The sequence below is a fragment of the Nerophis lumbriciformis genome, linkage group LG03 (assembly GCF_033978685.3).
Source record: "Nerophis lumbriciformis linkage group LG03, RoL_Nlum_v2.1, whole genome shotgun sequence".
In the NCBI taxonomy this organism is placed as follows: domain Eukaryota; kingdom Metazoa; phylum Chordata; class Actinopteri; order Syngnathiformes; family Syngnathidae; genus Nerophis; species Nerophis lumbriciformis.
The window spans coordinates 4,914,202-4,975,149 of record NC_084550.2 but is presented as its reverse complement, the minus strand read 5'-3'; the positions used below and the strand labels follow the sequence as shown (position 1 = coordinate 4,975,149).

The following is a 60,948-nucleotide window of genomic DNA, read 5'->3' as shown; positions in this document are numbered from 1 at the left end:
TCGGGAGGGTTGGCAAGTATGCTAAATGGTAACACCCCAATAAGTTTTTCAACTTGTTTAAGTCGGGGTCCACGTAATCAATTCCTTCCATTGCGTCAAAGTTGGGCTCTCCTGGGATATCCATTTCCTATTAATGGTCTTTTTACAACAACAAAAAAAGCAACTAATAAAATATTAAGCCTGTTTGACGGAACAATATTGTCGTACGACCCTTTTCATTTGTCTTCCGCATATTCTTCAATACCGCCGCCAGATGGCAACAGCGTGACGTCATGAATGCTTGGATCCGGAAAGAACCGCCACAGAAGAAAAAAAAAAGGCGGAGGTTAGACGTTAGAAGGCGAAAGTAAAAGGCTTCAAACGTGCGCTTGGTGTGTTTGCTGGAATCCAAAATGTTGAAAGAGTTGGTGAAAGAGCGACTGATGACGTCAGCTGATGAAATATTCGCGCTGTTTGAAAGCACGATAGCGACGTACGAGGAGGAACTCTCACGAACAAAAGAGGAAAACGAGCGACATCGTCAACAACTGCAAGCTGTTTGCAAGACTCTACAAATCAAAGGTAAATTGACTATTGTTTTACTTTCAACGCACCTTCTTAACTCAAAAACTCAAACATTTCCGTGTAAAAACGCGCTTGTAGTCATACAAAAGCGATAGGTGGCGCTCTACCGCCGTGACATATATTTTACCAACAGTAACCAATCAGATTAGGTATATAGTACTAAAATATAGTTGATAGTAGTTGTTGGACGTGTTGGATCTATTTAACATTCTTCCATGCGTTCATTCCTATGGAATAAACATTTAACAATGTATCCACTAGAGGTCGCTGTTCTGGATCTCAGATGTTTTAAAGCAATATATATACAGGTAAAAGCCAGTAAATTAGAATATTTTGAAAAACTTGATTTATTTCAGTAATTGCATTCAAAAGGTGTAACTTGTACATTATATTTATTCATTGCACACAGACTGATGCATTCAAATGTTTATTTCATTTAATTTTGATGATTGGAAGTGGCAACAAATGAAAATCCAAAATTCCGTGTGTCACAAAATTAGAATATTACTTAAGGCTAATACAAAAAAGGGATTTTTAGAAATGTTGGCCAACTGAAAAGTGTGAAAATGAAAAATATGAGCATGTACAATACTCAATACTTGGTTGGAGCTCCTTTTGCCTCAATTACTGCGTTCATGCGGCGTGGCATGGAGTCGATGAGTTTCTGGCACTGCTCAGGTGTTATGAGAGCCCAGGTTGCTCTGATAGTGGCCTTCAACTCTTCTGCGTTTTTGGGTCTGGCATTCTGCATCTTCCTTTTCACAATACCCCACAGATTTTCTATGGGGCTAAGGTCAGGGGAGTTGGCGGGCCAATTTAGAACAGAAATACCATGGTCCGTAAACCAGGCACGGGTAGATTTTGCGCTGTGTGCAGGCGCCAAGTCCTGTTGGAACTTGAAATCTCCATCTCCATAGAGCAGGTCAGCAGCAGGAAGCATGAAGTGCTCTAAAACTTGCTGGTAGACGGCTGCGTTGACCCTGGATCTCAGGAAACAGAGTGGACCGACACCAGCAGATGACATGGCACCCCAAACCATCACTGATGGTGGAAACTTTACACTAGACTTCAGGCAACGTGGATCCTGTGCCTCTCCTGTCTTCCTCCAGACTCTGGGACCTCGGTTTCCAAAGGAAATGCAAAATTTGCATGGTTGGGTGATGGTTTGGGGTGCCATGTCATCTGCTGGTGTCGGTCCACTCTGTTTCCTGAGATCCAGGGTCAACGCAGCCGTCTACCAGCAAGTTTTAGAGCACTTCATGCTTCCTGCTGCTGACCTGCTCTATGGAGATGGAGATTTCAAGTTCCAACAGGACTTGGCGCCTGCACACAGCGCAAAATCTACCCGTGCCTGGTTTACGGACCATGGTATTTCTGTTCTAAATTGGCCCGCCAACTCCCCTGACCATTTGGGAGGGTTGGCAAGTATGATATATATATATATATATATATATATATATATTTGGCCGGGGGCCGGTCTGTGTGTGTGTATATATATATATATATATATATATATATATACATATATATATATATTATATATATATATATATACATACACTGCGATGAGGTGGCGACTTGTCCAGGGTGTACCCCGCCTTCCGCCCGATTGTAGCTGAGATAGGCTCCAGCGCCCCCCGCGACCCCAAAGGGAATAAGCGGTAGAAAATGAATGGATGGATGGATATATACATACACACACAAATACACACACACACACACACACACACACACACACACACACACACACACACACACACACACAGCCCGGCCCCCGGACAAAATTGTTTTAACCCAATGCAGCCCCCGAGTCAAAAAGTTTGGGGGGTCCCTGTCTTACAGAATTCAATACAGGACTAAATTTGTCATATTTTATTTTCCACACAATGTATGTGATCTATAAAAACACAACCTGACGTGAGAAAGTTTTATAATTCGAGTACGTGCTCTCAGGAGACATGGCACGCAGCACACATATTCAGTGGTGACACGCTTTCAAATGTAAACTGGTGATGCTACAAAACCCAAAACCAGTGAAGTTGGCACGTTGTGTAAATGGTAAAGAAAAACAGAATACAATGATAAATAATAAAGACCGAGACCACCTGGGAGACGGCTCTTGGTTTTGTCCCGTCCTACTTCTACATTACTTGACCAAACCAACCGTACTAGCAGAGTAGAGATGTCCGATAATGGCTTTTTTGCCGATATTCCGATATTTTCCGACTCTTAATTACTGATTCCGATATCAACCGATACCGATATATACAGTCGTGGAATTAACACATTCTGATTCTGATTATTATGCCTAATGTTGTTTTGATGCCCCGCTGGATGCATTAAACAATGTAACAAGGTTTTTCAAAATAAATCAACTCAAGTTATGGGGGAAAAAAATGCCAACATGGCACTGCCATATTTATTGTTGAAGTCACCAAGTGCGTTATTTTTTTTTAACATGCCTCAAAACAGCAGCTTGGAATTTGGGAGTGCATGAGGAGCTTAAAATGGGCGGGGTTGGGGGTTGAGTTGGGGGGTGTATATTGTAGCGTCCCGGAAGAGTTAGTGCTGCAAGGGGTTCTGGGTATTTGTTCTGTTGTGTTTATGTTGTGTTACGGTGCGGATGTTCTCCCGAAATGTGTTTTGTCATTCTTCTTTGGTGTGGGTTCACAGTGTGGCGCATATTTGTAACAGTGTTAAAGTTGTTTATACGGCCACCGTCAGTGTGACCTGTATGGCTGTTGACCAAGAATGCCTTGCATTCGCTTGTGTGTGTGAAAAGCCGTAGATATTATGTGACTGGGCCGGCACGCAAAGGCAGTGCCTTTAAGGTTTATTGGCGCTCTGTACTTCTCCCTACGTCCGTGTACACAGCGGCGTTTTAAAAACTCATACATTTTACCGATAATTTAAAAGCATTTATCGCCGATAATATCGGCACCCCGATATTATCGGTAAGGCTGAAACGACGCGTCGACATAGTCGACGTCATCGGTTACGTAAATACGTCGACGCCATTTTTGTGCGTCGATGCGTCGCATATTTACGTCACACTACTGTCATGGCGGATCGCAAAGCAGACGGTGCGAGCGAGGGGAAAAAAGCACGCCAAAAGTCATCAAAAGTGTGGGAGTATTTCAAAAAACGGCCTAATAATGTTGTTGTATGCACACTGTGTCGAGCGGAAATGGCCTATCATAGCAGCACAACGGCTATGAAGGAACATTTGAAAAGAAAACACCCGACAGCGTTCTTGCCATCACCATCAACTAGTCAATCGTCCGCGTGAGTATACGTTGTCATCATTACACAAAAACATGAACGTGTCATTTGTATCTGCGTTGTAAATTCATAAACTAAAGCACCGTTTCGCTCTGAGAGGCGCGTTTGGCGTGCCTGTTCAGTGTTTACAAAGACGCGCTCCTCTTTAACGCTGTGGAGAGGCGGGGCCGGCGAGCGAGTGGCGAGGCGGGGCGCGCCGGGAGCGACGCCGCAATCGTGCCCAGGTGCGTGATCCGCGCACCTGGGCACGATCATCCAATCTCCTCTCGCTGAAGAAAAGGGGAGCAGCAGAGAGAGAGGGAAGAGAGACTGGAAGGAGCCAGAGTGAAGCTGACGTGGAGCGAGAGAGGAGGAGAGCCAGAGACAGAGGACGACGAGCGAGCGAGGAAGAGGAGCTGAAAAGCGAGGAAAGAAAGAGAAAAGAGTTGGAAGAGAAAAGACTTTGTGTAAAATTAAAAGATTGTAAACCTGGCAAAGCCGTCTGGCGTTCAGTCTGTCGGTCCTGAAAGAACCCCACGGCACAAGACGTGTCACAAACGCTAACGTTAATTAGTTGTGCAAATACCTTTTACAACATTAACAGTTACATATACTATGTACAAACCAACAATTAACTTTCACTTTAATCTTACTATCATTGTTGTGTTACTAAGCAAAATAAGCAATACTTTTACTTTTATTGAAATGTTTACACTGTTGTTACAGAATATTTTGTTTTGCACTTTTTTGTATTGGATGTTTATCTTTATTTTTGCACATTTTAGCAAATAAGCAATACGTTTACTTTTGTTGAAATGTTTACATTGTTACAGATTATTTCCGTTTTGCACTTTTTTGTATTGGATGTTTATCTTTATTTTTGCACATTTTAAAGCAAAATAAGCAATACTTTTACTTTTGAAATGCTTATACTATTCCAGAATATTAAGATTTGCACTGGATGTTTACTTTTATATTTGCACATTAAAAAGCAAATAAGCTACTTTTAATTTTGTTGAATGTTAAAAGTTTTAAATGTTTACATTGTTACAGAATATTTTGTCATGTTGTTGTCAATGTTGACTGAGTGGCCATACTTTTTTTTTTTTTGTAAATAAAAGCCATGCCTTTTGAAAAAACTGGCCTACATTTATTTTTTCATCTTCATTTTAAATTTTAAAAAAAATCGGTAAAAGGAAAAATAATCTATAGATTAATCGAAAAAATAATAATCTATAGATTAACCGATTAATCGAAAAAATAATAGATAGAAAAATAATCGTTAGCTGCAGCCTTAATTATCGGACATCTCTATAGCAGAGCAAACGAAACGAGTACTTTAACCGAAACAAACACAACAAGTGTGACTGCACCGAGATATTACACGGCAGGCCAGAAAAACGCGAAAGTGATTTTGATTGAAGTTCGTTTGTGTTGCATTTGTCCTGCAGACGTCTATCAGCTGATTGGTCGTCAAGAAAAATGTCCAGCTCATTTGCAGGGGAGGAACTCGTCTTTGAATCAGGAGGATCCACATCCCCCCAACATTAAAAGGGAAGATGAGGTTCTCTGGATCATTCAAGAAGGAGTGTGTCTTCTAGGCTCGAAAAAGGCTGATCCCACCGACTTGCCACTGACTCTTGTCTCTGTGATGATTGAAGACCATGAAGACAAATCACTGGAGTCCTCACAGTTTCATTACGGTCCAAGTGAGGAAAACGGAGGGGAGAAACCTCCAAGTAGCAGCTCACCACAACACATGACAACAGAAGCTGATGGAGACCCCAGTGGAGGCTCACAAGCAGACAACTTCTTAGCTCCACTATCGGATAGTAAGGTCGACGACATGGACGCTGCCAGAGACCCTCTGAGCAGGGACGCAGGGACTCGCACTCACATTCAACACTCTGAATGCTCTCAAAACAAGACAGGTAAACTGAGTTTTCCCTGCTCTGCTTGTGCAAAAAGCTTTTCTTTCAAGAGCAGTTTGACCCGACACATGATACAACACACGGGAGTAAAACCTTTCGCTTGCTCAATTTGCGGTAATAGATTCTCTTATAAGGAAGTAATGCTATCACATATGAGAACGCACACAGGAGAAAAACCTTTTTGTTGCCCAGTTTGCGGTAAAAGATTCTCGCAAAGGTCACCTATGGTATCGCACATGAAAACACACTCGGGAAAACTATACCCCTGTTCAGTTTGCAGTAGAAGTTATTATTATAAGGCAAGTTTGAAAGCACACATGCAGTCACATGACAGAGAATTAAAATAGACCCTTTCTGCGATTGCGTCAAGTTATGTTAAATCAACAAATCTTCTGACTTTATGCGCAACCTTGAACCGTTTGTCCTGTCTTGTCAACTTCATACCTGCCAACTACTCCGGTTTTCCCGTAATTAGTACGGTTTTCATCAACCTATTCCGGGTTACGGTTGCAGTGATAAAAAATACGTTTTTTCATTAATTACATTTTTTATTTTTTATTTTAAGTTTTATACCGTATTTTCCGCACCATAAGCCGCCCTGGGTTATAAGCCGCGCCTTCAATGAACGGCATATTTCAAAACTTTGTCCACCTATAAGCCGCCCCGTGTTATAAGCCGCATCTAACTGCGCTAAAGGAATGTCAAAAAGACAGTCAGATAGGTCAGTCAAACTTTAATAATATATTAAAAACCAGCGTGATGTGGGCGCGCATGGAGTCGTATATCAACATGGACGGAGCTGCGTGAAAAAAGCCACCCGGCCTCTTCGCGTAAACTTACCTTAACCACTCGCTCATCTTTTCTTCATCCATCCATCCCTTCGAGTTAGCTTTTATGATGACGCCGGCTGGAAAGGTCTCTTTTGGCAAGGTCTTCCTTTTGAATATCACCATGGGTGGAAGTTTCTGGCCATTAGCATGGCAAGCTAGAACCACAGTGAAGGATGACTTCTCATTCCCTGTGGTGCGAATATTCACCGTACGTGCTCCCGTTGTATCCACAGTGCGGTTCACAGGAATATCAAAAGTCAGTGGAACCCCGTCCATGTTGATAATGTTCTCTGGCCGGATCTTTTTTTCAGCTATCTTGTTTTTATAATATGCACGGAAAGTAGCCAGCTTTTCTTGAAAGTCTTTAGGCAGTTGCTGTGAAATAGTAGTCCGTGTGCGGATGGAGAGATTGCGTCTTTTCATGAACCGGAAACCTGTCGCTTAGTAGGAGCCATTTTGTGGTCTTTACAGATGTAAACACACAAAGGAAATGAAACGTAATATCCGCGCGCTTCTTCTTCTTCTACCGGGGCGGGTGGTTGCTTACAGTAGAAGAAGAAGCGCTTCCTGTTCTATGGGGGCGGGTGCTTACCTTGGCGGTTGCTTGCGTAGAAGAAGAAGCACTTCCTCTTCTGCGGGGAAAAAAGATGGCGGCTGTTTACCGTAGTTGCGAGACCGAAACTTTATGAAAATGAATCTTAATATTAATCCATATATAAAGCGCACCGGGTTATAAGCCGCACTGTCAGCTTTTGAGTAAATTTGTGTTTTTTAGGTGCGGCTAATAGTGCGGAAAATACGGTACACGAAATCGCGTAACAACAATGACAATCGACACTGCTTCCCGTACCTTCCTATCGAGCCATTCCCAATGCCATGCGCGAGGCTATTTATAGCACCGCTGCCAAGCACGAGGCACCTGTTGCCCATTGTTTCCAAACGAGCGAACGATCGTGGAATCAGCCGGAGAAAAATCGCAAACGAGTCTTAAACCGAAAAGAAAACTGCAGTCATTCAGTGAAGAATATTCAAAAGCCTATCCGGGAATAATTATCCGTTCCAAAAAGGGTGAAAACTACGCGAATTGCACCTTGTGCAGACAAGATTTTTTCGATCGGACACGGAGGAATTAGCGATGTAAAAGACCACGTTGGGACAAAAAAACACAAGTCTAATGCCGTTGCTAAATTTGGATTTTAGCCACAAAAAGGTAATGACACCAATGTTATCTATTGGAATTGTTTAGTACTGTTATACTGTTAAAAGTGTTTATACTATTTATGCTTTCAAGTCCAAGTTGAAGAAATCTTGTTAAATGTTGACAGCATAACTACCAAAATACAGAAGTATGTCCTTAATATTTTTGCAGTGCTATTTCTGTTGAAAAGTTCAAATGATTACATTAGAGATGTGATGTGCCACTTTTCAAGTGTCTGATGGCTTAAATTCATTTTCATTAATGTTTCATATTTTGAATTCTTTTGAAAGGCTTACAAAAAAACTACATTTGAATTGTAATTCCATGCTATTGACAGGACTATTAATTTTAATGAAGTTAGCTTACCATGTTTACAGTATGATAATTGTGATAGAAATGTGAATTTTAGGCACAGAATATTTTTTACAATTGAACAAGGCAGTAGATTATACAAGCTTGGACAGAAAGTTAATAATGACACCAATTTTTTTTTTTATGGAATTGTTTAGTACTGTTTTACCATTTGTTTACTGTAAAAAGTGTTTATACTTTCAATTAACAAATTGAAGTCTTGTGAAAGGTTGACAGGATAACTGGCATTAACTGTCAAAATAATTTCAAACTATTGAAGTTATCTTACAGAATAAACATGTCAATCAACCCATATGATTTTTGCTGTAATATTTTTGTTTTGAAAAGTCACTGTGACTGATAGAAAAGTGATGGTTTTAGCAACATTTTAACCTGTCTGAATGCAATCAATCATTTTGCGTCGGCCTGAACCCCCCACCAGGACTTTGTCCTGGACCTACCGGGGCCTTCGGCCCCTGGACCCTGGCTACTAGGTTTTTCTGATTTCAAAAGTTGGCAGGTATGCAACTTCCCTGCGCATTATCGGCCAATCACCGTCATGTTTGCCAGTCAAATGTCTCATTTATCTGCGCTGAAACTCAGGCATCATCTGTTTAACATTCTAGCACACAGCTAAGCTGGCTGGCGTCCGTTACAGCAGTGTTTTTCAACCTTTTTTGAGCCAAGGCACATTTTTTGCATTGAAAAAATCCGGAGGCACACCATATCATTAAAAAAAAACTAAACTCAGTTGACAGTAAAAAGTCGTCGTCACCATTGTTGGGTATGACTTTAAACCATAGCCAAGCATGCATCACTATAGCTCTTGTCTCAAAGTAGGTGTACTGTCACCACCTGTCACATCACACCCTGACTTATTTTGACTTTTTTGCTGTTTTCCTGCGTGTAGTGTTTTAGTTCTTGTCTTGCGCTCATACAGGTAAAAGCCAGTAAATTAGAATATTTTGAAAAACTTGATTTATTTCAGTAATTGCATTCAAAAGGTGTAACTTGTACATTATATTTATTCATTGCACACAGACTGATGCATTCAAATGTTTATTTCATTTAATTTTGATGATTTGAAGTGGCAACAAATGAAAATGCAAAATTCCGTGTGTCACAAAATTAGAATATTACTTAAGGCTAATACAAAAAAGGGATTTTTAGAAATGTTGGCCAACTGAAAAGTATGAAAATGAAAAATATGAGCATGTACAATACTCAATACTTGGTTGGAGCTCCTTTTGCCTCAATTACTGCGTTAATGCGGCGTGGCATGGAGTCGATGAGTTTCTGGCACTGCTCAGGTGTTATGAGAGCCCAGGTTGCTCTGATAGTGGCCTTCAACTCTTCTGCGTTTTTGGGTCTGGCATTCTGCATCTTCCTTTTCACAATACCCCACAGATTTTCTATGGGGCTAAGGTCAGGGGAGTTGGCGGGCCAATTTAGAACAGAAATACCATGGTCCGTAAACCAGGCACGGGTAGATTTTGCGCTGTGTGCAGGCGCCAAGTCCTGTTGGAACTTGAAATCTCCATCTCCATAGAGCAGGTCAGCAGCAGGAAGCATGAAGTGCTCTAAAACTTGCTGGTAGACGGCTGCGTTGACCCTGGATCTCAGGAAACAGAGTGGACCGACACCAGCAGATGACATGGCACCCCAAACCATCACTGATGGTGGAAACTTTACACTAGACTTCAGGCAACGTGGATTTTGTGCCTCTCCTGTCTTCCTCCAGACTCTGGGACCTCGATTTCCAAAGGAAATGCAAAATTTGCATGGTTGGGTGATGGTTTGGGGTGCCATGTCATCTGCTGGTGTCGGTCCACTCTGTTTCCTGAGATCCAGGGTCAACGCAGCCGTCTACCAGCAAGTTTTAGAGCACTTCATGCTTCCTGCTGCTGACCTGCTCTATGGAGATGGAGATTTCAAGTTCCAACAGGACTTGGCGCCTGCACACAGCGCAAAATCTACCCGTGCCTGGTTTACGGACCATGGTATTTCTGTTCTAAATTGGCCCGCCAACTCCCCTGACCTTAGCCCCATAGAAAATCTGTGGGGTATTGTGAAAAGGAAGATGCAGAATGCCAGACCCAAAAACGCAGAAGAGTTGAAGGCCACTATCAGAGCAACCTGGGCTCTCATAACACCTGAGCAGTGCCAGAAACTCATCGACTCCATGCCACGCCGCATTAACGCAGTAATTGAGGCAAAAGGAGCTCCAACCAAGTATTGAGTATTGTACATGCTCATATTTTTCATTTTCATACTTTTCAGTTGGCCAACATTTCTAAAAATCCCTTTTTTGTATTAGCCTTAAGTAATATTCTAATTTTGTGACACACGGAATTTTGGATTTTCATTTGTTGCCACTTCAAATCATCAAAATTAAATGAAATAAACATTTGAATGCATCAGTCTGTGTGCAATGAATAAATATAATGTACAAGTTACACCTTTTGAATGCAATTACTGAAATAAATCAAGTTTTTCAAAATATTCTAATTTACTGGCTTTTACCTGTATATATGAAATACTTGACTTGGTGAATTCCAGCTGTCAATATACTCCTCCCCTCTTAACCACGCCCCCAACCACGCCCCGCCCCACCCCCGACCACGCCCCCACCTCCCGAAATCGGAGGTCTCAAGGTAGGCAAATATGATGTACTGTTACACTAAACAAATTACCTGCACATTCAATAACACGTTTATGCATTCAATTTCAATTATACTTATTTAATGTCAAATTTGTGCACTTATTTAAAAAAAAAAATGTTTTTAACGTGTCCCATTGATCCTCCATTCTCTTCTTCCTTATACAAAGCTGTTTTGCGCAATCTTCAGTATCACCACTAGATGACAACAATGCGACCTCATGAATCTACGGATAAAAACACCATCGAAGAAGAAACAGCCGGAAGTTATACGAGGAAGTAAAAAGGTTCAGTTAGCTTCAAGCGTGTTAAATAACATTCGCCGAAATAAATCATAACAATGTTGAAAGAGTTGGTGTCGGAGCGACTAATGGCGGCAGCTGACGACATTTTTGCGCTGTTTGAAAGAACGATTGCGTCGTACGAGGGGGAACTTTTTAGAATAAGAGAGGAAAAGGAGCGACATCGACAACAACTGGAAAATGTTAGCAAGAGTCCAATTGTGCTACAAAGTAAAGGTAAGTTTACTATCATTTGACCTTTAACACATCTTATATATAAATGCACACAACCCAACAGTAACAAGACGAAGTAACTACAGACTACCAAATGCGTGAAAATAGATATGTACGTTCTTTACGTCGTCCTCGTTCTTGCATTGGAATAATCATTGAACAATTTGTCCACCAGAGGTCGCTGCCCTGTGGTCTCTCCTTGGGATCTCTTTATACACCACTCTGATCTCATCTACTGTATAATTTATCATTTATATTTACTTATTTATGAAATATATGTTTTTGTTAACAAGTTAAAGGTGTTTAATGATAATGCAAGCATGTTTAATACATATAGTTAATATTGTTAAAAAATTAAAGGTGTTTAATGATAATGCAAGCATGTTTAACACATATAGTTAATATTGTTAATAAGTTAAAGGTGTTTAAAGATAATACAAGCATGTTTAACACATATAGTTAATATTGTTAATAAGTTAAAGGTGTTTAAAGATAATACAAGCATGTTTAACACATATAGTTAATATTGTTAACAAGTTAAAGGTGTTTAAAGATAATACAAGCATGTTTAACACATATAGTTAATATTGTTAACAAGTTAAAGGTGTTTAAAGATAATACAAGCATGTTTAACACATATAGTTAATATTGTTAATAAGTTAAAGGTGTTTAATGATAATGCAAGCATGTTTAATACATATAGTTAATATTGTTAAAAAATTAAAGGTGTTTAATGATAATGCAAGCATGTTTAACACATATAGTTAATATTGTTAATAAGTTAAAGGTGTTTAAAGATAATACAAGCATGTTTAACACATATAGTTAATATTGTTAATAAGTTAAAGGTGTTTAAAGATAATACAAGCATGTTTAACACATATAGTTAATATTGTTAACAAGTTAAAGGTGTTTAAAGATAATACAAGCATGTTTAACACATATAGTTAATATTGTTAACAAGTTAAAGGTGTTTAAAGATAATACAAGCATGTTTAACACATATAGTTAATATTGTTAATAAGTTAAAGGTGTTTAAAGATAATACAAGCATGTTTAACACATATAGATTCCTTTCTTTCATGAAGACAAGAATATAAGTTGGTGTATTACCTGATTCTGATGACTTGCATTGATTGGAATCAGACAGTGGTGCTGATAATGTCCGCATTTTCGAATGGAAGAGAAAAAAAAGTCCTCCTTTCTGTCCAATACCACATGAAAGTGGTTGGTTTTTGGCATCTTATTTGTCCAGCTTCCGTACTCCTTTGTATGCACTTTACAAGAAATACATTGTCGGCAAACTCCGTAGCTTGCTAGCTTGTGCACGCCAGCTTTCTGAGACTCTTATTTTGTTAGCGCAACTGTGCAGTCGGTCTTTGGAGTTTTGACGACAGGTACGGCGCCAGTGTCTGTTGAAATAAAGTGTTTCTCGCCTTCCAGTCGGTAATTTTAATGAGCTGGCAGCAGCCAGCGTCATCTCAGAAGACCCTCGGGTGCCGTGAATGTCAATCAAGTGACGAAAGTGACGTCATAGTGAAGATTTATGATCGCTCATTTTTAGGACTATTTTTTTAATGCCTGGCTGGTGATCGACTGACACACCCTCCGAGATCGACCGGTAGCTCGCGATCGACGTAATGAGCACCCCTGGTATAAAGCATGCGTTGTCATATAAATGTTGCATTTAGATAGAAATCTTCATAAAACATGCGCTCTGAAAATTAAGATGTATACTTTGATATCCAATTACTTTTTTTTTTAAAGTTCTTTGTGGCGCACCCAGGCTAATTTGGGGCCTTAAGAATAATTTATTTTAGAAGCTGCAACCCTTCCAAACCCCATTTCAAAAATTGTTCACACTTTTAATTTTTAGAGTGGAACATTTTTTATACTATTTGATGGGGATGCGATTCTTACGACAACTCCTAAATTAATTTAATTCAGATTCTTGGGGTTATTATTCGATTCAGAACCAATCCTCCATTCAAACCGATTCTCCAAATTATTTGATTTAGTATTGATTAGCTTGCAGTCATGCACTGACTAAATATGCTTGATAGTGATGGGTTGATGAGGCGTCATGAAGCGTTTCGACACATTGCAAAACTGTATTGATACTGTGTCGATACTGTGTCACTAAATACTGACATCTGCTGGACATTAAAAATCCCTACAGGCAACCTATGGACCGACTCAACTGACACTGATTTGATGCCCTAGTACAGGGGTCACCAACCTTTTTGAAACCAAAAACTACTTCTTGGGTACTGATTCATGCGAAGGGCTACCAGTTTGATACACACTTAAATAAATAAATATATTGTCATTTGTAAGTTACACGTAAGTGTGATTTAAACAAGAATAGCTAAATAAATACATTTATATATCAAATAAAATGGGTATTTCTGTCTGTCATTCCGTCGTACATTTATTTTTCCTTTTACGGAAGGTTTTTTGTAGAGAATAAATGATGAAAAAAAAACACTTAATTGAACGGTTTAAAAGAGGAGAAAACACGAAAAAAAATTAAAATAAAATTTTGAAACATAGTTTATCTTCAATTTCGATTCTTTAAAATTCAAAATTCAACCGACAAAAAGAAGAGAAAAACTAGCTAATTTGAATCTTTTTGAAAAAATTAAAAAAATAATTTATGGAATATCATTAGTCATTTTCCTGATTAAGATACATTTTAGAATTTTGATGACATGTTTTACATTGGTTAAAATCCAATCTGCACTTTGTTAGAATATTTAACAAATTGGACCAAGCTATATTTCTAACAAAGACAAATCAGTATTTCTTCTAGATTTTCCAGAACAAAAATTTTAAAAGAAATTCAAAATACTTTGAAATAAGATTTGAATTTGATTCTACAGATTTTCTAGATTTGCCAGAATATTTTTTTTAAATTTTAATCATAGTAAGTTTGAAGAAATATTTCACAAATATTCTTTGTCGAAAAAACAGAAGCTAAAATATTTATTATTCTTTACAATAATGAAAAAAAAATAATAACTTGAACATTGATTTAAATTGTCAGGAAAGAAGAGGAAGAAATTTAAAAGGTAAAAAGGTATATTTGTTTAAAAATCCTAAAATCATTTTTAAGGTTGTATTTTTTCTCTAAAATTGTATTTCTAAAAGTAATAAGAAGCAAAGTAAAAAAATAAATGAATTTATTTAAACAAGTGAAGACCCATCCATCCATCCATTTTCTACCGCTTATTCCAAGTGAAGACCAAGTCTTTCAAATATTTTCTTGGATTTTCAAATTCTATTTGAGTTTTGTCTCTTTTAGAATTAAAAATGTCGAGCAAAGCGAGACCAGCTTGCTAGTAAATAAATGACATTTAAAAAATAGAGGCAGCTCACTGGTAAGTGCTGCTCTTTGAGCTATTTTTAGAACAGGCCAGCGGGCGACTGATCTGGTCCTTACGGGCTACCTGGTGACCGCGGGCACCGCGTTGGTGACCCCTGCCCTAGTATATACAATAATATAAACCAAGTCATTGTATTTCATTTAGGATTATTTCATATCTTCATTTAAATAAAAATATATTTTTATCTTTTTTAAATACAGTCAATAAATAATGTGAACATGTATCATAACATGGATATCTAAGAGAACGTGTTGTGGATGATTGTGGACTGGGAATTTTTTTAATTTTATTTTTTTACACATTTTTATTAAAAAGAAAAAAGTTTTTCCGACGTATTACATTTTAGACGATTTCTCTTCTTAGTTATTATTTCTCCGGCTGTAGAAAAGACCCGCTCACAGGGCACAGAGGAGGCGTCAGTGCGACACAGTTCGCGTATCGGTCACGTGACCAAAACAGCTCATGATCGGTCACGTGACTTTCTAAAAGCGGTACGCGCACCGACACAGGGTTTTGCTCTATGAGCTCGACGCATGCGCCGATGCATCGGTGTTGCCGGACCCATCACTAATGCTTGATAAGCACTCCACACAAGTCAATAACGTCAACAAAGTTCACCTTTGAGCCTTCACACACAGCATAAAAAGATTGGTGGACAAAATTAGACAAAGAATGAGTGGCCTAACCCTAACCCCTTTCTCGTTGAAGAAAGTTGTACATGTAAACAAACTACGGTTAGTTCAAGGACTGCCAAAATTAGTAGGACAAAACGGCGCTCGTCAAATACTCTCATCAGACAATCATGTTTAAAGGGGAACATTATCACCAGACCTATGTAAGCGTCAATATATACCTTGATGTTGCAGAAAAAAGACCATATATTTTTTTAACCGATTTCCGAACTCTAAATGGGTGAATTTTGGCGAATTAAACGCCTTTCTAGTATTCGCTCTCGAAGTTGTGACGTCACATCGGGAAGCAATCCGCCATTTTCTCAAACACCGAGTCAAATCAGCTCTGTTATTTTGCGTTTTTTTCGACTGTTTTCCGTACCTTGGAGACATCATGCCTCGTCGGTGTGTTGTCGGAGGGTGTAACAACACCAACAGGGACAGATTCAAGTTGCACCAGTGGCCCAAAGATGCCAAAGTGGCAAGAAATTGGACGTTTGTTCCGCACACTTTACCGACGAAAGCTATGCTACGACAGAGATGGCAAGAATGTGTGGATATCCTGCGACACTCAAAGCAGATGCATTTCCAACCATAAAGTCAAAGAAATCTGCCGCCAGACCCCCATTGAATCTGCCGGAGTGTGTGAGCAATTCAGGGACAAAGGACCTCGGTAGCACGGCAAGCAATGGCGGCAGTTTGTTCCCGCAGACGAGCGAGCTAAACCCCCTGGATGTCTTGGCTCACACCGTCCCTTATGCCACCGAAGATGATCAAGAGAAGAATATCGACCCTAGCTTCCCTGGCCTGCTGACATCAACTCCAAAACTGGACAGATCAGCTTTCAGGAAAAGAGCGCGGATGAGGGTATGTCTACAGAATATATTAATTGATGAAAATTGGGCTGTCTGCACTCTCAAAGTGCATGTTGTTGCCAAATGTATTTCATATGCTGTAAACCTAGTTCATAGTTGTTAGTTTCCTTTAATGCCAAACAAACACATACCAATCGTTGGTTAGAAGGCGATCGCCGAATTCGTCCTCGCTTTCTCCCGTGTCGCTGGCTATCGTGTCGTTTTCGTCGGTTTCGCTTGCATACGGTTCAAACCGATATGGCTCAATAGCTTCAGTTTCTTCTTCAATTTCGTTTTCGCTACCTGCCTCCACACTACAACCATCCGTTTCAATACATGCGTAATCTGTTGAATCGCTTAAGCCGCTGAAATCCGAGTCTGAATCCGAGCTAATGTCGCTATAGCTTGCTGTTCTATGCGCCATGTTTGTTTGTGTTGGCTTCACTATGTGACGTCACAGGAAAATGGACGGGTGGTTAAAATCAGGCACTTTGAAGCTTTTTTTAGGGATATTGCGTGATGGGTAAAATTTTGAAAAAAACTTAGAAAAATATAATAGGCCACTGGGAACTGATTTTTAATGGTTTTAACCCTTCTGAAATTGTGATAATGTTCCCCTTTAATTGTTAGAAATCCCCCTGTTTATATTAAAGGGGAACATTATCACAATTTCAGAAGGGTTAAAACCATTAAAAATCAGTTCCCAGTGGCTTATTTTATTTTCGAAAAAATGGCGGATTGCTTCCCGATGTGCTCCGAGAGCAAATATTTAATTCGCCAAAATTCACCCATTTAGAGTTCGGAAATCGGTTAAAAAAATATATGTTTTTTTTTCTGCAACATCAAGGTATATATTGACGCTTACATAGGTCTGGTGATAATGTTCCCCTTTAAGGAGGGCCTCCTACAGAAACCCTATTAAAACAAAGAATATATTTTTTCCCCCCATCTTTTTCTATTTTCATACTTTTTTGAAACATCCCCAGGGAGCCACCAGCCACTCTAGAGCCGCAGGTTGCAGACCACCGTTCTAGTCAAAAGTCCAACTGCTGAATTTTGTACCAACTGCAATATTTAAATGCTGGACTTGGGAAGACCCAAACGTTACAGTAACCAAGACAAGACCTAACAAACACTTGTATAATAATGTCAATGTCATTTGTCGACAAAATGGGCTTACATACATGCAATCATGACTTTTTTTTTGTCAGGCTGTACTAAAAAAAACAATATAACAAGTGTGAACACACTCTGAGGTGGGCATTGAGACAAATACTTTCCAATATATTACAAGGGACGGTAGAAGTAAATGCAAGTGGTCATGACTAAGGCTGAAACGACGCGTCGACGTCATCGGTTACGTAAATACGTCGACACCGTTTTTATGCGTCGACGCGTCGCATATTTACGTCACACTGCCGTCATGGCGGAGCGCAAAGCAGATGATGCGAGCGGTGCGAGCAAGGGAAAAAAAGCACGCCAAAAGTCGTCAAAAGTGTGGGAGTATTTCAATAAACGGCCTAATAATGTTGTAGCGGCGAACAGCTGTCTCGTCAGCTGACGCGCGAGCTCGCAACCGTGGCTGTTTAGCAACCAGCCAAACCCCACTTAATAAAATTATATTTTATCTTAGAGCACATCCGCATCCCTATTCACCTAGGCAACCCCAGGAAATGTATATAATTCGGCATTATTTCGGCCAGTCGGCTTATATGATCAGAGCCGATCGTTCACGCGCAGGTATAACGCGGCGCGTTCCCGTCTCATCTGCTGGTGCGCGAGCCCGGTAATTAGACAGCTTTGTCAAATCAAGGTGTACAAAAGACGCCAGCGCAGAGTGGAGAAAGGTTTAGTTCATTACAGATAACCAAGAGTTGTGCCAAAAGTATGTAAGATTTAATATTTCTCTTTGTGGGTGTGGCGCACCTGTTGCGCTGGTGAGATTGGCGGGGGGTTGTGTGCATGTAGCGTGCTTAGTCTGGAGGCTTAATACACACAGTGTGTTATGTAACTGTTGTTTAGTGTTGATATTCTTTGCTTAGTTTGATAAATGTTGGAGCAGTTTGCTTCATCAGGAGGGTGAAGTCGCTCAATTTAAAGTGTTGGATTTAACTGTGTTGGATCATTGGCTGCTGGTGAGGGCATAGAAAAAGGGGCGTTTTTCTACCAGTAGACAGCGTTTAAGATTGAGTGTTTCACTGCTAAATTAATAATATATTTATATTGAATATGGATTTTAAATATGTATCTAAATAGGTGGTTAATTGGTTAGGTATTTATGTATTTGCATATTGGGTTTTCTGTTGCATTTATCTATTGTGTTTCTGGGTTTAAATGTATTTTATATGTATCTTGGTGCATTTATGTTGAGACAATTTATTTAAAATCTGTTTTAACTTAAAGGGAAAAGATGTGTCCATTTTCTTACACTTGTTTAATGGTTAAGAGTTTGATAGCCTAATTAATAGTTGTAAATTATGGGATTGATAATTGATTGATTTTTTACAGCATGTTAATCTTGTGGTGTTTTGTCCTTAAAGGTTTTTCACCTACTAAAGAAGCTAAAGGCTACTAAAGGCTACTAAAGACAGCTAAAGAAACTAAAGTCTACTAACACTGCTAAAGACTGCTAAAAAGACTAAAGAAGAAAAAAGAAGCTGTTTCTTCGTTGGAAAAACTGTTGCAAACTAAAGGAAAATAAAAGGAAAAAGTAACTACGGTCTGGTCTTTTGAGTGAAATCCAGAAGCCACATTCAGCATTGGTACATCCCTTCAAGTGTGGGATAAGCACAGCGAAAAAAGCCAAACACTTGACAGTTGTTGAATGCACACTGTGTCGAGCGGAAATGGCCTATCATAGCAGCACAACGGCTATGAAGGAACATTTGAAAAGAAAACACCCGACAGCGTTCTTGCCATCACCATCAACTAGTCAATCGTCCGCGTGAGTATACGTTGTCATCATTACACAAAAACATGAATGTGTCATTTGTATCTGCGTTGTAAATTCATAAACTAAAGCACCGTTTCGCTCTGAAAGGCACGTTTGGCGTGCCTGTTCAGTGTTTACAAAGACGCGCTCCTCTTTAACGCTAATGTTAATTAGTTATGCAAATACCTTTTACAACATTAACAGTTACATATACTATGTACAAACCAACAATTAACTTTCACTTTAATCATACTATCATTGTTGTGTTATTAAGCAAAATAAGCAATACTTTTACTTTTGTTGAAATGTTTACACTGTTACAGAATATTTCGTTTTGCACTTTTTTGTATTGGATGTTTATCTTTATTTTTGCGCATTTTAAAGCAAAATAAGCAATACTTTTACTTTAGAAATGCTTATACTATTGCAGAATATTAAGATTTGCACTGGATGTTTACTTTTATATTTGCACATTAAAAAGCAAATAAGCTACTTTTAATTGTGTTAAATGTTAAAAGTTTTAAATGTTTACATTGTTACAGAATATTTTGTCATGTTGTTGTCAATGTTGACTGAGTGGCCATACTTTTTTTTTTTTGTAAATAAGTCATGCCTTTTGAAAAAACTGGCCTACATTTAATTTTTCATCTTCATTTTAAATAAAAAAATAATCGGTAAAAGGAAAAATTATCTATAGATTAATCGAAAAAATAATCTATAGATTAACCGATTAATCGAAAAAAATAATCTATTGATTAATCGATAGAAAAATCATCGTTAGCTGCAGCCTTAGTCATGACTGAAGTCTGTGTTTGTGTTGCATTTGTCCTGCAGACGTCCAGCAGCTGATTAGTCCTCAAGAAGAACATACTCTTCAGCTGTGGGGCCATTTGGAGCCGGGCCCACTGCCCTCCCACATTAAAGAGGAAGAGAAGGACATCTGGGTCAATCAGGAGGGAGAGTGTCTTCGATGGCTGAAGGAGGCTGATCTCACTAAGTTGCCACTGACTGGTGTCTCTGTGAAGACCGAAGACCATGAACAGGAATCACAAGCAGACAACTTCTTAGCCCCACTGTCAAAATGCAAAGACACAGCATCCCGTTTTCCTGACAACACCCGAAAACTTTTCAGTGATACAGATCGTGAAGGTGATTTGAGGACTCACACTGACAACAAACACTCCGACTGCTCTAACAAGAAGACGGATAAAAAACATTGGACTTGTACAGTTTGTGATAAAAGCTTTTCTAATAAGGGTCATTTAAATCGACACATGATGACACACACAGGAGAAAAACCTTTCTGTTGCCCAGTTTGCAACAAGAAGTTCTCACAACGATCACCTATGGCATCACACATGAAAACACACTCAGGAAAACAATATCCCTGTTCAGTTTGCAGTAGAAGTTATTATTATGAGGCAAGTTTGAAAGCACACACGCGGACACACCACGGAGAATTAAAATAGACCCTCCGGGACTTTCCGTGTGGTTGAGATTGCGTCAAGTTATGTTGAATCAACAAATCTTCACAAATGATGCGTGGCCTTTTCACTTTGTCCAGTCCTGCCTACTTCCCTGCACATCCTGGCCAATCACTGTCATTTTGCCAGTCAGATTTGTCATTTAGCTACGCTCAAACTTGCACGTCATCTGTTTAACATTTTAGCACACAGCTAAGCTACTCGGCATCCGTTATAGTAACAATCTCAACCAACCGCCAACCAGCCAGTCTTTGGAAGTATTGACATAAAGCATCCTGCAGCTGGTAATAGCAGAGTGAAAATGCATGTTCCCACCTGTAGTGAAAGTTATTTCAGAGTTGCTAAGATAGTTCAAAAGACCACTTAGTCAATGTCTGTATGAACTTGTAAGAAAATAAACATGTCTGTTGAGGATGCATTTCCTTTTTTAATTCACCATATACCGTATTTTCCGCACCATAAGGCGCCCTGGGTTATAAGCCGCGCCTTCAATGAACGGCATATTTCAAAACTTTGTCCACCTATAAGCCGCCCCGTGTTATAAGCCGCATCTAACTGCGCTAAAGGAATGTCAAAAAAACAGTCAGATAGGTCAGTCAAACTTTAATAATATATTAAAAACCAGCGTGATGTGGGCGCGCATGGAGTCGTATATCAACATGGACGGAGCTGCGTGAAAAAAGCCACCCGGCCTCTTCGCGTAAACTTCCCTTAACCACTCGCTCATCTTTTCTTCATCCATCCATCCCTTCGAGTTAGCTTTTATGATGACGCCGGCTGGAAAGGTCTCTTTTGGCAAGGTCTTCCTTTTGAATATCACCATGGGTGGAAGTTTCTGGCCATTAGCATGGCAAGCTAGAACCACAGTGAAGGATGACTTCTCATTCCCTGTGGTGCGAATATTCACCGTACGTGCTCCCGTTGTATCCACAGTGCGGTTCACAGGAATATCAAAAGTCAGTGGAACCTCGTCCATGTTGATAATGTTCTCTGGCCGGATCTTTTTTTCAGCTATCTTGTTTTTACAATATGCACGGAAAGTAGCCAGCTTTTCTTGAAAGTCTTTAGGCAGTTGCTGTGAAATAGTAGTCCGTGTGCGGATGGAGAGATTGCGTCTTTTCATGAACCGGAAACCTGTCGCTTAGTAGGAGCCATTTTGTGGTCTTTACAGATGTAAACACACAAAGGAAATGAAACGTAATATCCGCGCGCTTCTTCTTCTTCTACGCGGGCGGGTGGTTGCTTACAGTAGAAGAAGAAGCGCTTCCTGTTCTATGGGGGCGGGTGCTTACCTTGGCGGTTGCTTGCGTAGAAGAAGAAGCACTTCCTCTTCTACGGGGAAAAAAAAGATGGCGGCTGTTTACCGTAGTTGCGAGACCGAAACTTTATGAAAATGAATCTTAATATTAATCCATATATAAAGCGCACCGGGTTATAAGCCGCACTGTCAGCTTTTGAGTAAATTTGTGGTTTTTAGGTGCGGCTAATAGTGCGGAAAATACGGTACTTGCAAATGAGCAGTTTTCTTTTGGAAACTTCCACGTGGAATGGATTTGTGCATTGTTTTAAAGTTTAGCATCAATAAAAATACAAGTGATGCAGTACAATGGCTACAACCAGCCATTAAACCAAGAGAAGAAGAAGGAGAGAAAATGTCTAAATTGGTTATGGTTATCATGTATTTGTTTTAGACCCGTTTAACAAGTTACATTAAGGGACTTCATGTGGTTACATTTGCACTTAGTGTGTTAGTGTACTCTCTTGAATACAATATCAGAATGTTCAAAGGGTTGGTGAAGGAGCAACTTATTTCTGCGTTCAAAGAACTCCGGCTTATTAGTGATTCCCAGAGCCCAAAAAAAGTCTGCGGGCTATAGAGCGTTTTCTATTGGGGCTCCAGTACTATGGAATGCCCTCCCGGTAACAATTAGAGATGCTACCTCAGTAGAAGCATTTAAGTCCCATCTTAAAACTCATTTGTATACTCTAGCCTTTAAATAGCCCCCCTGTTAGACCAGTTGATCTGTCGTTTCTTTTCTTTTCTCCTCTGCTCCCCTCTTCCTTGTGGGGGGGGGGGTCACAGGTCCGGTGGCCATGGATGAAGTGCTGGCTGTCCAGAGTCGGGACCCGGGGTGGACCGCTCGCCTGTGCATCGGCTGGGAACATCTCTGCGCTGCTGACCCGTCTCCGCTCGGGATGGTGTCCTGCTGGCCCCACTATGGACTGGACTCTTACTATTATGTTGGATCCACTATGGACTGGACTCTCACAATATTATGTCAGACCCACTCGACATCCATTGCTTTCGGTCTCCCCTAGAGGGGGGGAGGGGGTTACCCACATATGCGGTCCTCTCCAAGGTTTCTCATAGTCATTCACATCGACGTCCCACTGGGGTGAGTTTTTCCTTGCCCTTATGTGGGCTTTGTACCGAGGATGTCGTCGTGGCTTGTGCAGCCCTTTGAGACACTTGTGATTTAGGGCTATATAAATAAACATTGATTGATTGATTGATTGATTTTGGCAACTGAAGAACCATTCGGGCGGTTTTAAAGAATAGTATGGAATAACAAACAGAACAAAAATAAAGAAAAAAATACATCTGTGAATAATAACCTAAACATGCTAATATAATGAAGTGTGAGTGTTGTCTGTCTATCTGTGTTGGCCCTGTGATGAGGTGGCGACTTGTCCAGGGTGTACCCCGCCTTCCGCCCGATTGTAGCTGAGATAGGCTCCAGCGCCCCCGCGCGACCCCGAAGGGAATAAGCGGTAGAAAATGGATGGATGGATGGAATAAAATACCTCTGTCATTAATTTATTTAATGTAAAAGTATGTCTGATAATACTGTAATATTTCAGTATTTAATTATTTAATAATTAGATTTTTTCATAATTACCGTAAATTTTTCACTATTTATTTTTAAAAATGTGGTTATTTCATAATTAAATTTTTCACAATTTATTTATTTTTAAATGATTCATTTAATTATTTCATGAACCTGTGTGGCAGCACTTCATGGATTTGTTTTATCTGTCAAACTCAGCCATCAAAGTCAGTGGGCGGGGCTAACAGGAATCTAGTCCAATGATCTGCTTTGGTTTGAAATGATAACAATAAACCATTGAATAACTCAAAGTACCGTACTTACACATTTGAAAATCATAATTGTTTATTGTTAAATCTGTGTAATTATTCAAACAATTATTTAATTTATCCCATTTGACCCTCCAGACTCGGAGCATTTCCTTGTTCTACTGTTATTGTGCGCAGTCTTCAATATCACCAGTAGATGTCAACAGCGTGACGTCATGAATGTTGGTTCCGTAAAAAAACACAATCGAAGAAGAAAAAAAGCGGAAAGAAATTGCTATACTCGCTTCAAGCGTGTTCAGTTTATAAATCATCAAAATGTTGAAAGAGTTGGTGAAGGAGCGACTAATGGCGGCGGCCGATGAAATATTTGTGCTGTTTGAAAGAGCGATAGCGTCATACGAGGAGGACATTTCTCGAACAAGAGAGGAAAAGGAGCGACGTCGACGACAACTGGAAGCTGTTAGCAAGAGCCAGACTGTGCGACAAACTAAAGGTACATTTACTATCATTTTCATTTTAACTTATCAATTCAAAAATACATTTGTGTGAGTAAAAATGTGATTATAAGCGTTATAGGTGGCGCTGTACCACTGTATCATGTTTTTATCTTGTTGATGTTGACCATCAGCGGTTCAAATGCACATAATCCAACAGTAACACGTTTTTGTAATTTAGGAATATTAAATTATAATTGTGCCCTGCGTAATTATGCAATACATGTCTACGTTTTGAATGTTCTTAACGCATACTTGCCAACCTTGAGACCTCCGATTTCGGGAGGTGGGGGTCGGGGGCGTGGTTGGGGGCGTGGCTAAGAGGGGAGGAGTATATTTACAGCTAGAATTCACTAAGTCAAGTATTTCATATATATATATATATATATATATGTATATATATATATATATATATATATATATATGTATGTGTGGGGAAAAAAATCACAAGACTATTTCATCTCTACAGGCCTGTTTCATGAGGGGGGTTCCCTCAATCATCAGGAGATTTTAATGGGAGCATTCACATACCATGGTTTATATAGGGCACAGAGTGGGTGGGTACAGGCTGACCCACTCTGTGCCCTATATAAACCATGGTATGTGAATGCTCCCATTAAAATCTCCTGATGATTGAGGGAACCCCCCTCATGAAACAGGCCTGTAGAGATGAAATAGTCTTGTGATTTTTTTTCCCACACATACATATATTGCGCTCTACTACGGTATCGAGCACTATTTTTTGGATAACCTTATTAAGATATATATATATATATATATATATATATATATATATATATATATATATATATATATATATATATATATATGTCTTAATAAGGTTATCCAAAAAATAGTGCTTACCTTCGTACCAAAAAGCCCTTGATGAAAGCGGATACAATTTCACCCTCACCTATGAACCCACGCCAGGAAACCAGCCAAAAAAGAACAGAAAACGAAACGACATCATCTGGTACAACCCCCCATACAGCAAAAACGTCTCAACTAACATTGGACACAAATTCCTCAATCTGATTGACAAACACTTTCCCAAAGACAACACCCTAAGAAAAGTATTCAACAAGAACAACATTAAATTGAGCTACAGCTGCATGAACAATATACGACAAATCATCTCAAACCACAACAAAACAATTGCAAATGAGCCGTTGGCCCCCAGACAGAGCGACTCCAAAACCAACAAAGGCTGTAACTGTCGAAAGAAACCTGATTGCCCTCTCAACGGGGGGTGCTTACAAACATCAGTTGTCTACCAATCTAAGGTAATACGCAAGGACATTAACACATCCGACACATATGTAGGATTAACCGAGGGAGAATTCAAAACCAGATGGAACAATCACAAGGCTTCTTTCAGGAACAAAAACCTGCGAAATACCACAGAACTCAGCAAACACATTTGGGACCTCAAAGACAATAATGTTGAATATTCAATAACATGGCAAATTCTTGCATCCAGCACACCTTACAATAGTGGTAATAAAAGATGCAACCTATGCTTGAAAGAGAAACTGTTTATTATTTACCGTCCAGACCTGTCATCCCTCAACAAGCGCAGCGAAATTGTAACAGCATGCCGCCATAGACGGAAACACCTCCTAGGTAACACATGAGCCAATCACCACGCCCCTACGCCAGCCTGTACCCACCCACTCTGTGCCCTATATAAACCATGGTATGCGAATGCTCCCATTAAAATCTCCTGATGATTGAGGGTACCCCCCCTCATGAAACAGGCCTGTAGAGATGAAATAGTCTTGTGATTTTTTTTCCCACACATACATATATTGCGCTCTACTACGGTATCGAGCACTATTTTTTGGATAACCTTATTAAGACATATATATATATATATATATATATATATATATATATATATATATATATATATATATATATATATATATATATATATATATATAAATAAAATAAATACTTGAATTTCAGTGTTCATTTACAAACTACAACTCACAAACACTTTAGAGTTAGGCTCCACCATCAGAATGTGTACTTAAACTTATAAAGATCACATGGATATTATTCAGTGAGTTGATTCACCAAAACTAACCTGTTATACAGGAGGAAAAAGCACACAGGACGTTTCAATTGTTCACAGACTGGTCGCGCTCATCAGAATGACAAGACACTTCCGGTCTGCAGGTGATAGCATTCAATTGGGAAGAAACGCCCTCCTGCCCCCTACTGACCAATGTGAATACTGATAAATGTGTAATGACAGCTCCAAAAACGAATTCAAACCACAAAATAAAATAAATAAATCAACACAAGAATGTGACACATTATGGGTGGGTCACATATGCATGTACAGTAGATGGCAGTATTGTCCTGTTTAAAAGTGTCACAACATTGCTGTTTACGGCAGACGAACTGCTTTACGGTAGACGCTGTTGTTGTGTGTCGTCAACACGTCACTCAGGTCCGCCTGAATTTCGGGAGTTTTTCGGGAGAAAATTTGTCCCGGGAGGTTTTCGGGAGAGGCGCTGAATTTCGGGAGTCTCCCGGAAAATCCGGGAGGGTTTGCAAGTATGCCTTGAGACCTCCGATTTCGGGAGTTGGGGGGTGGGGGCGTGGCTAAGAGGGGAGGAGTATATTTATAGCTAGAATTCACCAAGTCAAGTATTTCATATATATATATATATATATATATATAAGAAATACTTGACTTTCAGTGAATTCTAGCTATATATATATATATATATATATTTTTTTTTATTTTTATTTTTTTTATTATATTATATATATATATATATATATATATATATATAATAAAATAAATAAATATATATATATATTTATTTTATTATATATATGTATATATATATATATATATATATATTTATATATATATATATATATATATATGAGAACTACTTGAATTTCAGTGTTCATTTATTTACACATATACACACACATAACACTCATCTACTCATTGTTGAGTTAACGGTTGAATTGTGCATCCTTGTTCTATTCTCTGTCACTATTTTTCTAACCATGCTGAATGAACACCCTCTCTGATGATGCATTCTGCTTCGTCTCCTTGTTGTGTGCGCAGTTGTGTACTGCACTCTCCAAAAGCCCTAGATGTTATTGTCACATAAGCATGTACAGTTGATGGCAGTATTGTCCTGTTTAAGAGTGTCACAACATTGCTGTTTACGGTAGACGAAAACGTGACTGCTGTTGTTGTGTGTTGTTGCCGCGCTGGGAGGACGTTAATGAAACTGCCTAACAATAAACCCACATAAGAAACCAAGAACTCGCCCTCGATCATTCTACAGTTATAACGTGATTGGGCAGGCATGCTGTTTATATTGTGGGAAAGCGGACGTGAAAACAGGCTGTCGACACGTCACTCAGGTCCGCCTGAATTTCGGGAGATTTTCGGGAGAAAATTTGTCCCGGGAGGTTTTCGGGAGAGGCGCTGAATTTCGGGAGTCTCCCGGAATACCCGGGAGGGTTGGCAAGTATGTCTTAACGTCATGTCCTCGTTCTTGCATTGAAAATGTCATTCAACAAATTTGTCCACCAGAGGTCGCCACTCTGAAGGCCAACTCAGTTTCGAAGTTGGCCTCAAAATACTACCCTATAGGTGACGAGGTTGGTAGAAGGTGGGGTTTGAACCAGGAACCCTCAGGTTGCTGCCACGGCCACGCCTCTGCTCCTCCACATGGAGAGGAGCCAGATGAGGTGGTTCGGGCATCTGGTCAGGATGCCACCCGAACGCCTCCCTAGGGAGGTGTTTAGGGCACGTCCGACCGGCAGGAGGCCACGGGGAAGACCCAGGACACGTTGGGAAGACTATGTCTCCCGGCTGGCCTGGGAACGCCTCGGGATCCCCCGGGAGGAGCTGGACGAAGTGGCTGGGGAGAGGGAAGTCTGGGCTTCTCTGCTTAGGCTGCTGCCCCTGCGACCCGACCTCGCGATAAGCGGAAGAAAATGGATGGTATTAAAACCTTCTCAAACTAGGTTATAGGTTACAGAATCCTAATAAAATAGAATTGCGATTCAAATGTGGATCGATTCTACTGGGTGACAAGACCAGTGCATTAATACTGCGCACCACGGGGGACCGTGACAATGTCGGGGGATATTCCCTGTTGTATTCTTACCATTGACAGAGAAGGAAGGGGCTAGGAATAGGTTTACGCAAAAAATTTTACATGAAGCTCCCTGTCATTAATGAAATGTACCTCTTGACGCAAAATAGGGCCCAACACACTGTCAGGCTTGTCCCTGACAGTTTAACTGTGTTTTAGTTTTTCCTCTGCGTTTGTCTTAGTTTTCTGTCAGCGCTTTTTATTTTGTCTTCTATTCCTGATTGTCTCCCTGAGTGCTGCTTCCCCTCAGCTGTGGCTGATTGGCACCTGGCCACACCTGGTGTCAATCAGCCAGCTGCTATTTAAACCTGCCTTCCCCTCCAGTCAGGGCTGGATTATTGTCATTGTCATAGTCATTACTACCTGCCTTAACACTTGTCGTTGTAGCTCTGTCTACTTTTGTTTCACTCTGCTCATGTCCTAGTTCCTTCGTGTCACAGTAAGTGTTTTTGTTTCTTGTCCAAAGTTAGCCTCTGTGCTATTTTAGTTCATAACCAAGTTTGTTCTCCGCCTTGTGCGCGCCTTTTGTTGTTACCCTTTTGTTTGTTGTTTTGCCTTAGTGTTTAATTAAATCATGTTTTCTCGCACAATGCCTTCCGCCTTCTCTGCATCTTGGGGTTCGGCACCTACAAACTCTGACACACACACTGCGTAATTTGCCTATAAGGGTCTCTTCCAGGTTTTATATCATCATATGACTTTATTTTCTATGGCTCAACAGAAAAACAAATATAACAAGTGTGAACACACCCTGGGGTTGGCATTGAGACGAATAGTTTCCAAGATATTACAATGGAGGGTAGAAAAAAATGTAAGTGGTCATGATTGAAGTCTGTATTTGTGCATTTGTCCCGCAGACGTCCAGCAGCTCATTAGTCATCAAGAAGAACACACTCCTCACCTGTGGGGCACTTTGGAGCAGGGCCCACGGCCCTCTCACATTAAAGAGGAAGAGGATGAACTCTGGATGACTCGGAGGGGTGAGTGTCTTCTAGGGCTGAAGGAGGCTGATCTCATCAAGTTGCCACTGACTGTTGTCTCTGTGAAGACTGAAGACCATAAAGAGGAACTTCAAGCAGACAACCTTTTAGCTCCACTATCAGACTGGAAAGACACAGCATCACACTCTCCTGAGGATGACACCCAAAGACCCTGGAGCAGTGACACAGACTGTGAAGGTGATATGAGGAGTCACACTGACTCAAAAGACAAGAAGACGGATAAAAATCATTGGACTTGTACAGTCTGTGATAAAAGCTTTTCTAATAAGGGTCATTTAAATCGACACATGCTGACACACACCGGCGAAAAACCTTTTCGTTGTTCAGTTTGTAATCAAAGTTTCCGTCAACAGTCTCAGGTCGCTTCGCACATGAGAACACACACGGGAGAGATGCCTTTCCGTTGTTTAGCATGCGGCCAGAGATTCTCTCAGAGGACAAACTTGTTGACACACGTGAGGACGCACACCGGGGAAAGACCTTTCGGTTGTTCAGCTTGCGGCGAGAGATTCTCCGTAAAGGCGAATATGGTCAAACACATGCAAACACACACAGGAGAAAAAACATGTTCATGTTCAATCTGTGGCAAGGCGTTCACTCGGCAGGACACTCTAATGGCACACATGCGGACACACGCGGGGGGAAAAGCTTTCAGTTGCTCCGTCTGCGGTAAGGGATTCTCCCAAAAGGTACGTATGGAATCGCACATGTGGACGCACACGGGAGAAAAAGCTTTTAGGTGCTCGGTTTGCGGTCAACGGTTCTCTCGAAAGTCGAACATGGTCAAACACATGAGCGCGCACGCAGGCGGAACACCATATTCCTGTTCTCTTTGTGCTAAAACATTCACTCTGCGCGACAATTGGACAGCACACATGCGGACACACGATGGAGGGTAAACATTTTACTGTGCACGTCACATGTGAGAAGTCACCTCAAAAATGAGGATCTTCAAGATGTGTGTATACTAAATTCCCCTATTGGTTAAAAGTAGAGATGTCCGATAATATCGGGCTGCTGATATTATCGGCCGATAAATGCTTTAAAATGTTGTATCGGAAATTATCGGTATCGGTTTCAAAAAGTAGAATGTATGACTTTTTAAAACGCCGCTGTGTACACGGACGTAGGGAGAAGTACAGAGCGCCAATAAACCTTAAAGGCACTGCCTTTGCGTGCCGGCCCAGTCACATAATATCTACGGCTTTTCACACACACAAGTGACTGCATTGCATACTTGGTCAACAGCCATACAGGTCACACTGAGGGTGGCCGTATAAACAACTTTAACACTGTTACAAATATGCGCCACAATGTGAACCCACACCAACCAAGAATGACAAACACATTTCGGGAGAACGTCCGCACAGTAACACAACATAAACACAACAGAACAAATACCCAGAACCCCTTTGCAGCACTAACTCTTCCGGGACGCTACAATATACAACCCGCTATCCCCCCACCCCCCAACTCAAGCCCCCCACAAACCCGCCCACCTCAACCTCCTCATGCTCTCTCAGGGAGAGAATGTCCCAAATTCTAAGCTGCCGTTTTGAGGCATGTTAAAAAAAATAATGCACTTTGTGACTTCAATAATAAATATGGCAGTGCCATGTTGGCATTTTTTTTCCCCCATAACTTGAGTTGATTTATTTTGGAAAACCTTTAATGCATCCAGCGGGACATCACAACAAAATTAGGCATAATAATGTGTTAATTCCACAACTGTATATATCGGTATCGGTTGATATCGGAATCGGTAATTAAGAGTTGGACAATATCGGCAAAAAAGCCATTATCGGACATCTCTAGTTATAAGTTATTGTGCAGCTAAGAACATTAGCTACATAAATCCATATTCGGATTGGAAAAATCGGCCTGTAAGAAATTCTTGGTCAACAGCCATACAGGTCACACTGAGGGTGGCCGTATAAACAACTTTAACACTGTTACAAATATGCGCCACACTGTGAACCCACACCAAACAAGAATGACAAACGCATTTCGGGAGAACATCCGCACAGTAACACAACATAAACACAACAGAACAAATACCCAGAAACCCTTGCAGCACTAACTCTTCCGGGACGCTACAATATGCATCCCCCGCTACTCTTCCCCTAAACCCCGCCCCCACAAACCCGCCCACCTCAACCTCTTCATGCTCTCTCAGGGAGAGAATGTCCCAAATTCTAAGCTGCTGTTTTGAGGCATGTTAAAAAAAAATAATGCACTTTGTGACTTCAATAATAAATATGGCAGTGCCATGTTGGCATTTTTTTCCCATAACTTGAATTGATTTATTTTGGAAAACCTTTAATGCATCCAGCGGGGCATCACAACAAAATTAGGCATAATAATGTGTTAATTCCACAACTGTATATATCGGTATCGGTTGATATCGGAATCGGTAATTAAGAGTTGGACAATATCGGAATATCGGCAAAAAAGCCATTATCGGACATCTCTGGTTATAAGTTATTGTGCAGCTAAGAACATTAGCTACATAAATCCATATTCGGATTGGAAAAATCGGCCTGTAAGAAATTCTTGGTCAACAGCCATACAGGTCACACTGAGGGTGGCCGTATAAACAACTTCAACACTGTTACAAATATGCGCCACACTGTGAACCCACACCAAACAAGAATGACAAAAAAAATTCGGGAGAACATCCGCACAGTAACACAACATAAACACAACAGAACAAATACCCAGAACCCCTTTGCAGCACTAACTCTTCCGGGACGCTACAATATGCATCCCCCGCTACTCTTCCCCTAAACCCCGCCCACCACAAACCCGCCCACCTCAACCTCCTCATGCTCTCTCAGGGAGAGAATGTCCATAATTCTATGCTGCTGTTTTGAGGCATGTTAAAAAAAAATAATGCACTTTGTGACTTCAATAATAAATATGGCAGTGCCATGTTGGCATTTTTTTTCCCATAACTTGAGTTGATTTATTTTGGAAAACCTTTAATGCATCCAGCGGGGCATCACAACAAAATTAGGCATAATAATGTGTTAATTCCACAACTGTACAGGTAAAAGCCAGTAAATTAGAATATTTTGAAAAACTTGATTTATTTCAGTAATTGCATTCAAAAGGTGTAACTTGTACATTATATTTATTCATTGCACACAGACTGATGCATTCAAATGTTTATTTCATTTAATTTTGATGATTTGAAGTGGCAACAAATGAAAATCCAAAATTCCGTGTGTCACAAAATTAGAATATAACTTAAGGCTAATACAAAAAAGGGATTTTTAGAAATGTTGGCCAACTGAAAAGTATGAAAATGAAAAATATGAGCATGTACAATACTCAATACTTGGTTGGAGCTCCTTTTGCCTCAATTACTGCGTTAATGCGGCGTGGCATGGAGTCGATGAGTTTCTGGCACTGCTCAGGTGTTATGAGAGCCCAGGTTGCTCTGATAGTGGCCTTCAACTCTTCTGTGTTTTTGGGTCCGGCATTCTGCATCTTCCTTTTCACAATACCCCACAGATTTTCTATGGGGCTAAGGTCAGGGGAGTTGGCGGGCCAATTTAGAACAGAAATACCATGGTCCGTAAACCAGGCACGGGTAGATTTTGCGTTGTGTGCAGGCGCCAAGTCCTGTTGGAACTTGAAATCTCCATCTCCATAGAGCAGGTCAGCAGCAGGAAGCATGAAGTGCTCTAAAACTTGCTGGTAGACGGCTGCATTGACCCTGGATCTCAGGAAACAGAGTGGACCGACACCAGCAGATGACATGGCACCCCAAACCATCACTGATGGTGGAAACTTTACACTAGACTTCAGGCAACGTGGATCCTGTGCCTCTCCTGTCTTCCTCCAGACTCTGGGACCTCGATTTCCAAAGGAAATGCAAAATTTGCTTTCGTCAGAAAACATGACTTTGGACCACTCAGCAGCAGTCCAGCTGGTGTCGGTCCACTCTGTTTCCTGAGATCCAGGGTCAACGCAGCCGTCTACCAGAAAGTTTTAGAGCACTTCATGCTTCCTGCTGCTGACCTGCTCTATGGAGATGGAGATTTCAAGTTCCAACAGGACTTGGCGCCTGCACACAGCGCAAAATCTACCCGTGCCTGGTTTACGGACCATGGTATTTCTGTTCTAAATTGGCCCGCCAACTCCCCTGACCTTAGCCCCATAGAAAATCTGTGGGGTATTGTGAAAAGGAAGATGCAGAATGCCAGACCCAAAAACGCAGAAGAGTTGAAGGCCACTATCAGAGCAACCTGGGCTCTCATAACACCTGAGCAGTGCCAGAAACTCATCGACTCCATGCCACGCCGCATTAACGCAGTAATTGAGGCAAAAGGAGCTCCAACCAAGTATTGAGTATTGTACATGCTCATATTTTTCATTTTCATACTTTTCAGTTGGCCAACATTTCTAAAAATCCCTTTTTTGTATTAGCCTTAAGTAATATTCTAATTTTGTGACACATGGAATTTTGGATTTTCATTTGTTGCCACTTCAAATCATCAAAATTCAATGAAATAAACATTTGAATGCATCAGTCTGTGTGCAATGAATAAATATAATGTACAAGTTACACCTTTTGAATGCAATTACTGAAATAACTCAAGTTTTTCAAAATATTCTAATTTACTGGCTTTTACCTGTATATATCGGTATCGGTTGATATCGGAATCGGTAATTAAGAGTTGGACAATATCGGCAAAAAAGCCATTATCGGACATCTCTAGTTATAAGTTATTGTGCAGCTAAGAACATTAGCTACATAAATCCATATTCGGATTGGAAAAATCGGCCTGTAAGAAATTCTATCAATATTTAATTACCGGTAGAGGTTTTAAAGTTATTTTTTCACCATTGAAACTGATTAAAGTGACATTATTTTAGGCATAATAAAACTGTTTAAGTAAACTCATAATTTGTTTATTTGGCTATGGATACTATATTTTAAATTTTCTATCAAGGCATTGGAGTACTCTAACAGCATTGGAAATTAAATCTTTGTATCTTTTGAGCATCTCATGACCAGGATTTCATCCAGGTTTTCTGTAATCGAAATATGGTCACTACTGTAATAATAATTAGGGCTGTCAAAGTTAACGCGCCATCACGTTAAGTATACATTTCAAGAACTGCACTAATATTTTCAACGGCCGATTAACGCACATACGCAGTTCACTAGTTAGTGATGAGCCACAAGCGGGAAAATAGCGAGCTGAAATGGACAAAGAAAATGCTACATTATGGAAATATCAGGTTCTGGCTGGCTGAAATATTGTGTAAAAATATTTTATAACATTATCTGGTCGAGTCCTTAATTACGGAATGATTAGCAGGCTGAAAATTACATTTTGATAATAAATAAAGGAGGTTAAAACATTGCCATGCAGCAATGTGAAGACCATTTACTTGTACAACATGAAATGTACTGAATATCAGAAGCATTTATTCAGGGAGAAATACCACAAATTACGTTATAAAACGTCTTTGACAATCAAAGCATGATCATAACAACCCACATTGTGTGTTACTAGCGTGTGGAACTGGTTTTGAAAGGTGGAAGTGTAGCTCCTCCTCTGACTGCAAGTGCTTCTATAGGAATAACATTTCTGTCGTCCAACAAAATACAAAATCTGGCAAGAAACAAAAGCACTGCAGGCATTTTTGAAATTTTCATTCAAAGCGTGTTTGTCCTTTTTTGTTTTGAGCAGTTTTAAAAAGCACAATGTTTAAAACACTTTTCATTAAAGCAAATGATTTGTCTGGTCATGGTAATAAAACTTGAAAATGATCTGTCTATGGCAGTGTTTTTCAGCCTTTTTTTGAGCCAAGGCACATTTTTTGCGTTTAAAAAAATCCGCAGGCATCTACTTTGTTTTAGCAATCAAGAATATTTCAGTTGTTTTTATCCTCCTTTGTGGGGACATTGTTGATTGTCATGTCATGTTCGGATGTACATTGTCTTTGCTCCACAGTAAGTCTTTGCTGTCGTCCAGCATTCTGTTTTTGTTTACTTTGTAGCCAGTTAATTATTAGTTTTGCTCTGCATAGCCTTCCCTAAGCTTCAATGCCTTTTCTTAGGGGAACTCACCTTTTGTTTATTTTTGGTTTAAGCATTAGACACCTTTTTTACCTGTACACTGCCTCCCGCTGTTTCCGACATCTACAGGTAAAAGCCAGTAAATTAGAATATTTTGAAAAACTTGATTTATTTCAGTAATTGCATTCAAAAGGTGTAACTTGTACATTATATTTATTCATTGCACACAGACTGATGCATTCAAATGTTTATTTCATTTAATTTTGATGATTTGAAGTGGCAACAAATGAAAATCCAAAATTCCGTGTGTCACAAAATTAGAATATTACTTAAGGCTAATACAAAAAAGGGATTTTTAGAAATGTTGGCCAACTGAAAAGTATGAAAATGAAAAATATGAGCATGTACAATACTCAATACTTGGTTGGAGCTCCTTTTGCCTCAATTACTGCGTTAATGCGGCGTGACATGGAGTCGATGAGTTTCTGGCACTGCTCAGGTGTTATGAGAGCCCAGGTTGCTCTGATAGTGGCCTTCAACTCTTCTGCGTTTTTGGGTCTGGCATTCTGCATCTTCCTTTTCACAATACCCCACAGATTTTCTATGGGGCTAAGGTCAGGGGAGTTGGTGGGCCAATTTAGAACAGAAATACCATGGTCCGTAAACCAGGCACGGGTAGATTTTGCGCTGTGTGCAGGCGCCAAGTCCTGTTGGAACTTGAAATCTCCATCTCCATAGAGCAGGTCAGCAGCAGGAAGCATGAAGTGCTCTAAAACTTGCTGGTAGACGGCTGCGTTGACCCTGGATCTCAGGAAACAGAGTGGACCGACACCAGCAGATGACATGGCACCCCAAACCATCACTGATGGTGGAAACTTTACACTAGACTTCAGGCAACGTGGATCCTGTGCCTCTCCTGTCTTCCTCCAGACTCTGGGACCTCGATTTCCAAAGGAAATGCAAAATTTGCATGGTTGGGTGATGGTTTGGGGTGCCATGTCATCTGCTGGTGTCGGTCCACTCTGTTTCCTGAGATCCAGGGTCAACGCAGCCGTCTACCAGCAAGTTTTAGAGCACTTCATGCTTCCTGCTGCTGACCTGCTCTATGGAGATGGAGATTTCAAGTTCCAACAGGACTTGGCGCCTGCACACAGCGCAAAATCTACCCGTGCCTGGTTTACGGACCATGGTATTTCTGTTCTAAATTGGCCCGCCAACTCCCCTGACCTTAGCCCCATAGAAAATCTGTGGGGTATTGTGAAAAGGAAGATGCAGAATGCCAGACCCAAAAACGCAGAAGAGTTGAAGGCCACTATCAGAGCAACCTGGGCTCTCATAACACCTGAGCAGTGCCAGAAACTCATCGACTCCATGCCACGCCGCATTAACGCAGTAATTGAGGCAAAAGGAGCTCCAACCAAGTATTGAGTATTGTACATGCTCATATTTTTCATTTCCATACTTTTCAGTTGGCCAACATTTCTAAAAATCCCTTTTTTGTATTAGCCTTAAGTAATATTCTAATTTTGTGACACACGGAATTTTGGATTTTCATTTGTTGCCACTTCAAATCATCAAAATTAAATGAAATAAACATTTGAATGCATCAGTCTGTGTGCAATGAATAAATATAATGTACAAGTTACACCTTTTGAATGCAATTACTGAAATAAATCAAGTTTTTCAAAATATTCTAATTTACTGGCTTTTACCTGTATGCTGAGTAAAAAGGACCACCAAGACAGAATCTGAATATTTTCTAGTTTATTCCAAAGCTTTGGGAGATCAACTTAATCAATACATTCGTATTGGATGCTCTAGTTGATCTGGCATTCCAAGGGAAAAACGCACTCTTTTCACACAAAGACAACCCCCATTTCCCCCCTCTCTCAACACATGATAAGAAGAGAGAGACGTGGGGGTTGTCTTCACGATGGTTTACGACCCTAACCAGGCATCTGAAGAAAAAGAGAGACTGGTAGAATACACAGAGGAAAAGTACTAGCTACTCTAAACATGGCTATGTAAAAAGAAATAACTCTTAAACCTATCTCTATACTTCCACAAAACCCATGTAAATTGAGAGGGGTTTGGTCACGGTGTTGGGGGGGGGGGACAATTAATATGTGACGGAATTACGGAAGCAGCATGAGAAAACAAGTGTTTGATGTGGAGTCTCGGATTGAAAATAAACTTTATTCCCTCGGAGTTTATGAGGCCAATGAGGTATGAATCTCTCTGATAATGTATGTGAAATCAATGTGTTTTCTTTTTTCTTTTTTTGGATGTCAGACTAATTGTAAGTTCTGTTTGCTTATTTTATTAGTTCCGACGGCATTGTATTTGGCATCGTTGGCAACGTGAAGAAGAGGTGGCTGAAATAAATGTCGGTGAGCAAAACGAACGACTCGAGCCTCGGTCAAGACCTCGGAGGGAGTAACAACATTCAAGAAGTGCTCACCGGGTAATCAATTAAGTCATGAAATAATTAATTAAATTGTGAAATAATCGATTAATAAGGAAATTATGAAATCAATAATGAATTAAAATATCAAATAATTACATGATTAAATAATCAAATGTACTTTTACATTCAATTAACGTATTTAATAACACAGTTACTTATTTAGCCCTTGTGTAATGTTCATATTGTTGTTACTTAGCCAGCGTTTGTGGGTCTGACGGAGCCGTTGCATTTTGTGCCTCACAATCAAACACTTTTATGTTCAAATACTGAACAGATGTTTACCTTATCCCAATAAACACCTGTTCAGTATTTTAACATAAAAGTGTTTGATTGTGAGGCATTAAAAGCCACAAAATGCAACGGGTCCATCAGACCCACAAACGCTGGCTGAGTAACAACAATATGAACGTTGCACGGAAAATTTCTCTGGCAGTTTCTGCATCCCACAGGGATTCTTCTTTTGTGTTTCTGCACCTGCGGTTCCCACACAAGATTGAAACATTGTTATTCAACACTGTCTGCTCTCATTTTCTCGCACATTTGACCCTCTGATGTTTTGTGTACCTACACTCTGTCCTCCTGTTTAGGCCTGCTGTGTGTGTGCGTGTGTGTGTGTGTGTGTGTGTGTGTGTGTGTGTGTGTGTGTGTGTGTGTGTGTGTGTGTGTGTGTGTGATACACAGAACATCAATTTCCACACTTCTATTAGCCGTGGGTCCAGTGGACCCGGACATCTTATATGTAATATAAATGTGTAGGGGGGGTGTATGGTGTGTGCTCATTAAATATGTATTCTGATATATGCAGTGTTGGGACTAACGCGTTACAAAGTAACGCCGTTAGTTTCGGCGGTAACTAGTAATCTAACGCGTTATTTTTTATATTCAGTAACTCAGTTACCGTTACTACATGATGCGTTACTGCGTTATTTTACGTTACTTTTTATGTAGTATAAAGTGTGTTTTACCGGAGCGCTGCTGTGTCATCGTTCTGATTCTTCTTGCGTCACAAGCCGGAGAAGAGAGAGAGACATGCGCTCTGTGTGTGAGTGAGTGTGAGGGAGGAGAGGGAGGAGAGGGGGGCGTGTCTGATCATGGCGGAGCCAGAAGTCGAGTTTGCTAACATGGAGATATTTTCACAACTTTTCTTTTGTCGAGCACAAAGAAAATAACATTTTAGTTAAATGTAAATTGTGCTTTGGATCAAAGATCCCATCTACTGCCCAAAACAGCAATTCAAATCTGCTGAAACAAGCTACATAAGCAACATGCTTCGACGAAGCTAGTAAAGAGAGATAGAGACTCTGATGCCACTTCAGCACTGAAGGTACACACACTCTGTCAATCAATGTTCCCTCTAATTGTTCATGTGTGTGAGCAAACGCAAAAACTCCCTGAGCATTCAGTGGAGCCCATGTGAGCAACATCAGAACTGTGGCTACACCAGCAGCACACCTGTCCCAAACCTGACTAAATAACAAGTTCCATCTCCATCCATCCATCCATTTTCTACCACTTGTCCCTTTCGGGGTCGCTGGAGCCTATCTCAGCTGCATTCTGGTGGAAGGCTGGGTACACCCTGGAAAAGTCCCCACCCATCGCAGGGCCACCACAGATAGACAGACAACATTCTCTTATTATAATCAAATGACAGCAGTCATTTCCATGTTTAACATAAGTGTTTAGGCCCACTTACAATGACAATAACAACAAATATTGTTTTTCATGAACTGTGTACTTGTATTGTTTGTCTGGGTGGAGGTCCTGCTTTGGAAATAGTTTGTACCCCTTTCAGACATTGCATTTAGTTCCCATTAAAACATTCACATGTTGCACAATGAGATGTAAGCAGGGGATCATGTGTACATTCCTGCAACTTCCTGTTTGTAAAAAATATATTTTTATTAGTATGTATTTAATATATAAACAGCATTTAATGATCAATATTTATAAATTAAGATTCCTAATAAATGACACTAGAATAGGCACACATTTGATTGGTAAATCATAGAGTAACGACCTGGAATTACACTTTTTGTGTGGTGTTGGAGTTGTCCGACTTTTTGTGTGGCTGTAAACGCATCACTCTAAATGTATAGACTATAAAGTTCACAAACATAAAGAGGGATCCTAGTGGGCCAGGCCAATCGTTCCTTATCTCTAAACTAAAACTGGGGAAATGTGTAGAGTGTTCTGGGCTTCAGACATGATTTTGTGTCAGAATTTCTTGAGGAAGAAAATGCCTGGTTAGGCTTTGTGTATGTAGTGTGTGCCTTTCTTGCTTTACAGCTATGCTGTTATTATGCTGTTTGTTACTTATGTATGTTATGTTGCAGCTATTTAAAATAGTTTTGTCAATTTGTTCTGGCGAGAAACAAATTGGCCTTTGTAACATATCTTTGTCTTTGTGTGTTGTATGTAGACCACATTGCTTAGCAGAGTTCAGTGATACAAATGTATGTCAAGTTGATCAACAGATTGTATTATTCTCCAGTGCAATAACAGTACTGAAATGAAGGCTAAAAGGGCATTAATTGGAGCTTTAAAAAAAAAAGAAGAAAAAAAGAAGTAACTAAATAGTTACTTTTCACAGTAACGCATTACTTTTTGGTGTAAGTAACTGAGTTAGTAACTGAGTTACTTTTGAAATGAAGTAACTAGTAACTATAACTAGTTACTGTTTTTCAGTAACTAACCCAACACTGGATATATGTTCTTCACTATAATTATTATCTATAATTATTCAACAGTAACGGGTTAAAGTTGAGACTTAGTACCTTAAATTTGCAAATGTGTTCAAATTAGAAGGAAATAGATCATCCAGTCCAGAGTAAATGATGAGCCTTTTAAGAGCAACTTTTCCACAAATATTTCACAGTTAAAATGTATCAGGGTTTAAAAAGTGAAATGTTAAAGGGTAATTATGCTGTTTATTTCATTTTCATGGTGTAATTCTGCATGCAAATGTGAAATTCTGTCATTTTGTAACGATTTTGATCCACTGGTCTGTGATCGATTGCTTTTGTCTACGCCCACATACTAAAGGGAACGCTTGTTTTCCTCATTCCACTGAAGCATATCGTCACTTTTGTGAATATCGAGCCTCATTTTAGGGACGTAACACAATAACATATACGTAATCATTTAAATATATATTTAATAATTATTTGTGTCTTATGTTGGTTTTTTTATGCAGGAGGACACAGTTTGAAGAAGCCTTCGTCGCAATGGTGACGTCATGTAAATGCGCCGGAAAAGTTCATGTTTGTCTTTCGATATACATCCCAAATGCGACATTATAACAACGCGTCTTTTCGTGTAACCGCTGGAAGACATTATCAAAAATGTTGAAAGAGTTGGTGAAGGAGCGACTAATGGCGGCGGCTGATGAAATATTCGCGCTGTTTGAAAAAACAGTAGCGTCGTACGAGAAGGAACTTTCTCGAACAAGAGAGAAGGAGCGACGACTGGAAGCTGTTAGCGAGACTCAACCGGTGCTAGGCATTAAAGGTATGTTTACTATTTTTCTACATTAAGTCTGTATTAAATAAGGGACTTTTTTTTCTCCTGTCTCCAGCCAACTAGGCAAGGCAAATGCATTTATAGAGCACAGTCCATACACAATTCAAAGTGCAAATTACTAGAAGGCAAACAGAAAGAGAAAATAATCAAAATATAATTTAAAATCATAACACAATCATAATTCAAATTAAAATCAAATAGTGTGGATTAAATAATGTCAGTTGCCATATGCTGAATAAAGGCTTTTCAGCCTTGATTTGAACATTGCTAACTTTCAATCAATCAATCAATCAATCTTTATTTATATAGCCCTAAATCACAAGTGTCTCAAAGGGCTGCACAAGCCACAACGACATCCTCGGTACAAAGCCCACATACGGGCAAGGAAAAACTCACCCCAGTGGGACGTCGATGTGAATGACTATGAGAAACCTTGGAGAGGACCGCATATGTGGGTAACCCCCCCCCCCCTCTAGGGGAGACCGAAAGCAATGGATGTCGAGTGGGTCTGACATAATATTGTGAGAGTCCAGTCCATAGTGGATCCAACATAATAGTAAGAGTCCAGTCCATAGTGGGGCCAGCAGGACACCATCCCGAGCGGAGACGGGTCAGCAGCGCAGAGATGTTCCCAGCCGATGCACAGGCGAGCGGTCCACCCCGGGTCCCGACTCTGGACAGCCAGCACTTCATCCATGGCCACCGGACCTGTGCCCCCCCCCTCAAGGAAAAGGGGAGCAGAGGAGAAAAGAAAAGAAACGGCAGATCAACTGGTCTAACAGGGGGGCTATTTAAAGGCTAGAGTATACAAATGAGTTTTAAGATGGGACTTAAATGCTTCTACTGAGGTAGCATCTCTAATTGTTACCGGGAGGGCATTCCATAGTACTGGAGCCCGAATAGAAAACGCTCTACTTTTTTTGGGCTCTGGGAATCACTAATAAGCCGGAGTTCTTTGAACGCAGATTTCTTGCCGGGACATATGGTACAATGCAATCGACAAGATAGGACGGAGCTAGACCGTGTAGTATTTTATACGTAAGTAGTAAAACCTTAAAGTCACATCTTAAGTGCACAGGAAGCCAGTGCAGGTGAGCCAGTATAGGTATATATATATATATATGTATATAAAGGTATATACAGTATAGGCGTAATATGATCAAACTTTCTTGTTCTTGTCAAAAGTCTAGCAGCCGCATTTTGTACCAACTGTAATTTTTTAATGCTAGACATAGGGAGACCCGAAAATAATACGTTACAGTAGTCGAGACGAGACGTAACGAACGCATGAATAATGATCTCAGCGTCGCTAGTGGATAAAATAGAACGGATTTTAGCGATATTGCGGAGATGAAAGAAGGCCGTTTTAGTAACACTCTTAATGTGTGACTCAAAGGAGAGAGTTGGGTCGAAGATAATACCCAGATTCTTTACTGATTCGCCTTGTGTAATTGTTTGGTTGTCAAATGTTAAGGTGGTATTATTAAATAAATGTCGGTGTTTAGCAGGACCGATAATCAGCATTTCCGTTTTCTTGGCGTTGAGTTGCAAGAAGTTAGCGGACATCCATTGTTTAATTTCATTAAGACACGCCTCCAGCTGACTACAATCCGGCGTGTTGGTCAGCTTTAGGGGCATGTAGAGTTGGCTGTCATCAGCATAACAATGAAAGCTAACACCGTATTTGCGTGTGATGTCGCCTAGCGGCAGCATGTAAATACTAAAGAGTGCAGGGCCAAGAACCGAACCCTGAGGAACTCCGCACGTTACCTTAACATAGTCCGAGGTCACATTATTATGGGAGACGCATTGCATCCTGTCAGTAAGATAAGAGTTAAACCACGACAAAGCTAAGTCTGACATACCAATACGTGTTTTGATACGCTCTAATAAAATATTATGATCGACGGTATGGAAAGCAGCGCTAAGATCAAGAAGCAGCAACATAGATGACGCATCAGAATCCATCGTTAGCAGTAGATCATTAGTCATTTTTGCGAGGGCTGTCTCCGTAGAGTGATTTGCCCTGAAACCGGATTGAAAAGGTTCACAGAGATTGTTAGACACTAAGTGTTCATTTAGCTGCTGTGCGACAATTTTTTCGAGGATTTTCGAAATAAAGGGAAGGTGGGACACCGGTCGGTAGTTTACCATGAGGTCAGGATCAAGGTTAGGTCTTTTGAGCAGAGGATGAATAACCGCTTTCTTGAATGCTAGGGGAACAGTGCCAGAGGAAAGTGATAAGTTTATAATATTTAGCACTGATGGACCTAATAATACAAAAAGCTCCTTGATAAGTTTCCCAGGAAGTGGGTCGAGTAAACATGTTGTTTGTTTTATCCCACTTCAGAATCAAGAAATACTTTATTAATCCCCGATGGGAAATTAAGATTTTCAGCACAATTCCATTCAAGAGCAGACAAACATTACAGGGAGACAGAACAGGATCAAACATTACAGGGAGACAGAACAGGATCGCTGACGGGTCTGCCAACTTCCGACGCCCCTTACAAAAAAAGGTGAGAAATAGGTCAACGCTAGGGGAGAGGGGTTCCAGACTGAGGCCTGTTGCGTTTTGGACCAGTTGTTCCTCCCAGGGAATTCAAGTCACAAGTCGCTCCCAAGCTCTTTACGACACTTAAAGCTGAGTTGAAAAACCACCAGAGACAGAATCGGTATTTTGTAATATATTGGCAAAGCTTTGCAGATATATTTTTGAGACCAGTCCAGCATAGAACATTCTATAGCGCCGCCAAAATGGTCTGTCTTCCCGATCCCAAAACCCTCTATCCTCTCCCCTCTCTCTTAGTCAAAACACACGCACATCGTCTCTCTAGTCAAAAAAAAATGCTTATTATCGCTCTCTCTAACATTCCTCACTTCAAGGTTAAGCACACAGTTTACTTGCAGAGAAACAGAAAGAGAATAAATGGAAAACACGAGCTGTTTTCAAATATGACTATGAAAGAAAATAAGTAACACTAACATTCGGATACATGTAAATATCTGCCTCCGACAGGCCAAAGGGAAAAAAAACCTCATAGCCATAGCACACATAAATCAAAATCAGAATACCTTTATTGTCATTGTATGGAAACAACAAAATTGGACAGCAATCCAGCTCAGTGCTTTTAAAACAACCTACATAAAATAGTTTTAAGACAACAAACAATAATAAAACAATATAAAATGTAAAAACATAATAAAATGGTAAAAACATGTTGCACAGTAGATCTCTATCTGAGGTAAGCACGTTCAGGTATGTGCAGAGTTTAGGGCAAGAACAGCTCTAGGATAGAAACTGTTTTTCAATCTATTTGTCCTTGCTTTGATGGTCTTATAGCGCCTCCCTGAGGGCAAGAGTTCAAGCCAGTGGTGACCTGGGTGGGATGAGTCCCTGAGGATGCTGTTTGCTCTCCTGTTGCAGTGTCTCTTATACAGCTCTTCTAGAGATGTAAGAGGACATGCAGTGATCCTCTGGACCGCGTTTATGACCCCCTGTAATCTCTTTCTCTCTGCCACCGTGCAGCGAGAAAACCACACGGAGATGCCGTAGGTCAGTATTGACTCAACGGAGCAGCGATAGAAGGACAGGAGCAGGTTATCATGCCCAGGAACTTGCACTCTGAGACCCTTTCCACCTCCTCTCCCAAGATGTAGATGGGCTGGATGGGCTCAGGGATTTTTTTTCCTGAAATCAACAATCAGCTCCTTGGTCTTTGTGGGATTGAGAATGAGGTTGTTTTGGGCATAGTGGTCTGACAGTGCCTTCACCTCTTCTCTATAGGCAGTCTCGTCCCCTTCTGTGATGAGCCCCACAACTGTAGTATTATCCGCAAATTTGATGATGGAATTGTTAGGATGGATGGGTTTCTAAAGGAAGGGGGGTCGTAAACAGCCGTCGCCTTTGGTTACAAAACAGTTCAAAGAAAAGGTGCCTGGAGGGGGGGGGGGTCAGGTCCTGCTTCCTCTCCGCTTTGTAGATCTCGGGTCAAGACAAACTCTTCCCGTGGATTACAATACATCAAAGAAATCGTCACCTCCATGTCGCTTCCCATCCTACACAGTGGACTTTTACAAGCCTTTTGATTGGTAAGATCAAAGACAGATTTTTTGTTTGCTCGCCAGTTTTGTGATAACTTAGATACAATTATTCTGACAGTGATTTTATTTGACGCGTGTGTTGTTTGTCCGGCAGACTTCCAGCAGCCGATTCGTCATCAAGAAACACGGCCCCCCCACATTAAAGAGGAAAAACAGGTACAGGGGGAGTGTTTTCTCGGGCCGAACGAGGTTGATCTCACCAAGTTGCCACAGACCGGTGTCTCTGTGAAAAATGAGGATCAAGGCGAAGCACCCGAGTCCTCAGAGCTTCATCACAGTCTAAGGGAGGAGAACAGATGGGCGGAGTCTCCAAGCAGTGACAATCCACAACACATGACAACTGAAGCTGGTCTAGGACCACAAGCAGACAACCTCTTAGCTCCACTATCCGATAGTGACGACACAATGTCACACTATCCTGAGGATGAAGACTGGGGCAACACCCAAGAACTGTTGAGCGACGATACACCCTGCAAAGGTGATATAAGGACTCCCGTTAACAAAAAACACCCTGAATGCTCTAAGGACAAGATCTGTTTCACTTGCTCTGTTTGTTCCGAAACCTTTTCCCAAAAGAGGGACTTAAACCGACACGTAAAAACGCACACCACAGAAAACCCTTTTTCTTGCTCGTTTTGTGGCCATACGTTTCCTTTCAGGTCTACTTTTAAGCGACACATGAGAACACACACTGGAGAAAAACCCTTTTCTTGTTCGGTTTGTGGTAAAGGATTCCCTCAAAAGTCCAATTTTATAACACACATGAGGCAACACACTGGGGAAAAGCCTTTTAGTTGTTCACTTTGTGGCAAAAGATTCTCGCAAAAGTCCAATTTTATAACACACACGAGGCAACACACCGGGGAAAAGCCGTTTAGTTGTTCGGTCTGTGGTAAAAGATTCTCGCAGAAGTCACCTATGGTGTTACACATGAAAACGCACTCGGGAAAACTGTATCCCTGTTCTTTTTGCGGTAAAAGGTATTATTATAAGACAAGCTTGAAAGTACACATGCGTATGCACAATGGAGAATAGAACCGACCCTCCTGGGTTTTACAGTGTCGCGACTTTGCCAATTCACGTAAATTCCACCAACCTTTGTGAATAAAGTGCGGCATTGCAACCATCATCAGTAAGGCTCAGAGGTGGGTAGTAACGCGCTACATTTACTCCGTTACATCTACTTGAGTAACTTTTGGGATAAATTGTACTTCTAAGAGTAGTTTTAATGCAACGTACTTTTACTTTTACTTGAGTATATTTATAGAGAAGAAACGCTACTTTTACTCCGCTACTTTTATCTACATTCAGCTCGCTACTCGCTACTCATTTTTATCGATCTGTTAATGCACGCTTTGTTTGTTTTGGTCCGTCAGACAGACCTTCATAGTGCCTGCGTTTCAACAAATACAGTCACTGGTGACGTTCACTCCGTTCCACCAATCAGATGCAGTCACTGGTGACGTTGGACCAATCAAACAGAGCCAGGTGGTCACATGACCTGACTTAAACAAGTTGAAAAACGTATTCGGGTGTTACCATTTAGTGGTCAATCGTACGAAATATGTACTGTACTGTGCAATTTACTAATAAAAGTTCCAATCAATCAATCAAAAGTGTGAAGGAAAAAAGACCTTTTTTTATTTCAACCGTTCATCCCGTCAAAAGCCTAAAGACTGACTGCACAGTTCCTGTCTTCACAATAAAAGTGCCGCTCCATCGCGCCTGCGCTTTCAAAACAAGAGTCTCCGAAAGCCAGCACAAACAAGCTAGCAAGCTACGGAGTTTGCCGCCAATGTATTTCTTGTAAAGTGTATAAAAACGAATATGGAAGCTGGACAAATAAGAAGCCAAAAACCAACCACTTTCATGTGGTATTAGACAGAAAGGAGGAACTTTTTTTCTCCTCCATTTGAAAACGTGGACGCTATCATCACTACTGTCTGATTACAATCAATGCAAGTCATCAGAATCAGGTAATACACCAATTTATATTCTTGTCTTCATGAAAGAAAGGAATCTATATGTGTTAAACATGCATGTATATTCATTAAAACACCTTTAACATGTAAACAAAAACGGCAAAATAAATAAATATAAATTATATACTGTATATATCAATGTATGTATATATATATGTGTATATATATATATATATATATATATATATATATCCATCCATCCATTTTCTACCGCTTATTCCCCTTGGGGTCGCGGGGGGCGCTGGAGCCTATCTCAGCTACAATCGGGCGGAAGGCGGGGTACACCCTGGACAAGTCGCCACCTCATCGCATATATATATATATATATATATGTGTGTGTGTGTGTATGTTACTCATCAGTTACTCAGTACTTGAGTAGCTTTTTCACAACATACTTTTTACTTTTACTCAAGTAAATATTTGGGTGACTACTCCTTACTTTTACTTGAGTAATAAATCTCTAAAGTAACAGTACTCTTACTTGAGTACAATTTCTGGCTACTCTACCCACCTCTGGTAAGGCTAGACCGGGGGTGTCAAACTCATTTTAGACCAGGGGCCACATGGAGAAAAATCTACTCCCAAATGGCCCGGACTGGTAAAATCACGGCACGATTGCTTAAAGGGGAACATTATCACCAGACCTATGTAAGCGTCAATATATACCTTGATGTTGCAGAAAAAAGACCATATTTTTTTTTAACCGATTTCCGAACTCTAAATGGGTGAATTTTGGCGAATTAAACGCCTTTCTATTATTCACTCTCGGAGCGATCGGGAAGCAATCCGCCATTTTCTCAAACATAGAGTCAAATCAGCTCTTGTTATTTTCCGTTTTTTTCGACTGTTTTCCGTACCTTGGAGACATCATGCCTCGTCGGTGTGTTGTCGGAGGGTGTAACAACACCAACAGGGACGGATTCAAGTTGCACCAGTGGCCCAAAGATGCCAAAGTGGCAAGAAATTGGACGTTTGTTCCGCACACTTTACCGACGAAAGCTATGCTACGACAGAGATGGCAAGAATGTGTGGATATCCTGCGACACTCAAAGCAGATGCATTTCCAACCATAAAGTCAAAGAAATCTGCCGCCAGACCCCCATTGAATCTGCCGGAGTGTGTGAGCAATTCAGGAACAAAGGACCTCGGTAGCACGGCAAGCAATGGCGGCAGTTTGTTCCCGCAGACGAGCGAGCTTAACCCCCTGGATGTCTTCGCTCACACCGTCCCTTATGCCACCGAAGATGATCAAGAGAAGAATATCGACCCTAGCTTCCCTGGCCTGCTGACATCAACTCCAAAACTGGACAGATCAGCTTTCAGGAAAAGATAGCGGATGAGGGTATGTCTACAGAATATATTAATTGATGAAAATTGGGCTGTCTGCACTCTCAAAGTGCATGTTGTTGCCAAATGTATTTCATATGCTGTAAACCTAGTTCATAGTTGTTAGTTTCCTTTAATGCCAAACAAACACATACCAATCGTTGGATAGAAGGTGATCGCTTTCTCCCGTGTCGCTGGCTGTCGTGTCGTTTTCGTCGGTTTCGCTTGCATACGGTTCAAACCGATATGGCTCAATAGCTTCAGTTTCTTCTTCAATTTGGTTTTCGCTACCTGCCTCCACACTACAACCATCCGTTTCAATACATGCGTAATCTGTTGAATCGCTTAAGCCGCTGAAATCCGAGTCTGAATCCGAGCTAATGTCGCTATAGCTTGCTGTTCTATGCACCATGTTTGTTTGTGTTGGCTTCACTATGTGACGTCACAGGAAAATGGACGGGTGTTTATAACGATGGTTAAAATCAGGCACTTTGAAGCTTTTTTTAGGGATATTGCGTGATGGGTAAAATTTTGAAAAAAACTTCGAAAAATAAAATAAGCCACTGGGAACTGATTTTTAATGGTTTTAACCCTTCTGAAATTGTGATAATGTTCCCTTTTAAAAACAGAACAAGCACATTCTGAAATTATACAAATCATAATGTTGTTGTTTTTTTACAATTAGCTGTTGCGGTTAATGGTAAATGTACCGTATTTTCCGCACCATAAGGCGCCCTGGGTTATAAGCCGCGCCTTCAATGAACGGCATATTTCAAAACTTTGTCCACCTATAAGCCGCCCCGTGTTATAAGCCGCATCTAACTGCGCTAAAGGAATGTCAAAAAAACAGTCGGATAGGTCAGTCAAACTTTAATAATATATTAAAAACCAGCGTGATGTGGGCGCGCATGGAGTCGTATATCAACATGGACGGAGCTGCGTGAAAAAAGCCACCCGGCCTCTTCGCGTAAACTTCCCTTAACCACTCGCTCATCTTTTCTTCATCCATCCATCCCTTCGAGTTAGCTTTTATGATGACGCCGGCTGGAAAGGTCTCTTTTGGCAAGGTCTTCCTTTTGAATATCACCATGGGTGGAAGTTTCTGGCCATTAGCATGGCAAGCTAGAACCACAGTGAAGGATGACTTCTCATTCCCTGTGGTGCGAATATTCACCGTACGTGCTCCCGTTGTATCCACAGTGCGGTTCACAGGAATATCAAAAGTCAGTGGGACCTCGTCCATGTTGATAATGTTCTCTGGCCGGATCTTTTTTTCAGCTATCTTGTTTTTACAATATGCACGGAAAGTAGCCAGCTTTTCTTGAAAGTCTTTAGGCAGTTGCTGTGAAATAGTAGTCCGTGTGCGGATGGAGAGATTGCGTCTTTTCATGAACCGGAAACCTGTCGCTTAGTAGGAGCCATTTTGTGGTCTTTACAGATGTAAACACACAAAGGAAATGAAACGTAATATCCGCGCGCTTCTTCTTCTTCTTCTACGCGGGCGGGTGGTTGCTTACAGTAGAAGAAGAAGCGCTTCCTGTTCTATGGGGGCGGGTGCTTACCTTGGCGGTTGCTTGCGTAGAAGAAGAAGCACTTCCTCTTCTACGGGGAAAAAAGATGGCGGCTGTTTACCGTAGTTGCGAGACCGAAACTTTATGAAAATGAATCTTAATATTAATCCATATATAAAGCGCACCGGGTTATAAGCCGCACTGTCAGCTTTTGAGTAAATTTGTGGTTTTTAGGTGCGGCTAATAGTGCGGAAAATACGGTACTTTATTTGTCGTTATTTATATTTTCTGAATAAATTATGTGATAATGTTCATTAGTCAACTCATTGGTGCATTAAAAAAAAAATGTAACTTGCATATTTAAGTGTCAGAAAAAATCTTCAAATTTTATAAACTGTGTGTACAACATCCCCCATTACGACACCGTCAGACACAAACATTTTACCAGAAAGATCTAGGAGTGCCGGAAAAAATAAATGTATTAATTTATTATTATTATTATTATTATTCATTAAGATTTTGAACCGATCCAAATTTTTCACGAATCCAATTATTAAAATATATTTTTAAGACATTTCTGCGATCTAGCTGCACATACTGTTTGTCTGGTAAGAGCATATGTGGTGTATCATTCCGGCAACTCAGAGGGAGGAGCTAATGTTAGCGAGCTTTAGATGTTGCAAATGTTTCAGCATGAAGGAGAAATTTATGTTTGGGCGCACTTTGCATTCTAAAAAAAAATCCCTGTGGCTTGTGCAGCCCTTTGAGACACTCGTGATTTAGGGCTATATAAATCAACTTTGATTGATTGATTGAGTAAAAAGGTGCTAAACGTCAATGCAGTTATGTTACGATCAACGCACTGATGGTGCGAAAACATGTCTGTGTTTTTGTTTTTGTGCGTGCGCCCGTCCTACTGGCTCGCTGGACCTCTTTCAGAGATGTGTGAAAATGGAAAAAGATGAAGAAACACTTTTTTTGTTTGTTTTAATATATTTTCTGTAGGAGAACAAACATGACACAAACCTTCCTAATTGTTAGAAATCCCACTGTTTATGTTAACATGCTTCACTGATGAGAGTATTTGGCGAGCGCCGTTTTGTCCTACTAATTTCATTACATGTACAACTTTCTCCGATGCTGCCACAGAAAGACGTGTTTCACGCCACTCCGTTCTTTTTCTCATTTTGTCCACCAAACGTTTTGTGCTGTGCGTGAATGCACAAAGCTGAGCTTTGTTGATTCTATTGATTTGCTGGAGTGCTTATCAGGCATAATAATAATAATAATAACTGGTATTTATATAGCGCTTTTCTAAGTACCCAGTCGCTTTACATGTAGAACCCATCAATCATTCACACCTGGTGGTGGTAAGCTACTTTCATAGCCACAGCTGCCCTGGGGTAGACTGACGAAAGCGTGGCTGCAATTTGCGCCAACGGCCCCTCCGACCACCACCTATCATTCATCATTCAATTCACCGGTGTGAGTGGCACCGGGGGCAAAGGGTGAAGTGTCCCGCCCAAGGACACAACGGCAGCGATTTTTGGATGGTAAGAGGCGGGGAGCGAACCTGCAACCCTCAGGTTCCTGGCACGGTTGCTCTACCCACTACGCCATACCGCCATGACTGCAAGCTAATCGGTGCTAACATGCTAAATAGGCTAGCTGTATGTACATATTGCATCATAATGCCTCGTTTGTAGGTACATTTGAGCTCATTTAATGTCCTTTACTCATGTCCTCTGTGTATTTACTTTATATTTGCATGTCTCATGACACTATCTGTATGTAATATTGGCTGCATTTCTGATAGTTGTTTGTGTGCCATGTTGTTCCAGACCACAGCAAACGTTACCCAACACGCAAAGATTGTAATAAATCCATTAAAAGAAGACAGATTTTTTTTTTTGTATCTTTGGTCCAATATGGCTCTTCAACATGTTGGGTTGCCGACACCTGGTGTAGCCTATCGGAGATTCCCTAAAAAAATGAAGCTTAATTGCTAAACTTCATTATTGTTGTACTTCAATACTGTATAATGTGCGTTAAATTTTCACTTCATTTTGGTGTGAAATGTATGTGCAGACTTAAATCATGGTGATTGTGTGTGGCCAAAAAATGTACAACCCATAGGATTACAACAAACTGGGATAGAGTTTATTATTTTGAATAACCCATATAGGACCGTTTTTTTTGTCTATTTAGCGTGAAATACACTTTTTTGACCTAGAAATATTTGTGCATGTCCTGTCTTTTTTGCAAAGTTATACATGGGTGTGTGCTTATTGATCTGTAGGGGTGTTTTTTTTCCTGCATGTGAATCGAGAATCAATTCTGTACCAAAAATGTGACAGTTTGTCAGGTTCAAACACTGATGACATCTATTAAACAGACAAGAAGCAAGGAATCATGCAGGGACAGAGTTCAATTTAGCTCATGGGGAGAACGCATGGAGCTACACACATAGTCACAGTCGCGCCCTACGCTCTAAGGTACAGATCCTGCGTCCCTCTATTCAGGAGTTCCCCAGTCAACATCGCTGAGGCCGCCTCTAAAAGGAGTGGTCACATATATCATGCAAAGCCGCTCCAGTACGCACAATACGTGACGGAATGTGCTGGTGATTTCGCCTTCGTCTTATCTTCGTTGAGGTCCTTGAAGTTCCTTGGCTGTTAGCGGGCTAAAACAAAGTTAACATCTGCGGCTGAGGCCACCCCTCAGACAAGAAGTTTTGTCCTTGCACAGATAGAAAAAGTACAGCTTAAGCACATTAGCTAATAACTATAGCAACGGACTTTAAGCATACTAAAGTTGTGTGATAACTTACACATAATTATTCTAACACGGTTTTAATGATAACGCCCGGTAAATTACCGTTACAAAAATCATTGACAAACAGTGGTTGATAACAGCATTTTGATAAACTCAAAGACCAACTAGTGCAGGTGTGTCCAACTTGTTTTAATTGAGGGCCACGTCGCAGTTATGGTGGCCCTCAGAGGGCCGTGTTTAACGATGAGTAATATATGAATATACGTGTATATGTACACTATATTGCCAAAATATTGGCCACCCATCCAAATGATCAGAATCAGGTGTCCTAACCACTTGGCCCGGGCCACAGGTGTATAAAATCAAGCACTTAGGCGTGGAGACTGTTTCTACAAACATTTGTGAAGAATAGAATAGAAAGTACTTTATTGATCCCTGGGGAAAATTCAGCACCACAGTTTGCTCACAATAGACAATAATAATAATAAATAATATAATGTGTATATATATATATAAACCTGATTGCCCTCTCAACGGGGGGTGCTTACAAACATCAGTTGTCTACCAATCTAAGGTAATACGCAAGGACATTAACACATCCGACACATATGTAGGATTAACCGAGGGAGAATTCAAAACCAGATGGAACAATCACAAGGCTTCTTTCAGGAACAAAAACCTGCGGAATACCACAGAACTCAGCAAACACATTTGGGACATCAAAGACAATAATGTTGAATATTCAATAACATGGCAAATTCTTGCATCCAGCACACCTTACAATAGTGGTAATAAAAGATGCAACCTATGCTTGAAAGAGAAACTGTTTATTATTTACCGTCCAGACCTGTCATCCCTCAACAAGCGCAGCGAAATTGTAACAACATGCCGCCATAGACGGAAACACCTCCTAGGTAACACATGAGCCAATCACCACGCCCCTAGACCAGCCTGTACCCACCCACTCTGTGCCCTATATAAACCATGGTATGCGAATGCTCCCATTAAAATCTCCTGATGATTGAGGGTACCCCCCCTCATGAAACAGGCCTGTAGAGATGAAATAGTCTTGTGATTTTTTCCCCACACATATATATATATATATATATATATATATAGGGCTATATAAATAAACATTAATAACTGGGATTTATATAGCGCTTTTCTAAGTACCCAAAGTCGCTTTACATGTAGAACCCATCAATCATTCACACCTGGTGGTGGTAAGCTACTTTCATAGCCACAGCTGCCCTGGGGTAGACTGACGGAAGCGTGGCTGCAATTTGCGCCAACGGCCCCTCCGACCACCACCTATCATTCATCATTCAATTCACCGGTGTGAGTGGCACCGGGGGAAAAGGGTGAAGTGTCCCGCCCAAGAACACAACGGCAGCGATTTTTGGATGGTAAGAGGCGGGGAGCGAACCTGCAACCCTCAGGTTTCTGGCACGGTTGCTCTACCCACTACGCTATGCCGCCCCATTGATTGATTGATTTATTTGTAACGCACTTTACATTTGTTCAAATGTCAAAGTGCTACAAAGTATAACACAAAAAAAAATCGCGATCATGTCCGGAACCAATTAACAGCGATAAACAAGGGATTACTGTGAATCAATTCTAGACAGTTGATAATGAATAAGTTAGTGTTTTTCATACATACCATTGTTTTCTTGTTCAAACCTTTTCTAGCATTACACACTACAACATAATACATGTTTGAAAGATTTGTGCTGATACCGTATCAGATCAAAATTGGCATCAACCAATACTCAAGGCTGCAGTTGTCAGGTTCAAACACTGATGACATTTATTAAACAAGACAAGAAGCAAGGAATTAAACAGAGACAGAATTCAATTTGGCTCAATTGAGGAGAAACGCCTACACCTGTACCCTTGTACAGTGTCTCACCACGCTCTGACGAAAGATTGTACACCTCCTCTTTTATTTGGACTTTCCCTGATTACATGGCAACCGCTGTTTCCAAAGGAATGGGGGTCGTAAACAGCCACCGCTTTTGGTTACAAAACAGTTCAAAGAAAAGGTTGTACACGCTGGTATAAAAGTTACATGGGATTACAGTCCTGGAAAGAAATATGTTCAATTTTATTAATTTCCATACATGTACAGATGGAGTTTGTTAATGTCTTTTTTTTTTAGACAAATGTTTTGCACTTTTTCTTTGGCCCGGTTATTGTCCTTTTGCCACTGTGGTTTGAAACAGTAATTTATTCTGTGCTGAAGTCTCCATTTCATTCGGGAGTATATCCACTGTATTGCCATATTTGGCCACCCATCCAAATGATCGGAATCAGGTGTCCTAATCACTTGACCCGGCCACAGGTGTATAAAATCAAACACTTAGGCATGGAGACTGTTTCTACAAACATTTGTGAAAGAATGGGCCGCTCTCAGTGATTTCCAGTGTGGAACTGTCATAGGATGCCACCTGTGCAACAAAACCAGTCGTGAAATTTCCTCGCTCCTAAATACTGTCGGCTTTATTAGAAGAACACGGAAGAGTTTGGGAACAACAGCAACTCAGCCACCAAGTGGTAGGCCACGTAAACTGACAAGAGAGGGGTCAGCGGATGCTGAAGCGCATAGTGCAAAGAGGTCGCCGACTTTCTGCACAGTCAGTTGCTACAGAGCGCCAAACTTCACGTGACCTTCCAATTAGCCCACGTACAGTACGCAGAGAGCTTCATGGTAAACTGACAAGAGAGGGGTCAGCGGATGCTGAAGCGCATAGTGCAAAGAGGTCGCCGACTTTCTGCACAGTCAGTTGCTACAGAGCGCCAAACTTCACGTGACCTTCCAATTAGCCCACGTACAGTACGCAGAGAGCTTCATGGTATTAAATCACCAAAAATGATTCTCGGGTGCGGCCACCGCTGCTGCCCACTGCTCCCCCTCACCTCCTAGGGCGTGATCAAGGGTGATGGGTCAAATGCAGAGAATAATTTCGCCACACCTAGTGTGTGTGTGACAATAATTGGTACTTTAACTTTAACTGTAAACTGAAAATTGCAATTTTAGGGAAGAAAAGCCAGATAAAATGAAGGAGGTTTCAACAACAAAGTGGACGGTGCACTTTCAATACAATAACATAATCAATATGTTGGATGATATCATTAAAATGATAACTATGAACTGACTATTTATACCAGGGGTGCTCATTACGTCGATCGCGATCTACCGGTCGATCTCGGAGGGTGTGTCAGTCGATCACCAGCCAGGCATTAAAAAAATAGTCCTAAAAATGAGCGATCACAAATCTTCACTATGACGTCTCTTTCGTCACTTGATTGACATTCACGGCACCCGAGGGTCTTCTGAGATGACGCTGGCTGCTGCCAGCTCATTAAAATTACCGACTGGAAGGCGAGAAACACTTTATTTCAACAGACTCTGGCGCCGTACCTGTCGTCAAAACTACAAAGACCGACTGCACAGTTGCACAGTTGCACTAACAAAATAAGAGTCTCTGAAAGCTGGCGTGCACAAGCTAGCAAGCTACGGAGTTTACCGACAATGTATTTCTTGTAAAGTGTATACAGAGGAGTACGGAAGCTGGACAAATAAGATGCCAAAAACCAACCATTTTCATGTGGTATTGGACAGAAAGGAGGACTTTTTTTTTCTCCTCCATTGGAAAATGCGGACGTTATCAGCACCACTGTCTGATTCCAATCAATGCAAGTCATCAGAATCAGGTAATACACCAACTTATATTCTTGTCTTCATGAAAGAAATGAATCTATATGTGTTAAACATGCTTGTATTATCTTTAAACACCTTTAATTTATTAACAATATTAACTATATGTGTTAAACATGCTTGTATTATCTTTAAACACCTTTAACTTGTTAACAATATTAACTATATGTGTTAAACATGCTTGCATTATCTTTAAACACCTTTAACTTGTTAACAATATTAACTATATGTGTTAAACATGCTTGCATTATCTTTAAACACCTTTAACTTGTTAACAATATTAACTATATGTATTAAACATACTTGTATTATCATTAAACACCTTTAACTTGTTAACAAAAACATATATTTCATAAATAAGTAAATATAAATGATATATATGAATGAGGTAGATCCCCACGACTTGATCAATTGAAAAGTAGCTCGCCTGCAGAAAAAGTGTGAGCACCCCTGATTTATACCATGAATTGATTAACGTGGACCCCGACTTAAGCAAGTCTGAAAACTTATTGGGGTGTTACCATTTAGTGGTCAATTGTACGGAATATGTACTGTACTGTGCAATCTACTAATAAAAGTCTCAATCAATCAATCAAAACCGTATTAAAAAATGTGGAGGATGTAATGGCGCAGCAGTAACAGAGGAGGCGGTAATGCACCACAGACGATGCCAGCCGTTAAGTCTAAAGAAGAAGAAGAAGAAGAAAGCGGAAGTGTAAAACAATTAAAATAAGGCGAGCGTTAGCGGACCTTCAAATGCGTGTTTTGTTTATTCGCTTAAAGGTCAAATTATGTTGAAAGACTTGGTGAAGGAGCGACTAATGGCGGCAGCCGATGAAATATTCGCGCTGTTTGAAAGAACGATAGCGTCGTACGAGGAGGAACTATCTCGATGGAGAGAGGAGAAAGAGCGACATCGACGACAACTGGAAGCTTCTAGCAAGACTCAAACTGTGCTACACGTTGAAAGTATGTCTACAATATTTTCTCAACTCAGGGATCAGAATAACAGGCCACTGTGCCATGTTCATTGATAATATCTTTAATAATGACTAACAGACAATTCGCTTATTAATGACATGGGGGATTACCTAACTGTTTTCACAATATAACGAAAAGTACAAGAGAAATGTGGATGATAAATACAGGTAAAAGCCAGTAAATTAGAATATTTTGAAAAACTTGATTTATTTCAGTAATTGCATTCAAAAGGTGTAACTTGTACATTATATTTATTCATTGCACACAGACTGATGCATTCAAATGTTTATTTCATTTAATTTTGATGATTTGAAGTGGCAACAAATGAAAATCCAAAATTCCGTGTGTCACAAAATTAGAATATTACTTAAGGCTAATACAAAAAAGGGATTTTTAGAAATGTTGGCCAACTGAAAAGTATGAAAATGAAAAATATGAGCATGTACAATACTCATTACTTGGTTGGAGCTCCTTTTGCCTCAATTACTGCGTTAATGCGGCGTGGCATGGAGTCGATGAGTTTCTGGCACTGCTCAGGTGTTATGAGAGCCCAGGTTGCTCTGATAGTGGCCTTCAACTCTTCTGCGTTTTTGGGTCTGGCATTCTGCATCTTCCTTTTCACAATACCCCACAGATTTTCTATGGGGCTAAGGTCAGGGGAGTTGGCGGGCCAATTTAGAACAGAAATACCATGGTCCGTAAACCAGGCACGGGTAGATTTTGCGCTGTGTGCAGGCGCCAAGTCCTGTTGGAACTTGAAATCTCCATCTCCATAGAGCAGGTCAGCAGCAGGAAGCATGAAGTGCTCTAAAACTTGCTGGTAGACGGCTGCGTTGACCCTGGATCTCAGGAAACAGAGTGGACCGACACCAGCAGATGACATGGCACCCCAAACCATCACTGATGGTGGAAACTTTACACTAGACTTCAGGCAACGTGGATCCTGTGCCTCTCCTGTCTTCCTCCAGACTCTGGGACCTCGATTTCCAAAGGAAATGCAAAATTTGCATGGTTGGGTGATGGTTTGGGGTGCCATGTCATCTGCTGGTGTCGGTCCACTCTGCCGCATAGAAAATCTGTGGGGTATTGTGAAAAGGAAGATGCAGAATGCCAGACCCAAAAACGCAGAAGAGTTGAAGGCCACTATCAGAGCAACCTGGGCTCTCATAACACCTGAGCAGTGGCAGAAACTCATCGACTCCATGCCACGCCGCATTAACGCAGTAATTGAGGCAAAAGGAGCTCCAACCAAGTATTGAGTATTGTACATGCTCATATTTTTCATTTTCATACTTTTCAGTTGGCCAACATTTCTAAAAATCCCTTTTTTGTATTAGCCTTAAGTAATATTCTAATTTTGTGACACACGGAATTTTGGATTTTCATTTGTTGCCACTTCAAATCATCAAAATTAAATGAAATAAACATTTGAATGCATCAGTCTGTGTGCAATGAATAAATATAATGTACAAGTTACACCTTTTGAATGCAATTACTGAAATAAATCAAGTTTTTCAAAATATTCTAATTTACTGGCTTTTACCTGTACATACAGAAGGCTATTCATGGGGAAAAGTATGAATGATTTCGAGAATACTCTGAGACAACAAAGTTGAGACTAATATTACAGTAAAGATGATTTAAATGTAGAATATTATTTTAATGTTTACATGAAGATCTTCATCTTTAGCCATAATTGCCAACCCTCCCGGATTTTCCGGGAGACTCCCGAAATTCAGCGCCTCTCCCGAAAACCTCCCGGGACAAATTTTCTCCCGAAAATCTCCCGAAATTCAGGCGGAGCTGGAGGCCACGCCCCCTCCAGCTCCATGCGGACCCGAGTCCGCTTTCCCACGATATAAACAGCGTGCCTGCCCAATCACATTATAAGTGTAGAATGATCGCGGGCGAGTTCTTGGTTTCTTATGTGGGTTTATTGTTAGGCAGTTTCATTAACGTCCTCCCAGCGCGGCAACAACACACAACTACAGCAGTCATGTTTTCGTCTACCGTAAAGCAGTTCGTCTGCCGTAAACAGCAATGTTGTGACACTCTTAAACAGGACAATACTGCCATCTATAACATCAATAACATATACGGCTTTTAGAGAGTGCAGTGCACAACTGCGCACACAACAAGGAGACGAAGCAGAAGAACGAGGAAGATACAGCCATGGCGACGCCGACGACGAGTAAGATGAAGAAATACGCTTTGTTGCACCTTTCCTGCCTGAGTCCGGCGATTAGTTGCAAATCTTGCTTTATTGATTGCTTGCACACAGCCAATCCAACACAAAACAAACTAGTCCCGCCCGCACTCACGCTACCGCCCCCTCTCTTCTCTCGCCCACACACTCACTGACGTCACTCACCTCACATGCTCACCTATTAAAGGGCCACACACACACATACGCTACTCTCATAACAGCTTGTAAGTTCCAAGCCGCAGCTGCGATTGGACCTGGATAGCCTCCGGGAAGAAGTAGTGGCCTACCAAGTGCTTGGCACTGAAGATCTTCCTCAGGAAGCAAAGATTGACCGGTTTTGGGCCATGCTAGGGAGAGATGGAAGATTCCAGACTCTAATGCATTTGATGAAAGCACTTTTGTGCGTGCCACACATCAATGCATCATCAGAGAGGGTGTTCAGCATGGTTAGAAAAATAGTGACAGAGAATAGAACAAGGATGGACAATTCAACCCTTAACTCAACAATGAGTAGATGAGTGTTATGTGTGTGTATATGTGTAAATAAATGAACACTGAAATATATATATATATATATATATATATATACAACCCCCCATACAGCAAAAACGTCTCAACGAACATTGGACACAAATTCCTCAATCTGATTGACAAACACTTTCCCAAAGACAACACCCTAAGAAAAGTATTCAACAAGAACAACATTAAATTGAGCTACAGCTGCATGAACAATATACGACAAATCATCTCAAACCACAACAAAACAATTGCAAATGAGCCGTCGGCCCCCAGACAGAGCGACTCCAAAACCAACAAAGGATGTAACTGTCGAAAGAAACCTGATTGCCTTCTCAACGGGGGGTGCTTACAAACATCAGTTGTCTACCAATCTAAGGTAATATGCAAGGACATTAACACATCCGACACATATGTAGGATTAACCGAGGGAGAA

General features: G+C 40.6%; 4 protein-coding genes across 8 annotated transcripts in view; all 4 read left to right on the top strand.

The window, feature by feature from the left end:
- The first annotated feature begins 315 nt into the window (after positions 1-315).
- On the top strand, positions 316-20,840 carry LOC133575258 (uncharacterized). 2 transcript variants are annotated; one of them, XM_061927863.2, is made up of 3 exons: positions 316-561; positions 5,277-5,756; positions 19,987-20,840. In XM_061927863.2, exons 1-3 carry the CDS (start codon positions 393-395, stop codon positions 20,619-20,621), a joined length of 1,284 nt encoding a protein of 427 aa, XP_061783847.1. In that variant the 5' UTR covers positions 316-392; the 3' UTR covers positions 20,622-20,840. The 2 variants fall into 2 exon arrangements, 1 of the variants encoding a protein (XP_061783847.1); XR_012049362.1 differs by lacking the exons at positions 316-561; positions 5,277-5,756 and adding an exon at positions 10,946-11,312.
- Positions 20,841-23,988: 3,148 nt separating this feature from the next.
- LOC133575248 (uncharacterized) lies at positions 23,989-30,371 on the top strand. Of its 3 annotated transcripts, XM_061927855.2 has the most exons (3): positions 23,989-24,226; positions 29,224-29,346; positions 29,415-29,476. In XM_061927855.2, exons 1-3 carry the CDS (start codon positions 24,049-24,051, stop codon positions 29,417-29,419), a joined length of 306 nt encoding a protein of 101 aa, XP_061783839.1. In that variant the 5' UTR covers positions 23,989-24,048; the 3' UTR covers positions 29,420-29,476. The 3 variants fall into 3 exon arrangements, with proteins under 3 accessions (XP_061783839.1, XP_061783830.1, XP_072768655.1); XM_061927846.2 differs by having other exon boundaries at positions 29,224-30,371; XM_072912554.1 differs by lacking the exon at positions 23,989-24,226 and having other exon boundaries at positions 29,222-29,346; positions 29,415-30,371.
- Positions 30,372-41,075: 10,704 nt separating this feature from the next.
- On the top strand, positions 41,076-46,780 carry LOC133576686 (uncharacterized). 2 transcript variants are annotated; one of them, XM_072912566.1, is made up of 3 exons: positions 41,076-41,378; positions 45,589-45,650; positions 45,739-45,872. In XM_072912566.1, exons 1-3 carry the CDS (start codon positions 41,213-41,215, stop codon positions 45,775-45,777), a joined length of 267 nt encoding a protein of 88 aa, XP_072768667.1. In that variant the 5' UTR covers positions 41,076-41,212; the 3' UTR covers positions 45,778-45,872. The 2 variants fall into 2 exon arrangements, with proteins under 2 accessions (XP_072768667.1, XP_072768664.1); XM_072912563.1 differs by having other exon boundaries at positions 45,589-46,780.
- A 10,726-nt stretch (positions 46,781-57,506) lies between these two features.
- Positions 57,507-60,948, top strand: part of LOC133578071 (uncharacterized) — an 11,156-nt gene continuing 7,714 nt past the window's right edge. The window contains exon 1 of the mRNA XM_061932231.2: positions 57,507-57,778. Within this exon, the coding sequence (XP_061788215.1) occupies positions 57,601-57,778 (178 nt within the window). The 5' untranslated portion in view covers positions 57,507-57,600. The remainder of the gene's footprint in view (positions 57,779-60,948) is intronic.

Coding starts and splice junctions, on each gene's coding strand:
- LOC133575258 (XM_061927863.2), top strand. CDS start 393: ATGTTGAAAGAGTTGGTGAAAGAGCGACTGATGACGTCAGCTGATGAA. Junction 562..5,276: donor CAAGACTCTACAAATCAAAG/GTAAATTGACTA, acceptor TTTGTCCTGCAG/ACGTCTATCAGCTGATTGGT. Junction 5,757..19,986: donor ATGCTCTCAAAACAAGACAG/GTAAACTGAGTT, acceptor TTTGTCCTGCAG/ACGTCCAGCAGCTGATTAGT.
- LOC133575248 (XM_061927846.2), top strand. CDS start 24,049: ATGTTGAAAGAGTTGGTGAAGGAGCGACTAATGGCGGCGGCCGATGAA. Junction 24,227..29,223: donor GACTGTGCGACAAACTAAAG/GTACATTTACTA, acceptor TTTGTCCCGCAG/ACGTCCAGCAGCTCATTAGT.
- LOC133576686 (XM_072912563.1), top strand. CDS start 41,213: ATGTTGAAAGAGTTGGTGAAGGAGCGACTAATGGCGGCGGCTGATGAA. Junction 41,379..45,588: donor ACCGGTGCTAGGCATTAAAG/GTATGTTTACTA, acceptor TTTGTCCGGCAG/ACTTCCAGCAGCCGATTCGT.